The following is a 60,948-nucleotide window of genomic DNA, read 5'->3' as shown; positions in this document are numbered from 1 at the left end:
GAAATGCAAACATAGCACATACAGAAAATTTAATCAAATCTTCCTAACTGAAGAATTTTTAAATTATTTAGTCCTTTCATAATCTTTTACTTCTGCTCAAAGAGTTTTTATAGGACAAATTTAAAAATACTTGAATAAAGGAAAGGGTTGGCTAAAAGAAGAGCTTTCCAAGTGAGCTACAACTTGGTTACAGGATTTCACTTTTGCCTTTTACTATGTAAAAAGAGAGTAACAGAACAACAACTATTTTTTCCTTGCTCTTCTAAGTTGTCCCTTGTAAGAGATTAAATACTAGAATTTCCATTTCAGTAACCGAGGGATCACGGAACAGGAGTGGGAGAAGGATACTGCTCTCTATCAGGATTCCAAGCATTTCAACTCTGTGGTAAGGGGCTTGTGAGAGAAAATGGACTATTATTCCACGGGCTAAACGGGTCCCATGAGTCCTATAAAATATACAACCAAGTATTTTCCCTGCTCCATTCAAATGTACCATTTGTGTTTTTCCTACCAGAACCTACTAAATTGCTGAGTGAAAGCTGAAGAAAGTAATAAATACCAGCATTCCTGGCTGTGCAATCTATACATTTTCATTTTAAGAGTAATTCAAGCATAATCCACATTTAAAAAAATTAAAGAGAGACAGTAAAGGTTTTAAAGTTTTCTCTTTGAAAAGATGGTATCTTACAGTACATACAAAAATACTCTGAAAATACATACGACTTCATTTACAAAACACTGAATCAACATATTACAAGAAGAATTACATGGTTATGGATTTTAATAAACTGAGCATGCGTTCATGAAACTTAAAAAATATTAAGAAATGCATTGAAAAAAGCAGTGTAAAAAAAGACAACTCATATCGTTAAATAAAAATTACAAAGGTCCTGAGCCAATTAATGGTTGGTAACAATGTCGTCCAAAAAATGCCTTAGGTTTCAGTAAAATCCACTGCTTATTTCTGCATGCCTAGTCCATGAAGAAACTATTTGAAGTTGTGGGGTAAGTAATGGTCAAGAATTATCATGCCGAGTTAATTTTACACCTCAAGAATACAAGTCTGCCATATTTAAAGGTATCTCGTTGATGCTGGAATGAGTTGCTCCTTGGTAAAAAACACCAGTCAACTAACAAGAATGGCATGAGCTAGGATATGTAACAATTTCACCATTCATATACTGACTTTCAGTATCTTGGTTACATTTTGATTCTTAATAAAGATGCATTTCGAAGGCCTCCATGGGAGGCAAAATATAGAGAATTTATGGTGCCCAACTCTTATGTAATCACTGGACTAATCCTCCCTGGTAACTATGCAACATTTGGACAGAAAGGCACAAAAAAATAAAAATTTAAATATTCCATGTGCCATTCTGGAAAAAAATAATTTAAATCAACAGAATAGACAATAAGTACATCTACACAAATGAGGAAAGCAGAAAAGATACCTCACATTCACTTATCTCAGGTTTCACAAAGTGGCTTCAAGGCTAAAGTAAATGTGTTAACATTTGGAAAATTACAATTTTTTTGTTTTCAACTTTTTCAGTTCTATACAATGATTATAACATAAGACTTAAAAAAAAAAAAAAAAAAGTTCTGGCCTCGTTTTATCCATGTCCAAAGAGCCGAGAACTGGTTCCCACAACAGAGAAACAAGCATCGAAAGTTAAGGCAGTAAAACCTCCAACGCAAAGCCATAACATTGCAGATGACAATCTGATAGCAGATGATCCTCACAGAAGTGTACGTAGCAAATCAATGAGAGAATGCTACGGCATCTGCAGGTCAAAGTGTGAGAGTTCAAAACCACTTCAAGCTTGTTAGTCCGATGACTGTAACTTTCACCTTATTATATGTGTGACAGCCACTTCTATTTTAAAAAGAGTGGCTGCTCTATGCCACTAAATGATTGCATATTCACTTAAGTAAGGAGGCACTGCTTTTACCGATTAAGGGTCAGTCGAATGGAATTTTTGATGACTCGAATGTTATTTGCTGGAACCGGAGATGATGAATCCGGTAGTTCTTTACTGGGTAGTCTCTATTAGAAAGGAATAGAAATAAAGAAGGAAAAGCAAACATATATTATAAAGCCTCAACTAGTAAATCAGTCACAAAACTGAGTTTTCCTTCAAATTCCTTAAGCTCTTAAACACTCACATATGTGTTGAATACTTTCTTCCAATGTTCATAGTCATTTCCTTGGTTTGGGGACTTTTTTTATGCAGTCAGAGGTGAAAAGCAGAGGCACAGGGAAAGGGTGCAAGTGGGAGGAGTGTATGTATAGGAAAAAGGGCTTTGTTAAATCACTCGCCACTTCTGGATTGAGAAATGCACAAAGTCAGGCAATGGTAAAGAGAAGTACGAAAAGCAGGGTCACTAAGCAGGAAAGTGGTGGTGGTGGGTGAAAAAAGAGTGTGCTACAGAAGAAAACAGGATCTGTCATATATTCGTGGAGAACAACACTGTAAATCCAACTTGTGAGAGGAGTTTTCAGGAAAATGGACTTTGTAGTCAGACCAGGTAACGTTAACTTCAGTGATAGTGAAACTCAGGTACATCTATATAAAGTCTTCTGAGGATACTAAAGATGATTATATCATGAAGGTAAATCCTGAGAAATTGAGAAAGAGACCTCTTACAGATAGCTGTGTGATGGAAACAGTACGCGAGAGTTAATTCTCTCATGTCACTAACTTGGCCAAACCTACATACCCACAGCCATTCAAAAAACATGAAAAATTTCAGACATACAAAAAAAGTAGAGAATACGACAATGAAGACTTTTTAATGCCACAATTAACACTCAGACATTATTAAACATTTGCCACATTTGTTTGGTTTATATCCTTACCCTCTATACTTGAAATATTTTCAACCTAGACCCAGCCTGTCATTTCATGGTCTTGTACCTTAATAACCATACCAGATTTTTTTCTTCCATTATCACATATAATCATATACTCATATTTTTTGTAATGTACTCTTTATGTTAAAAGGAATTTGTATGAATTCTACAGCTAATATAAAGTATGATACTATTTGCTTCAAAAGCCAGTAAAGGGGTGCCTGGGTGGCTCAGTCGGTTTAGCATCTGATTCTTGACTTCGGCTCAGGTCATGATCTCACGGTTTGGAAGATGGAGCACTGCATTGGGATTCTCTCTCTCCCTCTCTCTGTCCCTCCCCCACTTGCACTCTCCCAAAATAAATAAACTTTAACAAATAAAATTAAGTGGCTATTACATTGTGAGGAGCCTGGTTGATTGTGATAAGTACTTTTCGATGGGGGTGAAAATAAGCCATTTTGTTGACTGTAAATGCTCAGAAAAGGACTTCTCTGATCTACACAAGGCTGAGTTTTCAGCACCTACTTATTAGCCTTCCATGCTTAATAATACTGTATTATTAGTTTCAATGGCGATTCTTTGAAAAATAAATTTTGAAATTAAGATTTAGGGGTTCTTTAGCTCATGTTTTAAAGGTACTATGTATTCCATTACATTAGGTTCTTCCAAAATATTAATAAGTATCAAGCCTAAGTTTTGACAGTAAGCAATGGTATACATCAAAAGATGTATCAAGCGTTGGTAAGAAATTACTGTGCTTGAAAAAAGAACAAAGGTTGAACGTAATGTGAATGAATAGCTAAGCTTAAATAACTTCCTCTTTTCCTGACTTTGGAAGTACATATATTTAAGACCAGACCTTGCTTGCGTTTCTACCCCAACTCCAAACTATACTGCTCATCTTTGAGGACAGGGACAAAATCTTATTACCCTTTTCTTTCACCCAGTGCATGGCTCTTAAGCTTTTCGTACCTGTAGATTACCTACGAGTAAGACTTTACCTTTTTGCGTGATGTATCAATAGTTGGAATAGGCATACATTCTCCTCCAATGGCATCCTAAAAATAGAATTATATACAAATGAAAACTTTCCTTCCTATGTATGCTTATGTCTACACAAAATAAAACATAACCCAAACTTCACGGACCTATCTAATATGATCCATTTTCAAATATACAGTCCTTTTCCTGATCTATGGCTCTTTGAAAGTAATATTTTGAAGCACACTGTTAACGTATTTACCATTGCTTTTCTTTTTCTGTCTTCAGGAGCACGTGATTCCTTAAATGTTGATTCAAGTCGAATAAACTGGAATATAAATACTAAGATGAATTGCTATTATCACCTACAAAACCCATACAATCTATATAAACTGAGAGGCTAATGATAAGGCTACTGTCAAAACTACTGCAACTTAAATTAGACTAAATTTAGCTGCCACCTTTAACTTCAACTTGAGTGACCTTTTCGGTTAAATCAATTCAGATGATAATAGTTTTACCACCACCTACTGGAGGCAGAAAACATCAACATTATAACACAATAAATATGACTGGTTACCAATAGTAACTTCTGTGTAAGTCAAAGAGAAACTCAGACCAATTACTCAAGTTTTCAGATCTAGTTTTAGTAATCTGAATTTAGGATAACAATCAGTATTATTCCTTTAGGGTTTGGGTAAATATTCTTTTTAAACAAATCCTAACAGAACACTAAGACAGCTATGGAGAGTTGTGAATTTCTTTAGTCTAGTTTAACTTAAAAAAAAGGACTACCACTAAGGTTGTAACTTTACCTTTTCTATTTCTTTCAACCTCTTAGAAGACCCATCTACGGATGGGGAATGGGACCTCTTATGTGCAACATTCTTAGTTATGTTTGACATTCCATTAAGATGTGGCTGTCCCTGGGCAGGGTTGTGGGGTGCTGGGATTCTAGGAATGACATTTCGTCCTACTACAGTAGGAATGGTGCACACAGCTGGGGGCGATACGGCTTTTACTGCAGAATCAACTTCTGAAAAGGAAAAAAGAAAAATTCTAGCAATTAAATATATACATAGTAGAATGGTTATTAACAGAAGTGCAGATACATACTTGCACCAATGACTGGGATAGACAGTCCTTGAGCTTGTGGCACACTCAGTGGCTTTTCCGCAATTACAGCAGCAGGCTCAGTATTATTCCTATTAAAAGTGTTGAATTATCATTAAATACTTTGTGTGACTTATTTAAAACACTCATATTCTAACATTCAGGATGACTTCTTTCAAGTACTCCTACTTTAATGTTCCATTGGAGGAAGAGAAAAGAGGAAAAAAGGCAGAGGACTGAGTGAAAAATGAGAAAAAACTGAAAAGACCTGGGCATTTCTGTGTACTTTTAAAGTCCTACATATTCATGAGCCGATACCACGTCCCACAGGATTACAACGCATTGTCAAGTATTTCTAGTCAGAAAATGACTAGTAACTGCTAAGGTATTTTAACAGTTAAGATACTTAGCTAAGGACAGAAAAGTTTACATCATCCTCAAACTGAAGAGTGAAAGGAAAATTCTGAAGTGCAGACCTTTCTGTTTCTCCTGAAGGAAGAACGTCAGGCTTGGAAGGTTTGTTTGCAGACACTGGGGAATTAAAAGGAGTTCCATTATCAGTGTCTCTGGAGCTATCCAAACAATTGCTATCCAGAGATGATCTTTTGGATTGAGGTCCACCTGAACTTCGACTGACATCAGAAAGACTTTGCTGAAAGAGGGAAAAGCAGTTAGGATTTCAAAAAGCAAATGAGAATAATTACTGGTTTCAATTCTGAAGTACATAAAATGAATCTTTTGTGATGAATGAAGGGGAGATTTTAGTTCTAGACTGAAATGTACTTTTCTTTCCTTTTTTTCTTAATAGGTTTGGGAGCTGTCAGAATGCCAATCTGATCCCAGGAACATCTGTCTGAGGGGAACCATACTGGAGAGTTAACATTACAAACTCACCTTTTTCTTCTTTTGAAGAATCTCTGCGGGAAGGTAGTGATGAAGTTGCTTTTTTTTAACATGAGTTGCTTCAATTTTCATCCCTTCCTTTAGCATGTTTATATTGTTTGCCTGTCTGTACACTGTAACAATGTTAGTATGTTAAATGGGCAACTTCTTCCTCAACCAGGAAGTCTGTTTTCTTTTCCCAAAATGCATATATTTGATATGTCCCCATAATCTCACAAACATACATACCCACTCTGCTTACAGAACAAGTATTTTTAAAACATTTTCATTTCACAATCCTATTTAAGTACCAACTAGTTTTCCCATGTCCAACTTCTAAGACTTTCCAATAATCAAATCTCATTAAAATGCATGAAAAAAGTTTTTTCCAAATCCTGTTTACTGTTATTTTCCCAAAAGACAATCTCTTCTCATAATTACTCACCCAAGTCTAAGCTAATCCTTATACTAAAGATCCAAGATGCAATACAAGTTGTCATCCACCATGATGTTTCTTTTACTACACTAATCATAGAATATTGGACTGTCAGGAACTATCCAGAAGTACATCCTTATTGTACAGGTGGGGAAATGAGGCTCAAAAGCCCTGAATACTTGCTGATGGTGGAATACACACAGCCCTAGAGTCCCTTTCTAGCACTTTTCACATCTTGTAACAAAGTCAGTTTTATTAACACGAATTATTTAATGTACGTTTAACTGTGAATACCAAATTAGATCATAAGCTTACTGAAGACACAGAGGAGAGGCTTCTTTTGCATAGTTAACTACTGTGAAATGTGGTACATTATCTCCTCGCTTGGGGTCTCAGAATCTCTATCTGGAGAAGAACATTCTATAAATCTACAACAAACAGAGCTTCCCAATCTCCTGCTTTTGGAAAAATGAGCCCAAATTAGAATGGAAAAATGTATATCCATGTTTTCATTCCAGATTGCTTATAAAAGCATCACCAGGAGTGCTTGTTCAACTTGCAGATTCTCTGGCTCCACTCCCAGAGTGTGGGATTCGGTAGTGCCGACGTGATGTACAGGAATCTGCATTTTCATGATAAATGTGAAAGCTAGTTTAGAAGAATTTAGAAAACTCAGATAAGCCAAGCCAAAAATATTAATAGTATGAATGTACACTATTCCAGATTAATACAACTCCAAATTTATAAAAGATACGTTAAGATATTCCAGAGAGCTGTTATTAGGGAGCTAGATGTAAAAGACACTCTTTCTCTGATTCTGAAACCTAATCAAGACTATCAAGTGCACATATCTGCGCACACTGAAAATAAAAATAACCTGTATAGTTTCTTTAGTCTTCTTTTTGTTCTGAAATAGATAATGCCATCACTTGGCACAAAACTCAAGCAGTTCAAAGAAGTCTCCTCACACTATCCCCTAGACACACCTGGTTCCTTGACCTAAAAAGCAACCAGTTCTACCACCTTCTTTTTTTTAAAACTATATATCCTTCCAAAGATATTCTAGGTACTTACAAGCAAATGTGTTTATTTATTTACAGAAATTGTAGCATACTATACATACTGTTTTGCAACTTTAGCCCTACTTAATGTCTTGGAAATTATTTCACTATGCCTTTTTAAAATAGGAGCATAGGTTTTCATAATATGGATGTACACATTCATTTAACCAATTAACAAATCTAGCCAGCCAGATCCATGGCAGATGATACTGTTACAACCAAACTTGAGAACCATAGCTCCATGATGACAAAGTCTTACCTGTATCAGTAAACGACTGTATATCATAGGTCAGGTCTATGTTAACACTTTCTGCATTTTCAACTCTCCGAAAAATTATTCCAAGGAACCACATTGACACGTAATTGTTGCTATAAAATAAAAAAATTTAATTTCCATTTATTTATTTATTTATTATAATTTTACAGATGTCATTTGGTAATTCAAACTCAATCTCCATGGAAACATAAATACAAATTGCAATGGTTTGGCTAAGTTCTTTTTTTTGTAAGTTTATTTATTTATTTATTGAGAGAGAGAGAAAGCATGAGCAGGAGAGGCGCAGAGAGAGAGGGAGAGAATCCCAAGCAGGCTCCGCCCAAAGGCTCAAACTCATGAACTAGGAGATCATGACCAGAGTTGAAATCAAGAGTCAGATGCTTAACTGACTGAGCCACCCAGTCTCCCTGGTTTGGCTAAATTCATTTTTTTTTTTTTAAGCTTATTTATTTATTTATTTTGAGAGAGAGAAAGTGTACATACATACAAGCAGGGGAGGGGCAGAGAGGAGAGACAGAATCCCAAGCAGGCTCTGCATCATCAGCATAGAGCCCCATGTGGGGCTCAAACTCAGGAACTGTGAGATTATGACCTGAGCCGAGATCAAGAGTTGGATGCTTGGCTGTGCCACCCAGGTGGCCCCCCACCCTGGTTTGGCTAAATTCTTAAAATTGACACCAAAAAACACTGATCAGTTACCCTGTGTTGCAATAAAGAGGATTAAATGGCTTTGAAAGTAACGCATCAAATATATTCATAAAGATGCTCCAAACTTGTGATGGGAGTTTCTGCTGGGGTCTGTGGGCTACCAACATAGCATATACTAGTTTTAATGTAGGACCACTCATGTTCAAATACATAATGTATCATCATCCCCCATCAATGTTTGTTAAATGACAATGTCACAACTGATCTTAAATCATGCCTGTTGTCAAATAACATTATTTAAGAAACACAGTATTAAAAAATATTTAACTTACTCTTTATGATGTTCCTTATTTCCTGGGAATGACTGGGGATTTACATGGGCAAGAGTAATAAATTCGTTCCGTTCCAAGTTTCCAACAAGCACACGGATTTTAGATTCTACTAATCCAACCCTGAAATAGAAGAGTGGACAAAATTTTTCCATATGAAATTTGGAAACTACACCTAAGTAACCCAAAAAGGCATATGATAGCTATGATGCTTTACATGTTCAATTGAAAAAAAAAAAAAAAAAAATTCAGTCTAATATATTAGGGACTGTTTAAAATACCATTTAAGTAAATGACAAGTTACTTTGTCAATTTGTGTCCCCCCCCCCCTTAAAAGAAATGATCTACTTAATGAATTCCTAATCTAAACTACCCTGCCTGTTTAGACCATAAAATAGTCATGATCTCAGTATGAACAAAAACTGTTGATTTTTTTCACTTTCAAATCTTGTATCTAAACCGTAAGGCTAAGATATGTTTAAATCATGTGAACAAAAAAAGCTAATAACTGGCACTAAATGAAATAAAACATGCTGATTTTCATAAAATTGGTACTAGATATTACATTTAAAAAAGAATTCAGTAAAGTCAGATCAGATACTACTAAAATATAGAAAGTTTCATCAGGTATCTGCAACTTTATTTTCTATCTCATTTAACACATGTGACTGCTGTCAGCTATGTAAATTTACAATGATTTTATTAATTAGAAAAACTACAAGAACATTTTTAATTATTCAAACACTTGAAAAAGCTTATACATTGTAATTGTGTGTGCTTCAACAGCACATTTATGAAACACTGGGTTACTACTCAGTGTTGGTCAGAGAGTAAGTATTTTGGGCTTTGTGGCTATAGAGTTTCTGTTGTAACTATTCAACCCTGCCATATAGCAGGAAAGCAGTCATACACAACATATAAATGAGTGAGTGTGGCTGTATTTCAATAAAACTATTTATAAAAACATGTGGCAGACTAGGTTTGGCCCAGATCATAGTTTCCTGATTCCCAATCTAGACAAATGAAATACGTTGTTTTAGTGAAAGGATTCTTTTCAGTGCCTCTTTAATTATCAATAAAATAAGCACTAAACTTTGGAAGCAAAAGTAAGACAGTATTGTGTTTTTCTTTCCCAGAAGTCAGACCCGAGGAAAGCACAGCCATCTCTGGTGGCCTAATAGCTTCTGCCTAATAGAGTTAGGGATGTCTACACACTGGAGGCAAAGGGCATGAACTTAGATGTACTAGAAAGAAAGCACTGCTCCTTGACCAAAAATGCCTCTCTGTTGACAGAAGCTTTCATGTCCCTAATCTCCTAAATTAAAAGAATATATAAAATATCTTTTCCTTTTAGTTTTGAAGGGGAAACATGATGGCAAGGATGGAAAACTTGAGCCTAGGTATCAGAATTGTTTGAAGTGCCTCACAATTTTGCTTAAATCTGAGAAGTGGCAAAGGCAAAGAACATACATATATCCTTATCCTGTATTACCTCTAATTCTGAAACATTCATTTGATGGCATTTCTTAAACACTGATGCTCCATGGTCATGTATAACAGTCACTAATAAGATTTAATAATTTTAGTGATAAAGTATTTTATAAACCTAAAGCGTCATATAAATGTTATCACTACAAATTTAAGTACAGAACTTGAATATCACTTACCACTCTAGATGGTTTTCTTCTGTTGATGCACTGGCAGTCAATACTATATAATGTCTGTGAAGAATTTTTAGCAACAGTCATGGAAAAAAAAAAGCCAGAAACATTGTTAGGTCTGCTTTTCCATCATTATTTTTTCTTTCTTCCTCCCAATGAACATAAGAACTAATGCAGACACATAGCTTATGAAAATTAGAACACGCTCTGATTTTCACAAAATCAATTCTAGACACTATAATCAAAAATCAATTCACTAAAAACAAAAACACCACTAATACTGGGTGAGATACTACTAGAATACACAAACTCATCATTTAGGATTTCTGCTAACCTATTCTCTACCTCACTTGAAATGTAAGGGACAACAGTCACCCATCATATATTAACTTTGTAAATTTAACATTCTTCCTTAAACACACACACACAAAATGAAAAATTTCAAATACCTATACTTTTGAAAAAAATTTGGTGGCTCAAGTAGTTTGGACCAGTCTGATTTCCCTTGAAGGATTTCATCTGTGACTGCAAGACCTAAATTAAAAACGAGACAGAGACTGATTTTGAAAACTGGCTATTTTATTATCAGTTTCTGTATCAACCTACCCCCAAAATCTCTAACCTCAACAAACTCTTGAGTAAAAAAAAAAAAAAAAAAAAAAAGAATTTCTCATAACACAAAAATCAATTTCAAACAGATTGGGCTGGTTCCATTTTGGACTTAATATTATATTTTAGAAAACTAACTACTGAAAAAATACATATTTGAAAGAATTTTTAGAAATAATAGGCATAACTGAACTTTAGAATAAAACTGTTGTAAACCAAAAACTTGTGGGAATACATAAAGGGCAAAGGGCCAACAAGTTTACCTTGTTTAAATTCTTCTACCATTACTGTTCGAGTTGAGGTGGACACATTATACGTAGAATTCTGCTGTGGGTAGGCAGGGGTGATTATGGGCATGAGATGATACCTATCTGATGGATTTACCTGTGAAATTAGAAGCAGAATAATTGATCTATTCTCCTATTTCAGTTGTCCTCACTTCATTTCCCCAAAAGTCTGAAGAATATGAAATATAAATTTAATACTACAGTTCCTCAATTCTAAGAAGTACATTTTCCCTCCCCAACTACATTTATTTCTGAAGTCAGATGTGTCTGATAGTCAAAGGAAACTCTGCAGAAGTTTATTTTTCCCCTGAAAAGCTGTTAAATGGATGGTGCATCTTATAAACGATGGTCTCTTAAAACCAAGGAAACACAGTATCAGAGCTGCAAAAAGCATTAATCCAATGGTTTCTCACTCCTCTTTCTGCACCTACTCAATGGGTAATTTCCCCTAGGTAACTCAGAGGAATGAGCACTCAATCTAAAAGCAAATTAAAATGCAAGGTGAGAGTTATGCTAGCTTAGAACCATGAGTCTGCTTTAAATTGCACTGCAAAGTAAATCTTTTATATACTTCAGCACTTTTAGTAATTAATTACTTGTAAGTTTTTAGCAACAGATTACGACATTTTGGTTGATACACTCACTCATCTAGTCTTATGTGGGTGATTTTTAATGACATAACATTTGGATCAGAATTTGGAATACACGTCATCTTCACCAAAAGACACAGCAGACAGAAGGAAAGAACTATAGCTACACAGAAGGAAGATGAGCAGAAACAAGAGAAATTATCTTTAGATTGCAGTTTAGAGAATCGTCCTTTTCCTAAAAGGTTTAATTAATTTCCATAATAAGTCACATACCCGAGGATCCCAAACAGGCAAATTCAAATTGCTTTCTTCTGGTTGCTTCAGCAGGACAGGATTTGGCCATTCCCTAACATGAATAAGGCAAATTAACTGACATAGGACCTCACTTCAGGAACCATAAAAGTCGTTAGACTCTGTTTCAACTTTCATATGGCAAACATTATGGCTGGGTATTTGGTATTAAAAAAAAAAAAAAAAAAAAGTGGGCAAGGGAAGGAAGTACACAAAGGAAAAAGCTCCTTATTTTATTTATTTTTTATTATTTTATTTTAATTTTATTTTTTTAAAAGCTGCTTATTTTAAATGTATCTTCTGAAAGGGCAAAACAAATACTGTTTTGCTCATTAAGCTGTAGCTAATTTAAATCTGAATTTTCCCCTTCCTTCTATTTGCTTTTATGGATTTAACTGATAATTTAATAGCAGTTAAGAGCCGACATTAACTGAAAATACTCCTAATAAATCCATGCAGTAGCTATGATTATCACCTCCATTTTACATAGGATATGTTAACCTCTACATAGCTAGTAGTCAGCAGAGCAAAATCTATCATGACCACTCTCAAGCTAAAAGCCTACATTTACAGAAACCCTCAATGCCAGAAGAGAGCACCATCTGGTGTCTCATCATTGTCTCAAATTTGACATTTTTAAACTTTTAACTTAAAAAGAATGTAAGACAAGAGAAAACGTCTCTGCATTACTCTTAAATTGCCAAACAAATTTACATACAGGGAGAAGTTAATAAGATAGTGAAAGTATGCCCATAAATACTTACCATTTGGAAAAAACTAAAAAGAACTTATGAACTAAAGTAGAAGCTGCTGCATTTGGATATAATTGGCAAGTTCTTGCAACCAGCATTGCCCAGGAGACACCACCAAGAAATCCCAGCATGTTGGAATAAATACCACGTCCTAGAAAATTAATGTTTTGTTAACTATTGTTAGGATCTACTATCCATGACATTCAACTCTAAGGAATAGGATAACTTAGTTCCTAAGATTGTTGCTTAGTTATTGAAATAACATTACTATCAATAAGCAGACCTTCATGCTAGGCCCACAGTTCTATTAGTAAGCCATTAACTGCATCTTATCCCCCTATTTTGCCCTCCAAAAACAGACCCCTCAGTTCTCTGCCCAAGTTCTGACTGCCCAAGCAGGCTCTACTATAAAACATTGGAATTTCCCACTTTTCAATAGCTATGGTTGAGAAAAAAATGAAAACAAAGAGGAAAGATATCTGGAGGGACTACAAGTAGGAAGAATAAACATTTCATTAGTTATATTCATGGGCATTTAAAAATCAAGTGTAAAGCTGGACTAATTTTAGTATTTTGCAGACTTTGGGTACCTCTCCATAAAGTACAATACACCATTGATAGTACTCATTTTTCTTATGATTGTTTCTTGTAGCAATCTATAAAATATTACCATATTTGATCAAAACTACTAAGTCCTCAATTACATAATAGGACATTTTTTTTTTAATGTTTTTATTTTGAGAGAGAGCATGTGCACAAGCAGGGGGCGGGCAGAGAGAGAATCCCAAGCAGGCTCTGAGCTGTCAGTGCAGAAGAGCTCGACGTGGAGCTTGATCCCATGAACTGTGAGACTGTGACCTGAGCCAAAATCAAGAGTCGGATGCTTAACCAACTGAGCCACCCAGGTACCCCAACATAGTGTTACTTTATGTCCCACTAAGCAAGCAAGAGAAAAAGATACAAAAATTTCAATTTCAGATATGTTAAATGGGTAAAATATACGTCTAAGGATTGACAAAACATGTTATGTAATTTAATTTGTAAGGAAAAAAAAATTGTGATATCCCTTTCTTGCAACTTACTTTATCCTGACTATACCAGGTAACTGAGTCCAAGGATAACTCCTACTTGCCTGAGGTCTTTTTAGATATGTACTTCCAACATGGTAGCCACAAGTCATATGTACTTTTTTTTTTTTTGTAATAGCTTTATTGAAATATCATTCACATACCATAAGATTCATCCATGTAACAGATTAAAATTAATGGCTTTTAGTATATTCACAGAGTTGTGCAATCATCACCATAATTAATTCTGGAACCCTTTCACCACCCCAAAAAGAAACCTTTAGCAGTTGCTCCCCTCCTATCTGCTCCCAGTCTTCCCAGACCTAGGCAAATACTCATCTACTTTTTATCTCTCTACATTTGCCTAATGTGAACATTTTATATAAATGGAATTTACTTCAGTCCTTTTTATTGCCAAGTAATATTCCACATTATGGCTATACCTATCACCTTTAGTTTATCCATTCATCAATTCATGAACATGAGGTTGTCTCTACTTTTTGGCTATTATGAAGAATGCTATGAACATCTGTGTACAAATTTTTACATGAATATATGCTTTCACTTCTCTTAAATTTTAATTTGATTAAAAAATTCAGTTTCTCAGTTGCACATTTCAAGTGATCAATAGCCACATGGTTACTTTTGGACAGCACAGAAAACATTTCCATCATCACAAAAAATTTTATCGGCGAGTGCATTTTTAGACTATGTAAAACGTGGTGCCAGAAGTATAGCACTACTTAAATATAATTACAAATTATGAAAAATGTGCTGTGCCAGCTTAGGTTTGGGCCTTTTATGAACAATACCCTATGTATATATATAAATTAGTTCCAGGCTTTACTAGAAAAGTGTTACAAGGCAAAAACAGAAAGAAGCTGAAACTATCACTATAGGCTCTCCACTTAATAACTTTACCGAATACCTACTATAAATTACACTCTGATGGTAATGGGGAGACAAAGATGAATAAGATGGTCCTGCCCCATCGAGAGCATGAAGAACAACGAAGGTTTCACTCCTCAAGTTCTAACTCATTCTGACTGGCTGGCTAAAACCCAAGATGGGAAGTCAGGAGTTTTTAGTTTTCAATCAAGCAAGAAGGAGGTATGGTCACATATCAGATCACCATAACCACTGTACCTGAAAAAGAAACAGATTCTCCAAAATTTACTGGACCTCAATCCCTAACAGTATCAATAGGTTCAGGAATTTTCATATGTGCTTCTATCATTAGTAACTGAAAGCGGTAATTTTACAGTGTAAACTTAAAAAGATCTGGGATACTTACGTTTTGCCCATAATTTGACTGCTCTTAGGGTGAGTCTAAAAGTTTCTTTATTTGGCACTAAATGCAAAATTTCATCAGTAACTCTACATCCTGAAAAAGATAAAGCATTCATTTTTCATTATGCAACAACATCCAGTTAATTCAGATGGCTTCTAATTTCCAGACTCTCAAAGGTTAAAAATATCAAAGATAATAAAATGCGAGGGTTTATTTTCTCTATGTATTTGAAATTTAGCACTTTTATGAGAAATCACTTTGCTTTTAAAGAATTAAAAAGCACATGGGTAACGTAATTCAACATTAAAGGAAGACATGGGTCTGAGTATCTTTAGCTTTCTTCAACATTTGACTTTACTGTTAATCAAATGTCCCCAACTTACAAAACTTTTTCCTTTAAAGTAAACCTTATTTCACAAACACTGTGATTTACTGTTGGACCCTGAAGTACAACAAAAATGCAATGATTAAATAAAAGATGCTATAAGCCAGTGGTTCTCGGAAGTGCAGTCTGTGGATCCCCGGGGAATCTGTCAGGTCAACCTACTTTTTTTCCTCCAAAGTTCGTCAAACCTGTTCTTATAATAACGATAAGGCTTTGCCTCTTTTACTGCGTTAACATTTGCACTGATGGTGCAAAAGCAGTGGTGGGTAAAACTGCTGGTACCAAAGCTGTACTAGTAAACAATGTATCTTCACCACTACACATCTGCAGTTAGAAAACAGGAAAGGAACCCTGCAGTGTCTGAAAAGTTTGAAGAAAGCTGAACAACCTGCTTTTTTCAAGGAACAGTTTCACTTAGATTCTAAAACAATGAACAAACAAAGTGAGCCCCTCACTTCAAGGAAAACAAACAACAAAACTTGCTACCAACAATAAAATTGGAGCTTTCAAGTAAAACTTAAAATTTTGGACAACCAGTATCTGCTGTGAGCCTGGCAGCTTTCCAGTATTTAAAGACTTGTCTGGTGAGATTGGTGGGGACATTAATGAATGTGGTACCTTATAAGGTACCTTTTTTGGGGTACCTTATAAGGAAATGTGTGTTAACATTTAGAAGATCCAAATAACTTTGTGAACCAGTGTTTTCCAAACGACTAAGGCATGACTGTATATAAAATCATGTATGGGTAAAAGATCCATTCAAAGAACAAAACAGACCAATAGATTTTAATATAACAGAGTATAAAAAGTTAACTGATATTCAAATTAACCTTAAAAAAAGTCTTTTACTTAGAAATAAAAGGGAACTACTGATACATGTTACAAACATGGATGAACCTCACAAACATTATGCTAAGTGAAAGAAGTCAGACACAAAAGACCACATATTGTATGATCCCATTTATATGAAATGTCCAGAAAAAGCAAATTTATAGACAGAAGGTAGATTAGTGGTTGCCTAGGACTGGGGGTTGGAAAGGAGAATGACCGTAAATGTGTAAGAGGGATCTTTTGAAGATAATGAAATGTTCTAAAATTGGACTGTGGTGGACAACTCTGTGAATATAGTAAAGACTATGGAATTGTACCCCAAAAGGGACAAATTTTATGGCATATAATTATACCTTAATAGAGCTGTTGGAGAAAAAAAAAAAAGACACTGTCACTGGTCAAGTTTTGGTGTAGCATCAAAGAATATCCATAATTTTCTGAAAAAGCTATTAAAATTCTCTTCCTTTTTCCAATATTAAATATTGGAAATATTAAAGAGATTTGCAAAAATGCAAAAAATGCCATTCTCACAGAAAAGATGCATTTATATTCACTTAGAATGGGTTTATTATTTTGAAATAAACTCATACTTTAAAATTTTCTGTTTTTACTTCTAATACAGTAAATACTGACAGATATAACCCACATAAATGGAAGATCTTTGGGGTCCTCAATAATTTTTCAAAGTGCAAAGGGGTCCTGAGACCATTAAGTTTGTGCACCATTACTACAAACAACATTTCAAATAAATGTATCTTTTAAAACGCCTAAATGTGGTCAGATGATCTATATAAAGAAAATCACATCATTTTTAACTGAGTCCAATCCCTTGAAAAGTCCATTAATAGTTCTGCAAAAAGATCTCTTTGTCTAATTGTTTTCAAGCAGGTATCTGAGATTTCTTTTTAGAAGCTTACCATTTAGGCTGCGAATACACCTTATATCAAGGCTTCTCAGTCGAGAGTCGTCTCTTAGATCTAAATTATCTGATATGGTTTGTATTGCCAGTCTTGCAAAGACTAGATCAATCTTTGGAAAGATGAAAAAAAAAAAAAAAAAAAAGAGGAAAAAAGAAAAAAAAGAGAAAAATATTACTTTTTCTCCTTCTAGTCCATTCTCCCCCCTCCCAACCTTAAAAGTATAAAGTTCTAATTATTAGTTTGGGAAGGTCTACCAAAACTTCAAAAAGCCTATCTAGGCAATCTCACATGGGAAAATCACCAAAGTTCTGTGATGGTAATTAAGTTTGCAAATTAAGAGAAAGCATTTTAATTTAGCATTTATGCTGAGCATTAAAAAGAACATCGAAATCTTATGAGTGAACTTCTAGAAAAGATGGCAGATCCAACACACATTTACATTCACTCCCTATTGAAACCCCATTAAAATACCAGCATAATTTCATTTTGTTTTTTATATTATTTTGTTTTTGAAGGCATCACCCACTAGGACAAAGGTAATAAAGAGACAACAGCAAAAACGATGAAAGCAGATGGGGATGAGTGGTAACTGACTCAGCAGATTTAAGAGATAAAAAATATTATAACCAGGAAAGGAGGAGGCTGTAAATAAACACATAAATAAATAGAAAGGAACATTTAGAAAATAAAAAAGTTATTCTTAAAAATATGACAGCAGAAAGGGAGGACAATAAGAAGTTTGGAAGATGAGAAAACCCCAAAAAGCAGAACAAAAATATAGGGATGTGGAGGTCTAATACACAGAAAAAGGAGAGAAAACAAAGGTAGGAAATCCAACAGAATTCAATACAATTTCCAAGAACAGAAGGACAGGAGTTTCCAAAGTGCTTAAGAGGACTATTAGTGCCTAGCATATTTGGTTGAAAAGATATACCAAAGTATATTATTGCCATGAATTTAACAACTATGAAGCCCAGGAAAAAAAGATCACATTAAGTGTCCAAAGAGATAAAACAGGTCACAAGCAAAGGATGTGAAATCAAAATGGCATCACACTTTTCAACAAAGCATGGAAGGTAGAAGACAATGAAGCAAGGTCTTCAAAATTCTGAGACACATTATTTCCCACCTAGAGCTCTATACTCAGCCAAACTATTATTTTGGTGTGAGAACAAAATAAAGTCACTTTTAAACCTGCAAGATCTCAAAAATATGTGCTCTTTCTCAGGAAGCTAGTGGATGAGTGCCCGTAAAATGACAGGAAGTCAAAAAAGAAGAAACCTCTAGAGAGATGTGAAAGGAAATCCCGGGATGATAGTAAAGAAAGATGCCAGGATGCTAGTTGTATATCATTCATGGAGAATTGGGTGTGGATTCGAACAGCTGAGAAGAGTCAGATATCTTTTTAAGTTGATAATGACAGAACACCTGAGAAATCTAAATCTATTTGGAGATTTAGACAGCTAGCAGAGACTGAGTTTGAAATAGTGTTATGTATAAAAACCAAGCAAACAAAATGCAAAAACAATTATTGACTCCCAAGAAACACAGTGCCACAGAGCAAAGAATGGTAATCTAGTACACATTATGCTCAGTTTTGAACATCATTTATAAGATCATTATAATGTAAATATTGAATATGTTCCAACCAAAATTATAGTAATACAATTATTTTAGATTATGGGAATGCAAAGGGTGTGTATAAAAATCATGGGAGTAGGGATGGAAGCTGGTTCATTTTCCACAGTGAGAAGTCAATAGATACAGGAGAAAGAAAGGTGAGGAACTATTTAAAGACTATTTGATTCTTTAAAATATGTGTCTATGTGAGTCTGACTTAAAAAAGAAAACAAAACTGAAAAAAACCTCATGTATTAAATAGTTCAATTACAAAGTCAGAAAAATATTAAACACTTACTTCAATTCCATCAAATTCAAACTTTATAACAGGTACAAAGGCATCTTCTACAGCCTACAAGAGGACAACGATGACAACACATAAGTAATCCCTTCAAAGGTGTAATCCTTTCTTTATCCTTCCTAAAGTGCCAATGTGAATAATTTTGCTAAAAAGCAAAAATATTCTTGGGTCTCACATTCTAGAAAAATACTTCTACTCTGTGATTGTGTTATTTAAGACACACAAAATGTCAAGACCATAGTTATCAAATTTATTATCCTCCTAAAAATCTTCATCAGAAACTAGCAGGCAGAACTGCTATCATCTGGGTACTTACTATTTGTTGAGATTAAATTGAAAACTGATTATTTACAAAGGGCACTAGTACTGGAAATAAACATGACCAGAGCTCATGATTTAATCTGTTAGAAAAATACAATCAATATAATTTGATTTAGTAGAAACCGATGTCTTTCTGAGCTTTCCTTAATTCCTCAGCCTAACAAATTCTTAACCTCCTTCTCCATTCCCAGATACCCAAATAATGCAGATCCTTTCAACTCACCTTATCCTAGCACTTCAGATAGTATTAAAGCTATCTGTTTAATTTCCCCAATCCCTCCCTCCCATAAACGGTCTTATTCACTACTGTATTTGTGGGACTAAGGACAGTATCTGACAAATCACTGGTGCTGAAATTTCATTTGCTGAATGAATGGCTACATATACACAAAGTTACTATTAATCTTATACATAATAATAGCCATCGTTTGATATGCATAAACCATTTATCAGATCTTATAGTAAATGTTTATGTCAATTATCTCACTGATCCTCAGAAAAACCTTGTAACAAGTTATCAGTACATCTCCATTTTACAGCTGAGGAAACTAGGCTCAAAGAGAATAGGTAACTTAAAATCTAAAAGTTAATATGTGGTAGATTCCAGATTCAAACCCAGGTTTGTATAACTGTAAAGCCCATGTTTTCAATCATTTGTTATTTTAATAAAATGTAGCGGCTTCCTCTTTTTTAAAATTAAAAAAAATTTTTTTAATGTTTATTTATTTGAGAGAGAGTGCGCAAGTGGCAGAGGGGCATAGAGAGAGGGAGACACAGAATCCAAAGCAGGCCCCAGGCTTTGAGATGTCAATATAGAGCCCATGGCAGGGCTTGAACTCACCAACTGCGAGACCATGACCTGGGCCAAAGTCGGATGTTTAACCGACTAAGCCACCGAGGTCCCCCAGATGTAGTGACTTCTTAAATATTTTGACAACCGTAAGCCCTAGCTTTTCTTAATAAGTTCAAAATATTAAATACTAAAGGATACTTACTCTTAAGTTTCTAATGCCATCTTGATGTTTCAATTTTTCAAAAAAAGACTGAAAAAAATCAGATCTCTCCACATGTCTTGGAGCTACACAAAGTGCATCAATATCAGCTCCTGCAAATCAAAGTTATTTCTAGTCAACAAGAGTAAAGTATGCTTTTGTTAAAGTATATACAAACATGTACAGAAGAAAATATGTAAAATGAATACAGGAAAGCATTAACGATGATTAGCTGAGTAGTGAGATAATGGGTATTTTCCTCTTCTTTACTTTCAAATTATGAATAAATAAGAGCTTGTTACTGAAAGTTCTTATCAGTAGAACAAAGAAAAGCAATTACCTTTGGTGTGTACTCCAAGCCTGTAGGAGCCAAACGTGAAAATCTTACCACCAACAGTAGCCACGACAGAAGGTGGGAGGTTCTAAAATTAAATTAAATTAAATTAAATTAAACAAATGGCATTCCATTTTTCAAATTTTTTAGCATAAAAATTGCCTAAATACTAGTGATATATACTACATTTGTCAACTTAGGTAAATTGAGATTTGTGAAAGTACTTCAGAGCTCTTTTGGGCTGTAGCTTGAAGTAATCAGAGTATTTCCTGAGGGAAGATAAAACAAATTCATGCATGCACAAATCTCTATGAAAAACATTTTTTATCACTTGACCCTACTTGTCCCCTTCCAATGGCCTGTCTTTCAATGGCTCCATCACTTAGAAGTCACCAAGGAGGTCTTAAGCACCAAACTAATGCACTTTCAGTTCTTTCCAGTACCATACACTTAACTGACTCCATTTCCCCTTTAGTTATTGCGACAAATATGCTTAATTTCTTTATTCTAGCTTTGCAACCTTTCTGTAAGAAAGTGGAGCCATTCTTGACATGATCTCCTTACGACCTAATCTAACAACTTTAATAAAATCTTTTAGACTGTACCAGAATTATAAGGCTACTTTTCACCTCTCTCTAGAGCCAATTCTAACTTCCCCTTCGGTATTTTCACTCAGACATTCTGATCCACTTCAATAGCCATGCTTGAAACAAAATATTCTTCCTATGATAAACAGGTATCCTGTCTGATTTCTCTTTCTGTTCCTCATTCTCCTTACCACCTGTTACCTATAGTCATTATTCTTCTTGGCTTACCAATTTGTAGTTTATATCCCTCACATGTCACCTCCTTTCTATTCAACTACTACCCCCTTAATTCTAGGTTCTAATTTAATCCTTAATTCTAGGATTTTAAGCTACTTTCTTGCCTTTCGTCTGTATTTTCAATTTCTTTTTGTACAAAACTCACTTGCTGATGTTCTTACTGTATATTATAACTCTTCTGCTCAAAACTTACTAATGCACTCTTCTCTGACTACTGAGGTAAGGATCCCTGGATCCTTTTAAAGCCCCAACTGCCAACATGTTACACAATCTAGTCTCCTTTCCATCGCACTTGCCCATCCTTCTCTGGGTATCTCAGTACCAACTATTTTTTCAAAGTTCATTTCAAGTTCTACCTTTTTTCATGAAGCCTTCTCTGGTGATCCCCCTCTCTTCCATAACAAGCTCTTTTCCCTCTCTGCTCCTCTATTATACATTTATTGACCTTTCTTTGCTGAATATATGTCCCATCTCTTCAACTATAAATTCCTTAAAAATGAGAATTGTCTCTACTACTTCTCTTAGTTTTTATAATGCCCAGTGCAAGTTCCAAAGAATATCCTTGATTCACTTGAATGAAATTATCTGTGTAACAAGATATGTTTGTTATTCCCTGTTTAATGGATATTAATGTTTCAAGAGTACCACATGTAATTTTAGAGCAAGAAGTCAGTAAAGATATTGATGACTAATATGAACCAAAAAGGTAGAGAAGATAGGGAACTTTTAGCTTACCTTCCTACTTTCTATTTTTTACTTTTCTACTTTGAAAAGCAAGATTCTTACAGATTTTATGAGAAAATGATACACTGAATCAGGGTAAAATATTTTCATTACAGTGCTCGCTTCAGCAACACACAAATACTAAAACTGCAATGATACAGAGATTAGCAGGGCCCCTGCGCAAGGATGACACACTGATTTGTGAAGCGTTCCACATTAGAAACAAAATTTCATCACAAACCACAGTAATTAAAATGATCTAATTTGAGTTTTAGATTGTTTACAATCTAAAAATATCCGAACTATGTGTAGAATATTTAAATGAGCTTTGATCTAACTCAAATTCTTCCAATATTTTCCAAACTAAAATATGCATAGATAAAAGGAATAGTTGATACAGAAAATGAAAAATCACTCTATCCACACAACGGAAGATGTCAAAACCAATTAAAAATTTTTTTCATAATTAGATATTTTACTTACTGTGCCTAAAAAAAGCCAAATTGTGGCAGTCTTAAATTTTTATGCCTAAAAATTAAATAGTAAACCAGTGATTGCTTTATGCAGATTAAACTACTGATGTGAGTCAACATGGGAGAAAAAGCAATTTAATAAAAAGCAAACACCTTTTGACCTAGAAACAGAATTCTACTGGATTTTTCAGTTAAGTGCAAAGAAATTGTGAAGAAAATTAGGTACATCTCTCAACAAATTATTATAGCCTCTTTTGTGGATAATACCACTTGATTTATCTTGAATGCATCATAGAATGGGGATGGAAACAAAGACCTTAGTACAACCATAATAGCTGACATAAAGACCACACACAATAAATCATAAAGCTTGTTATTATGATTTTAAAATAATTCTAGTGAGTATTTGGTTTGCACATTTGTAACAATTATAGGCTGATTAGAAAGGGACAATGGATTCCTTTAACATTTATTTAATGCCTGAGTTCTGTCTTGAAGTTAGGCAGATGACCAAGACAGGTCTTTTTTCTTAAGGAGTTGATCACCTAGTAGCAGAAAAACAAAAGTGAATTTTTTTTTTGTTACTCATGACTAGCATTTCACCTGCTCAGAATTCAACTTATCTGAAAACCTCAACTACTGATAATCCTGCTGAGAGCTCAGAAACGAGTCAGATAGCTATCTGGCAGCAAAAATAAACAACATAAAGATCATTTATTTAAACTCAATGACTGAAGACTTAGCAGAGTCCCTCATGACCTTATTCAGAGTCTAAAAGAACCAATTTTGGAAATCAAAAAATTAAAAAAAAATTTTTTTATTTATTTTTGAGAGCGCATGAGTCTAAAAGAACCAATTTTAAACATGGATCATAGGTACAGAAATAAATAAAACTTACAAAAGAAAGAATTCTGACAGGTGTTTATCTAATTTCTAAAATCAGGCAGAGTAAGGGGCAGAAAGAATTTAGAGAGACACACTGACTGCTGTGAGACATTAACTTTCAACTGATTATTGTTAAGGGAGAAATGGAAAAATTATAAAAACAAACAAAAAACTTAAAATACAACAGTCTGGACCACATAGTGAAGGGGAAAATGGTATCACCCAGTTGCACACACCCTATTTCAATTTAGTATACTCAGTAAAATAATATTCAGTGATTTTCAAATGAAAATTCAATTACATTCAAAATACTCTAAGAAAGTAAGAAAATGTAACTTATTTTAGAAGAAAAATAGTTAAGCTACCGGAAGGGAAAAAAAGTTGTATAATTACAAATTAGGATTTGCAAACTCTTATGTCTCAGGGGCCAGGCAGGTATGCAAATGGAGGGAAGTATACATAAGAAACACAAAATTGATTGATAAGTGACAAGTGCTGTGTCAGAGAGACCAGGCATTGGTGGGGGCCACGAGGCACTGGAAGGCAGGAGCCCAAATCCACTGAAGCCTCTTCCTGCTTTGCCCAAAGGCAGGTCCAATGTTGCCAGACCTGGTATTTCACAAGATGTCTGAAATCTGGCTTTTAAGCCAAAATCCCTTGATATTTACACTTTGGCCCACTATATATAATTCAAGCAAGAAATCTATGTAGATCTATAGCTAGACACTAGTGAAATTCTCACTTAGAGACTCAACTATCTAGACCAATTCATTACCAAGCAGAGCAAAAAGCCTAGTTTTAATATATTTCAGATTATTCTCAATTTCTACATCTTATTAACTAGGACTAAGGACCAGGACATAATGAACTATGAATTCAATGCAGTTTAGAGTCTTACCTTACTCTCACTGACATCAGAAATCCATTCTTTTACTAAATTGTTCAATTTACCAAGAACAACCAGCCTATAATAAAAAATAACATGCTTTAGATTAAAACTAAGAAAACCCAAAACAGTATTTAAAAAAGTAGTTAAACATATAGGCAGAACCTTTGTGTTGGTGCTAGAGTAAAAGCACATTATACATGGGCTAATGCTGTCGCATCTGTTGGTACATGGCACATCTCTTTGGCATTCTTAGGTCCCTAAGAGTTCCAAAGAAATGACAAATGTGATGACAGTATTTTGGTCTTTGAGCTATTTTCAAAATTCAAAAAGCCTAATAAAAAATCAAAATTACCTTCAATAAGTCTGCAGAGGCCAACTGAATTGTCAACTTTCTTGGCCTTACTATGGAATAAAATCAATTCAACGTGGTGATAGAGGTTAGCATTGTCTCACTGACAGTCATAGGTCTTTGGATAATTAAAATGAGTAAATTAAATACTGTCTAATTTTTATGAAATAATATTACTTAATAAAAGCAATTTGATATTAAACCAGACTTTCAACCAACAGCATATCCAAATCCACATTAAAAAAAAAAAAAAAAAAAAGAGGTTGGGGAAGAGTAGAGTTTAGGCATCTCAAAGATGACATGAAAAATGGAATTCCTGAGATGTCCAAACGTGCTTCTCCCTCAGCCTTCTCCAGGTAATGGAATTCCATCCTTTGAGGTGCTAACATCCAAACCCTTGACATCATCCTTAACCTCTCTCTCTCACACACACACTCCAGTCATTAAACAACCCTACCTTTAAAATATATCCAGAACTCTACTACTTATCACTTCCACTACCATCGCCCTAGTTCAACTCACCGTCCTTTCCTCCCTGGGTTCTTGTAATAGCCTTCTAACTCGTTTCCCCATTTCTTCCCTTCATCCCTCTTCAGGCTATTCTCAATATAGCAGCCAGACTGACTGTCTTAAGGCATGAGTAAATCATGTCCATTTTCTGCTCAAAAACATAATGGCTTCCTATTTCACTCAGAGTTAAAGCCAAAACTTTTATAATGGCTTATAAGGTCCTAAGTGACCTAGCTCTCCAAGCTCCTTCCCACCTCATATTCTTTAAGACCATATTCCCCTGTTTTGGACACTTTGGTTACCTTACTATATATTCCTTAAATATACCAGGTACACTCCCACCTGAAAACTTCTGCCTAGAATGCTCTTCCCTCAAATATCTACATAGTTCCCTCCCTCTCAAATTTTTCCTCAACTGTTAATGAGGCTTTCCTGACAACTCTACTTCCAGCTTCATTTTTCTCAGCAGCACTTCTTATGTGTAACATTGTATTTATTGTACTTATTTGGCTAATTGTCTTTTCCCCTAACCACCTAAAAACAGAAGCTCTAGGAGGGCCAAAATTTCTCTCCATTTGGTCATTTTTGTATCCCTAGGCAGGATAATGGTAAGTACCTGATATATATTTGCAGAATTAATGATTAAATATTTAATGTGCTATTAAATATTTTGCATTTTTATATCACATACCTGTGGTTCAGTTCTTCTTCATCTTCAAACACTCCAAATGGTTTCATGGCATCAATCAATTTCTGTGTGTAAATATGATCAATTTCTTTTGGACATGCCAAACTAATTGGAGAAGTGATTCCATAATGCTTTTGTTGACGCTGGCTGTCCAGCATGGTGTTTCTGTTCAAGAAAAATGAAACAGCAGAAAAAATTTAAAGTATCATATCATACTGATACATGGATCTCTCAATCCACTCATTAATTTAGCTACCTTAAAAGTTTACTTAGTACTAACAGTTGGGGCAGGCACTTTTTTTTTTTTTTTTTTTTTTTAAGGGAAAAAAGGGTATTTTGTGTTTATTTTGATGAAGGGCTATTCATACTGCCTCCAGCTTTCATGGTTAGGATGTCTTTTCAAGCCAAAAGCAGCATGTGTTGGCATCAGGACAACTGTGCCAGCACCACTTAGCTCAAAGGCAAAGAGCCTGAATGGGAGCTGGGCCAGGGCCACCTCCACTACACCCTGCGGACTTAAGTCAAGTACCATCTATATTCAATCTTTGAAGAGCAGTCAGCCACTTGAAAAGAAAGCTCTGAGTGAGAACAATGCCCCCCCCCCCCAAGAAACAAACAAAACATCACATTAGAAGGTAGGTCCTTGTGACTCGCTTTTAAAAAGAAATCACAACTAGGATTTGTCCTTGAGAAACCTACATTAACATCCTTTGCTCAAATCAGAATTTATAGTCCTAACATTGACTCTGGTTAATTGTTCTCTTTATTTAGATTAGTACCTAGTCCATTGTCACACTAAATAATTATCAAATTCTTTATACTTTTATAGATACAATATAAGCTAGCCTCCAAAAGATCCTAACAGGGAATTATAGTTTTGAATAAAGTACAGCTCAATTTCTGATTTTGTATTTACACAGGCCAATAATTTCAAAATAAATTTTGGGACCACCATGGGTTGGTATAACTTTTTATTCTGCTAAGAAAGTAAAGTAAAAATAAACATACACGATAACCAAGTAACCCTACCATCTATCTTTACCATTCAACAGTAAGGACCATCAACAACAGTTAAGAATGTAATCTCAAAATATAAAAGAACAGTCTTTTAAATAATACATCAGCCCTGTAAACAACAACACACCAAAATACAGTAGTGATTGTTTTGAATTTTAACTGGTCAAAACAGTGTCTTATTCACTAAGTTCATACAGTAAGGCATGCTCCTTGGGTAAAGATTTGATTAGGGAGGGAGGGAGAAGCAAATGAAAGATACAATAGCCTATGTATCTTCTGAAATGATTAAGAGACACAAAAGGGAAACATCAGTATTAGTGACTTTAATTTCTTTCTGGTATCAATTTTCCTGTTGAACAAACAAAATTTGTTTATAAGTGTATGGTAAATGGATGGGACAGAGTATATATGATCAATTAATCTCAACAATAACTGTAAGAGGTAGGTAGTGAATAAGTGCCATCTTACAGACAGGTACCCAAGATCCAAGGGATACGAAGAGCCAGAATCTGAACTCCAAAACCCAAGATCTTTCCACCACTCCATTCTCCCTTCAACAAGTACTTCAGTTCCGATACTATGATCCTGGGTCCCACTTTCTCATCTGTATGCTGAAAAAGTTAGCTAAGAACATGCCTACCAGCACTAAAATTCTAAATCTATGATTCTGAAACTCCCTCATCTAGAGGGGGGGAAGAAAAAGCAAGCAAAGGAATTCCACATTCCCTTCAACGCATCAATTTCACTTATAAGTAAACATTCTAGAGAAATTCTAGTACAAGTGTACAAGGAAACATGTACAAGAATGTTTACTGCCACACTGTACTATTAAGAACTTAGAAACATGGGGTGCCTGGGTGGCTCAATTGGTTGGGCATCTGACTTGGACTTTGGCTCAGGTCATGATCTCACATTTTGTGAGTTTGAGCCCCACATCAGGCTCACAATCCTCTGTCTCTCTCTCTCTGCCCCTTGTCCGCTTGCGCACTCTCTCTCTCAAAAATACATTTAAAAACATTAACAAAAAAAAAAAGATTCTCTCTCAGCCCCTCTTCCCTGCTTGTGTGAGCACTCTCTCTAAATAAAGTTAAAAAAAAACTTCAAAACAACCTGAAATAGTCAAAACAGGAAAAAAAAAAAACCAAACCCTAAACTAAGGTGTATCACTACAATGGAATACAATATAGTACTTATTATGAATTCATTAGAGTTGAAAATATTAACAGGGACAAAGTTCAAAGATACTAACTATGTTGCACTTAAAGAAGATGCAGAATGACAAGTGTGACACCAGTTATACAAAGCTTAAAAACAAGTAAAACAATGCCAGTTATTATGGACATGTACATATGTTGTAAGAGCATTTTTAAAAATGCAGCAATAAACATCAAATTCAGGACTGTGGGGTACTATGGGGAGGGAGGTGAATGGAACCAGAGGAGGTAGGAGAATCCTTCAAACACATCTGTAATAGTTGATTTCTTCTAAATAAAGGTATTTATGTACACACATACACACACTCTCCACACATACAGAATGTTATGCTTTGAGAGAGATGGATGGTGACTACACAAATGATGCTTATGTTATTCTCTGCATTTTTCTGCTTAAATTACTTCCTAATAAACCAAAATGTTAGAAGCCACAACAAAATCTTGCCAAGCACGGAAACCGTTTGTGACTTATCAAAGTGTGAGCAGGAGGTCCAGACTGGTAGATATACTATGGGTAGGTGGGGGAGGCCGGGGGAGAGCGAAAAGATCATAGTCTTTATTAAAAAGAAACCCATGGGCTAGGATAGGTCATTCACTCCTGAAGACCAGGAGACAGCCGGTCGGGAGGGAGGAGGGGGAGGTAGGGGGATGGTATTTGCGCCAATGCAGACAGGAGCAGAGACAGGCTCAGACAGCGCTGGGGGCAGGAGAGTGACCGACAATTTCTCCCCACGGACACCCGCGCCTCTCCGGCTGCTCATTTGCCTGGGGGCATCCTCGCAGGCGGGACAGGCGAGAGCAGATGGGGGCTCCAAGAGTCCCCCAGTCTGTTCAGGGGTGGCCAGGTGAGCCGCCCGGTGTAGGGGAGGTGCCCTTGCCGACCGGCCAGGAGCGGGGAAGGAGACCACTCCGGCGAGCTATGGGCAGGGTGCGAGGGGCAGGGAACGGAAACGGGGTCCCGGCCGACCACCCCAAACCACCCCTCTCCGCTTCGCCCCCAACCGCCGCCCCCCATCACTTACGCAGACATCTCTTTCATCGCTTCCTGCGTCTCCCTCACCGCCGAGTATCTTTCGCTCTGGAGTCAAGTTCTTGCTCTTTCCTTCTCCTCCTGTCCACTTTCCTCCGGTTGCTTGTAGCTCGCTTGCTCACTCACTTTCTCACTTACTACGGCCGAGGCATCCAACCGAGTAGTGAAAACACCACAAAACCGGCTCTATTTATGACAATACAGCGCGGCCGACGCCAATATGGCGCCGCTTCCCAGCCTGCCCCTCGCCCGCTGCGGCCCCGCCCCCGGAGGCCTGGACCCGCCTTCGACCCCGCCCCCTCCTCCTTTGGGTCCCCGGAGGCTCGAGTGGTCCCGCCCACAGGGGGCGCCGGCTCTGGCCTCAAATGCCGGTCGGAAGGAGTGTTTTGTCCCCTCCTTTGTCCGTGGGACTGTCAATCTAGGCAAACCGCTTGGAAGGTAATTTGGACCATATTTTCCTTGTTTCACCAATGAAAGACTATAACATATTTTTTAAAAGATCACAACCTTGCCTAGCAAATACAATTTTAACTCTTCTGTTATCCTACATCTTTAATTAGTCAGAGTTCTACGTGATCAATCCACTCGTGGAGATTTTGTCGTGAGAGGGTCACACCGAGGAACGTGTGACTTTACAATTAAACCAGTGGAAAGCAAGCTTGTAAATTGGAGGCTAACCTGTTCACTTCACCTCTACCTCCCTTGATTCATGACATTCTGTCAGTTAAGTGAGAATCGCTAGCAGTTTGCAATGGAAGGATAAATCCAAGAAATAATTTAATACACTAAACCATTACAAGGAAAAGGATGTCAGGAAGCTGCTTTTTCTCGGAATGTGACTCAGAGTCCCAGGAAATAGAGGCGATTACTTATAAAATTATCCATTCATTCTTTCAAAAATATTTACTGAAAACCAAGTGCTGTTAGGTACCAGTGGCTTAATGGTGCATAAAACCGGATGTATTCTTTAACCTTATGAAATTCAGAGTTTAGTGAGGAAACAATAAAATGTAAGTGATGTTCTTCTGTCGTAGAACTAAAGCACCTACTGTGTGTCAGGCACTAGAGATATTTAACTCCTGCCCTTCACAGTCTTGTGGAGGAGGACAAACATACACAGAGATCATGGAAATACAGATAGGGATTTAGGGAGGCCTAAGAGGCCACCTAAAGTTAGGGGAGATGTTGGAAAGTGGCTTCCTAGAAGAGAGGATGCTGCCTGAATTAGCAAGGTTTGGTAGTCGGGATTGGGTACAGGTGGTGGAGAGAAGAGGCAAAACCTATTCCATGCAGCATAGAGTAGTAGGTAGTGTGGGCTTCAGTGCAAGGGAGGCCCAAATTTGAGTTCCAGTTTTGCTACATACTCAGGAAAATTAACCTTAAAAAGCCCTGTCTTCATTTGTAAAATGAAGATAGTAAGATTGTGAGAGAATTAAATGAGTACAGTATGTGTAGCCATATGGATCTCAGTCTAAAAGTTCAGACATGCAAGAAATATCACTTTATTTTCTAAAACTGAATTTTTGACCCTGAATCCCTCATTCTTCTGAGCTGGCAGACAAAGACAATCTTGGTCACCCTAGACCTTCCCTTCCCCAATTCTTGAGATGGTGCCAATGTATTAGAGGAGGTAGGACAGATTGTGCACATCTGGTCCTCGGCGCGGGTAAGTCTACTTTCCTGGCCTCATGGCACTTGGGACTGGAGAGTCTCTGATGCCTCCAGGTCTTGTCCAGGGCTCATTGTAAGGGTCTTTTTTTTTTTTTTTTAAGCTAAAACTTTCTAATTACAAAAGTAACCTATGCTTATAAAGAAAGAGTGGAAATATGTCCTTCCCTTCCATTCCCAACTCCATTTTATTCCCCAGGGAGCCTTTGTAACAGGTGGATATCTATCCTTTCAGATAGGTATGTTTTCAATATATCCCAAGCTATGTATAAATATGTACCAGAAGTTTGCTTTTGTTATTTTTAAATTTTGAGAAAAAGGGATACTGTACATGTTGTTCTGCTTCTTAATTTTTTTTAGCCTAAAAGTCATGCACATCTTTCCATGTCAGTAAATGTTATGATGTGTGCCCCTAAAGTTTCATATGTTGGAGTCCCAACTCCCAGTACCTCAGAATGTGACTGTACCTGGAGACAGGGTCTTTACAGAGAGAATTAAATTAATTTTTTTGTTTTTATTTATTGATTTATTTTAAGAGAGAGAGAGAGAATGTGTGCACGAGCTGGGGAGGGACAGAGAGAGAGGGAGAGAGAGAGAATCCCAAGCAGGCTCTGTGCTGACAGTGTGGGTCAACATGCTGACATGGGGCTCAAATTCACAGAACCATGAGATCATGGCCTAAGCCGAAATCAAGAGTTGGACACTCAACTGACTGAGCCACCCAGGCTCCCCAAGATAATTAAGTTTAAATGAAGTTATTAGTGTGGCCTCTACTCCAAGATGACAGGTGTTCTTGTAAGAAGAGGAAATTTGGACACAGCTAGGTACACAGGGAAGGCCATATGAAGGCACTAGGAGAAGACGGCCACCTATAAGCCAAGGAGAGAGGCCTCAAAAGAAACCAGCCATGCACACACCGTGTCTCAGTCTTGTGGCCTCCAGAACTGTGACAAAATACATTTCTGTTGTTTGAGCCACCCACCCAGTCAGTGGTACTTTGTCAGGAAGCTCTAGCACACCAGAACAGTAAATGTGCACCTACTTTGTCCTTTTTAACAGTAACATGGTGTTCTTTGTCATAGATAATATATATTGTCGAAATATACTTAACCATTTCCTATTGTCTCATATTTGTTTATATTATCAATATGCTATAATAAATATCTTTATAATACATCCTCTATCCTTCTGTCACTAGTTATTGAATTGATTCTTTTTTTTAAGTTTTTAAAAAAATGCTTATTTATTTTTGAGGAGGGGGGTGGACAGAAGGTCCGAAGCAGGCTCTGTGCTGATAAGCAGAGAGCCCGATGTGGGGCTCGAACTCACCAACCGTGAGATCATGACCTGAGCCAAAGTTGGATTACTTAACTGGTTGACTGAGCCACCCACGCACCCCTGGATTATTTTTTTTGCAAGTTTATTTATTTATTTTGAGAGAGACAGAGCGAGTGGGGGTGGGGGACAGAGAGAGGGAGAGAGACAGAATCTCACAAAGGATCCTTGCTGCCAGTGCAGAGTCCGACTCGGGGCTCGAACTCACAAAACTGAGAGATCGTGACCAGAGCTGAAACGAAGAGTCAGACGCTTAACCAGCTAAGCCACCCAGGTGTCCCGTGAATGGATTCTTAGTGATGAGATTACTATGTAAAAGGGTATGTATATTTTAAAATAATATTTATTTTTTTTAAATTTATTTATTTTTGAGAGACAGAGAGAGGCAGAGCATGAGCAGGGGAAGGAGAGAGAGAGAGAGACAGACAGACAGACAGACAGAATCTGAAGCAGGCTCCACACTCTGACCTCTTTGTTAGCACAGAGCCCGACACGGGGCTCAAATTCACGAACTGCAAAACCATGACCTGAACTGAAATCGGACGCTCAACTGACTGAGCCACCCAGGCACCTCTAAAATGATATTTATATATTCCAAATTGTTCTCTAAGAAGGTTATAACAATTTAACTACTACCAACAATACGTATAGAATGGTCTGTTTCCTCGAACCCTCACAAATGCTAGATATTAAAAATACTTTTTATACTTATTGTAAATATTATAAACGTACGTAAAAGTAGAGTAGTATAATAAACACCATATGCTTATCACATTGATTAAACAATTATTTTAGTATTTTGTCATGTTTCACCTATTTTTGAAGAAATTTAAAGTAAATACAGATATCATGACATTTCATTCCTAAATTTTGATATGTATATATAAATAGGAACACTTTTCTACATAACCACAATAATACCAACACACCCAAGTTCCCCCCTCTTGTCCCCCAAATGTCTTTTGCAGCAAGTTTGTTCATATAAGGATCCAGTTAAGAGCCATGATTGTGTTTGGTTGTTGGGTCTCTGAAGTGTATTTAGATTTAGAAGAGACACACCCTTTCTTATCCCTTCTCATCTCCTCCTCACCTCCCACCCCCAGCTTTTTATTTTTCCAATGACATTGATCCAGAAAGACCAGGATAGTTGTTTTCCAGAATGTACCAATATCTGGATTTTTCTGACTGGTCCCTTGTGGTGTAATTTAACAGTAAGCCCCATATTTTCTATTATTGGAAGCTAGATCTAAAGGCTTGATTAGATTCAGGCTAAACACTGCATCACACCAGGAGTCACATTATGAAGCTCTGGTTATCCTATCATTGGTGATACCAAGATACTAAGGGTTTATGTAGTGACAGTCATCTTGGAACAAACTAGTAATCTGTGGGGTGATAACTTTGGCACTAGGTGGATATCCAGCCCTCCATCAACCATTCACCTGATGGTTTCAGCATCTGTTGATCCTCTTGGCTTAATTATTTCCTTAGGGGTTGCAAATTGTGATTTCCAATTCTGTCTACATTTATAGCTGGCATTTTTATAGAAAGAAGAGCTTTTTTTCTCATTAACTAGGGCTGATAGTTATCCTGCAATATGATTCCTACTGCAAAGAAAAAAAAATTCCTTTTCCTTCCAGAGTTAAGAACTTGGTATAATGGCCCATTCAAAGAAATTCTTATTTATTTGATTGCTTATTTTATTCCTCTTTTTTTTTTTTTAGTATCACATGGATTCATTTTTCTAATGTAGTCAGCATGTTTCAATCAATTACAGTTATGGTTCTTTTGATGCTAAAATTATCCCAGCTTTGGCCAGTGGGTTCCTCCGTCAAGCTGGTTCCTCCGTCAAGCTGGTTCCTCTGCTAGTATTAAAAAAATTTTTTTAAATCAATATGATAGGTTGGAAAGTGGTATTTTTTTTGTGGTTTTAATTTACATGTCTCTGATCAGTGGTATTTCACCAGCCATTTATATTTCCTACTCTGTGGATTCATGTTTTGTCTACTTTCCTTGTGGTATAACTGTATTTACACCAATTATCAAGACTCACCCCTACAAATGAAATGTTTTCGGTGCTTACTGCCAGTCTCTTCCAGCTACAACTTCCCTATCCTTGAGTTTTTCCTTATGATCATCTCTCGCTCTAGAAGAGTCTTGAAATAGGTTATTTAGAAGGGGGTACATTTTCCTACTTCTGGCATATTTGAAAATGCCCTTTTACTAAATCATAACATTCCCTTCAAAGCTTGGTAGATGGTGCTTTATTGTTACCTGGTGAGTCTTAAACACTTGTACAATTCTTATTTTTGAAGTTTAAAAATTCTGTCCAAATAGGCCTTTGTATGACGGTCTTTTCCCTAAAATGTGTCTAGAACATAGTAAACATTAAACATTTTTTTCCTGAGTACTTTTTAAAAGATTAGGTTAAGTCCCCCCCCCCCTTTTTTTTAACTTTGAAAATTCCTTGTGTTCCGTCAATCAGCTCTTTTTTGTTTGTTTGTTCAGGTAAACAGAAATGCAACTTGGGAGAGTTTAAAATGTTCATGCAAGTAATTCAGGGGAAAAATCTTTAAAAATTATTATTTTAGCTTTTTAAACATCTACTGGGCTGTTTACTTGTCTGTAGAACAAGTAGGGCATATCTGTCTTGCTCACCAGCTCAGTCTCAGAACTTCATAAACATAAATATTTGTTGCAGGAATTAATTTCAAATATTCTCCCTTATGTCTTTCTTCATCTCATTATCTCTCCATCTTTTTGCCCCAAGTGGTAGACAATCTCCACTTTGCCTTCAACTTAATATTCTGATGTGTCTGAATGTTATACAAGTATTCTATTGGAACCTTTTCATCTCTGAACAACCTTTACTAGCTCAAAGCATTTCCTTTATCTGGCAGATTGTTGTAGCATAGGATTGTTTATACTGGTCATTTGCAGGTTATAACTAACACTTTTTAAAGTATGAATAGGGGCGCCTAAGTGGCTCATTTGGTTACATGTCCAACTCTTGGTTTTGGCTCAGGTCATGATCTCACGGTTCATGAGTTCAAGCCCTGTGTTGGGCTCTGCACTGATAACATCAAGCCTACTTAGGATTTTCCCTCTCCCTCTCTCTGCCTTCCCCCACTTGTGCTGTCCCTGTCTCTCTCAAAATAAGTAAATACACTTTAAAAAAAAATAAATAATAAAGTATGAATACAAGAGTATGGTGCTTCAGGTAGGATCATCCAAAAATGACCTTGGAAGATGACACTGGGGTTGCCCATATAGTGTGCCAGAAGGGACTAGGGTCTCTCCTTCTACCAGCAGAAACAGCTGTGCCCACACTTAGCTTCCTGGGATGGGTTTCTACCCCTTGCATAAGGGGCTGCAACTTCTTTTTTTTTTTTTTTTTATGCTTGTTTATTTTTGAGAGGGAGAGAGAGAGAAAGAGAGAGAGAGAGAGAGTGCGCAAGGGGGAGGGCAGAGAGAAACGGAGACACAGAATCTGAAGCAGGCTCCAGGCTCTGAGGCGTCAGCATAGAGCCTGATGTGGGGCTTGAGCTCATGAACTTCGAGATCATGACCTGAAATGAAGTCGGACGCTTAATGACTAACCACATAGGTGCCCCAGGGCTGAACTTCTTAAGATCACCAAGTATTGGGCAGCTGGCACCTAACTTCAGTTACCCTGGCTCTAAATAATTTCTTTGAGAAACATTCTGATGAGGCTGCTTCCTCACAAGTTTACTCTAAGAAGATCTAATCTGGGGGGACATATTCCTCCACTGGAACACACACAGCACCCAGCCATAGCACACCTGTCTCTTGGATGTTTGGAAGATCCTAGACTATGCCGTCTTCTCTTTCTGACCCCTGGCTTGTAATTTCCCCCATTAAAGACTGTTCCTTAACTCAAGCTGAAAGACCATATGGAATTCATCCTAAACCCTGTTGTTCGATAGGTAATGACCATGCAGGGACTCCCTACCTATTTGAACAACTAAAATAAAATATGTGGTTGAATCTGCTCTCAATAGATTCAGGTTCGGTGCTGCTCAGTTGATTTTGAACAAATAGGAGTTGGATGTTGTCAGAAATTGATATGTGTCCTGTTACAGACTGCGTGTTTGATGCCACTTGCCACCCTGCCCCCAAATACATAAACTGACACTCTAATCCCCAATGTGCTGGTATCTGGAGATGGAGCCTTCAGGAGATAATAGGTCGTGAGAGTGGAGTCTTCATGATGAGATTAGTGCCCTTATAAGAAGAGACAGGAAAGTTCTTGCTTCTCTCTTTTTGGTCCCTGCCATGGGAGGATACAGTGAGAAGATAGCCACCAGGAAGATGGGCTCTTACCAGACGCCGAATCTACTGGCATTTTGATCTTGGACTTTTCAGCTTCCAGAATTGTGAGAAATAAATTTCTGTGTTTTAAGCCACCCCGTCTATGGTCTTGTTGTAGCAGGCCAAACTAAGACAGGTCCCAACCAAATTTTTAATAGTAGGATAGCAGATCCAGATAAATAAAGAGGAAAAGAAGCTGGCAGCAATGACATTTCAGAAATGTAGCAATAGTTTATCATAGAACTGTGTGGGGCGGGGAGCAGAGTGGAATGGGGGAGGTAGTTCTGGTGAAGCCACACCTCTATCATTGTGGGCAGGTTCTCTAGGAAAGGGACCTTGCTTTTTAAGGTTTTATGCTTGGATGACTAATTGGGGCCCCATTGGGGCCTCAGCGCATCACTGAGGGTGTCTCAGAAGGAGGAGCACCCAAGCATTACAGTTTCTACTGGGCGCCTCAAACAGCTTTGCTTTCAGCCTTCTGCCACAGAGTGGCCTCTACCGCTCCATGTTAGGGGTGACAGAGGGCATCTTCTAGCATCTTCTGCTTATGCCCATAATTTGTTGTCTCGTTGCAGAAGAAACATTGCTTTCTGTGGTTTGACTTTGTTACCCCATTTATTCAGCACTGAGTTTTAGTAGTTCTCAGTTTTTCTAATGTGAAATCTCTATTGCTGATGCAGATATTTTGTTTGTACAGTTTATTGCTTTTTAATGTTTATTTATTTTTGGGAGGCAGAGAGAGTGGGAGAGGGGAGGAGAGAGAGGGAGACACAGAGTCCGAAGCAGGCTCCAGGCTCCGAGCTGTCGGCACAGAGCCCGATGCGGGGCTTGAACTCATGAAATGTGGGATCATGAACGGGGCCGAAGTTGGACGTTCAACCGACTGAGCCACCCAGGAGCCCCTATTGCTGTTGTTTTTTTTAAATATGAATTTGGTGCAAAGAAGGGACAAAGCAGACGCCTATTCATTTTTCTTATCTAGAATAATATATAAAGTACTGGATATGCTTTAAGCAATTCAAGAGACCATTGGTTAGATGAATTTGTCCCCAAGATCAATTCTAATTCCAAGTATCTGGATTTTCATGGTTTATGTTTGTGGGGTGAGGCCCCCTGTGTCTCTGAGTATTTCTTGCATTAAAAAACCTGCTAGCTTCATTGGAAGAGACTTTGCTCTGTGGGCTTAGATGCATCAAACCAAGCAAGGTAGCAATCAACAGCTTTCCTGGGAGGCATCTTAACTGCCTGAAGTTAGAGACCTCAACACCCCCTCCCAACTGTTTCTTCTCTACACTTTCGGAAGGGCAGAAAAAGTCTTTACACCAATTTAAAAACTTTTTCCCAGAGCTCGGAGGATTAACATATAAACTCAGTGGACAGAGCAGGTGGGTTTCCCACTTCCCTCCAAATTGAGGGCAAGATTAATTACGGTACTCACCTGTTTCTGAACCGGGCCGGTAATGGATCCTGGCTGTGCGTTCCCCGAAGCAGCTCTTAGCCACAGTTCTCTGCGGACTCCGCGGCTTTGATCAGCCCATTCCCTCTCAGCAGGCTAACACGGTAGCCACAGGACACAAGTGCTTAGTTTACAATCATGTTAATTTTGCTTTTTGTTTGTCTTTAGCAGTTGGAGATTAATGAGTAAAAAGGGTGTTTAAATTTTCAACCAGCCTTCTTTTAATCACTTGGCCGCATTGTTGCTGGCAGTTTTATTACTTTGATTTCCTGAATCAGTCAGGTGTACAGTTTCCTTGTCCAATGATGGTTAGAGCGCAGGGAAAGACAGTACTACCAGGAAGAGCTGCTGCTGCTCTGGATTCCACAAAAGACTATTGTGAAAATTCTTTATGATCTTTGTCATGATTTGTCATAGCATTTTCAATAAATCAGGGACATTTCCAAAATATTTTACAAAGGATGTTGCTATGCTCATTTTTCAGCTACGGAATCAAATTAGTCTTTATCTATTGGGATGGTGAAAATTAATAATGAATTCAGATTTTGGAGTAAATTTTTTTTTGAGAGAAGGGGGTGGGGGGGAGAGAGAGAGAGAGAGAGAGAATATCTTTTTAAAAAAAATTTTTTTAACGTTTATTTACTTTTGAGACAGAGACAGACAGAGCATGAACGGGGGAGGGTCAGAGAGAGGGAGACACAGAATCTGAAACAGGCTCCAGGCTCTGAGCTGTCAGCACAGAGCCTGACACAGGGCTCAAACTCATGGACCGCGAGATCATGACCTGAGCCAAAGTCGGCCGCTTAACCAACTGAGCCACCCAGGCGCCCCAAAGGGAGAATATCTTAAGCAGTCTCCACGCCTGTTTCGAAGCCCCATATGGGACTCAATGCACGGCTCAATACGGGGCTCGATGCAGGGCTTGATCTCCCAACCGACAGTGAAATCATGACCAACTGTGAGATCATGACCTGAGTTGAAATCAAGAGTTGGACACTTCATCAACCGAGCCACCCAGTCTCCCCTGGAGTAAATTCTTTAGATGAGGTAGTCGCTACTCCAACTCCAAATCCTCCAGTTTTCTGAACTGAGGAAAGCAGCCTCCATTCCACTGCAGGTTTTCTTCAAAGTGTGCTTCTGGTATGTATATAAACAAGCGAGGCCTTGATGATTCTGTCTCAAAGAGGCTTCATATCAAAGAAATCCCCCTCAGGTCTAATACATTGAAATGCAGATTTGTACACACAGTGCCACTGAGTATGCATTGTTCCTGGCAGTAAGGGACAAGCTTTACTTAAACATAGTGATGACTTTTCCTGCTTGTTTGCTTGCTTGCTCTCTCTCCCTCCCTTTTTCTCTTTCTCTCTCTCTCCCTCCCTTCCTCTCTCTCTTTTCAATATATTTTATTTTTAAGTAACCTCTACACCCAAAATGGGGCTCAAACTCACAACCCTGAGATCAAGGGTCACAGGCTCCACTGACTGAGCTAGCCAGACGCCCCATAGTTATGATCTTTCCAAAGTGCAAACCTGATCGTGACACTTCTTGGCTTAGTATCTTTTAATCTTCCTTTTCCTCTGGGTCATGTGCTGACAAGTTTACAGACACATCTTTCCACTGTGAGTTCCTTCTTTTTTCATGCGACCAGCTTCTAACACAGTCCTGGTCTGGAGAAGGCCCTCACTAAGAAGGTCCTTGGAATTGAGGAAAGAATTTCATCTTGTCACATTGTCATGAAAATGCACTCAGGGGTCTGTCCAGCTGTCCCAAGTACATAATAACATTCCTTGGGACCTCTGGCTGGGGTAACATTTGATACCCATTTCTTAAGCCCACTGGGTTCCCTCCAAAACTCTAGGGAAGATATCTGAGAAATGAGTCTTAAGAGTGATCTTGTGGGACCCCAGTATGTGACTGTGCATGAAGGACAATGAAGATGGGCACCATACTACTGGGGGTAGCGGTAAGAAAGGAGGTGTGGGACCTAAAATAGACAGGCCAAAGGTGGGTGATGGTAAAGATGACTGTGTAGGTTGGCTGTGGAGATGTTGCTGTGGCAGGTTGTATCTTCTAAAGATGCCTTTGCTGACATACATCTGTTCCACATGTTCTCCTTACAGTGTGACTTAACACTCCTCCACTGGGAGATGGGCCTATGTTCCTAACCCTTGAAACTGAGCGGGCTTTTGTAACTACCTGACCAATAGTATGGTAGAATGATTCTATGTGACTTCTAAGGCTAGGTCATAATAGGCAATATAGTTTCCTTCTGCTTCTGCCTCGGGACACATGCCTCTGGAACCCTGAGCTGATACAAAAAATCCTACCACCCTGAAGCTGTCTTGCCAGAGATGACAACAGAGTCAGAGGGGGATATTTGATGAGACCCCCATGTTCCAGTAGCCAGCTGTTGGAGTCCCCCCAGCCCAGGCACTAGGGATGTGAATAAGGCCTTTGAAATAACTCCAGTCCCAACCAATCTGATTTGTAACCCATAAGAGACCTTGAGCAGAGCTGGGCCTGCTGAGCTGCTCTGGAATTCTTGACACATGGACAACATGAGAGAGAAAAATTATTATTGTTCTAAGTCATTAAGTTATGGTGATTTGTTACATAACCATAGTGTCTGGAAAAGGGAGTCTGAAACAGTTACCAAAATTAAGCATAACCTAGGCATAAATTACCCTAAGTTATACTTGAGATTTTCTTTTTAACGATTTGGGGGTAACTACAATTTAGTCCTAAAAGACAAGAACCCAGAAAAGACCATAGCCAGTGGGTATGACTATGGATGACTATGTCAGGTTTATTCCAGAAATGCAAGGTTGGTTTAACATTAAAAAGTTAATAAATGTAATTAAATATATTTACAGGATAAAGGCAGAATATTCTCAGTGTAAGAAAGAAAGAAAAGGTTTTTGGTAAAATTCTACATATATTCATTACTGAAAAAAAAAATCCTAGTGTGAATGGATAGAAAGGATCTTCTGTAATATCACAAGTGGTTCTACAAAAACTCTATAACAAATGTATTAAATAGTAGAATATCAAAACCTTTCCCCCTGCAGTTGGGAACAAGACAAGGATGTTTACTATCACTATTTCTATGTAATATTATGCTAGCCAGTACAAAAGGCAAGAAACAAAATAAAATGTATAAGGCTTAGGGCAAAAAACCCCTGTCATTATATGCAACTGACATACTTGTATATATAGAAAACTCATAAATTACTGATAAATTATTAAAATGAAAATAATTTAAACAATTTTTAAATTTTATTTTAGACAGACAGAGTGAGAATGAGAGAGAGAGAGAGAGACAGAGACAGAGAGAGAGAGAGAGAATCTTGAGCAACCTCCACCCTCAGCACAGAGCCTTATGCAAGGCTTGATCCTATGACCCTGGGATGATAGCCTGAGCCAAAATCAAGAGTTGGATGCTCAACCAACTGAGCCACCCAGCTGCTCCTGGGGACAAAAAAATGTAAACCTCATGTTCTCAGTCCCATCTCATCCCTTGTAGTAAGGAGACACCATGTGACACCGTTTTGGTCAATGAGACATATGTAGAAATCTATTTAAAAACACAAATTGCTAGATATTTTACCTCTAAATATTTCATTTAAAAATGTTTATTTTATTTTTGAGAGAGAGAGAGAGAGAACGCTAATGGGGGAGGAACAGAGAGAGGGAGACAGAGGATCAGAAGTGGGCTCTGTGCTGACAGCAGAGAGCCTGATATGGGGCTCAAACTCATGAACCATGAGACCACTACCTGAGCCTAAGTTGGATGCTTAACTACTGAGACACCCAGGCACCTCTGCCTTTAAATATTTCAATTTGTTTTTAATAAAAGCAATGGTAAAATGGCTGTAATTTATTCTCAATTGTGTAAATGGAGGAAAGTATCCTGTTCATGGACAGAATATGATTCTCCTTAAATTGTTCTAAATTTTTGTGCAGCCCCAATAAAATTCCTAGCAAGCTTTCTGTTTGTTTGTTTTGGTGGGTTTTGAAAAGCTGATTTAAAAATTTATGTGAAAATTCAAAGAGGCAAAAATAGTTAAGACAATTTTTAAAAAGAAGAAGGTAGAAAGGTTTGCCATTGAGTATCAAAACTTACTGTAAATAACTGTATATACTGTAAAAAATAACTAAATAACTTACAGTTATTAAGACAGCATAATATGGTGCAAGGAAGATAAATTAGATCAACTAGACAGAATAGAGTGACTGGCAGTAGATACATACACATGGACATTTGATTTATGACAAAGATGACACTTCAGAGCAGTGGGAAAAGCCGAACTTTTCAATAACTAGTGTGAGTGCAATTGGATATCCATGCGGAAAAAATGAAACCTGACCTTTACATCATATCATATAGAATATTAAATACTACGAAATTACAGATCTAAAAATAAACTTACAAAACTAATATAGAACACAATCTTTATGATCCTTCTAAAAGTAACATAGGAAACAATTTTTATGACCACGATGAAAAATATTTCTTAAGTAGGACACAAAGAGTGTACTAGCCATGAAGAAAAAGATCGATAAGTTGGACCAAACTAATATTAATAACATCTGTTCACCAAAGATACCATTACAAAGGTGAAAAGGAAAGCCATAGGATTTATATACAAAATATATAAAGAACTCTTTCAGGGGCACCTGGCTAGCTCAGTCAGTAGAGCATGCAACTCTTGATCTCAGGGTCATGAGTTTGAGCCCCAAGTTGGGGGGGTAGAATTTATTTAAAAAATTTTAAAAAGAGAGAACTCTTTTAGATCAGTAAGGCAAATACAGACAGGCTATTTTAAAAAGGGGGTAAAGATTTGAGCAAATTTCACAAAATGACTACTCATACATGAAAAACTATTCAAACTCACTAGCAATTAATGAAATTAAAATGAAAACAATAAAATGCACTGTATGCTTTAACCAGAATAACTAAGATTACAAAAACTGACAGCATCAACTACTGGCAAGGATATGGGGCTGGTGGGAACTCTCATACATTGATGGTGGGGATGTAAATCGGTGAGCATGTTGGAAGACTCTTTGTCAGTATATCTGTTGCATACACACACACCCTAAGATCCAGCAATGTTACTCCTAAACATATACCCTGCAAGAATGTGTACACAAACATACCAAAAGACATGTACATAAATAGTATTCATATCAGCCCCAAACTGGATATAACCCAGAAGTAGAATGGATAAATAAGTTGTGGTATATTCATATGATTGAACACTATTGAAAAAAATGAATGAATCGCAACTATATTGAACCACATGGATGAATTTCCCAAATATGATGTTGGGCAAGGTATAAAAGAACACATGTGGTATGATTTTATTTTCATCCAGTTCAAAAACAGGCAAAACTAATCCTTTAACATTTTTTACTTTTTATTGAACTATAACTTAAGTAGAGAAAATGCATGAATCTTAAATGTACAGGATAATTGTTACATAAGTAAACACTTGTGATAACCATCGCCCAGATCAAGATATAGAACATTTTCAATACCGCCCTGAGCATATCCTTCACCCACATGACAGCTCCCAACGTTAATTTTTTTAATATTTATTTATTTTTGAAAGAGAGAGACAGAGAGAGAGAGAGACAGAACACAAGTAGGGGACGGGTAGAGAGAGAGGGAGACACAGAGTCCGAATCAGGCTCCAGGCTCTGAGCTGTTAGCACAGAGCCTGATATGGGGTTCGAACCCACAAACCGTGGGATCATGACCTGAGTTGAAATGAGACGCTTAACTGACTGAGCCACCCAGGCACCCTGACAACTCCCAACATTAACCACTATTCTGACCAATTTGTATCAGGAATTAGTTTTTCATGTATTACTATTTCGTGGCCTGATTGTTGGTTACATAGATGTGGTCACTTTTTATTATTTATCAATTTGTACACTTAGGATTTATGCACTTTCTGTATGTATGCTATACTTAAATAAGAATTACTAAAATTTTTTTCCCTTTTTAAAAAAATAAACGTTCATTCATTTTTGAGAAAGAGAGTGTGAGTGGGTGAGGGGCAGGGACAGAGAAGGGGTCAGAGTATCCAAAGCAGGCTCTGAGCAGCAGCAAGCCCCATGCGGGGCTCAAACTCATGAACTATGAGATCATGACCTGAGCTGAAGTCAGACTCTCAATTGACTGAGCTATCAAGGCACCTCTCCTTTTTTCTATTTTAGAGAGAAAGAGAGAGACCATGCAAGTGGGGAAGAGGGGCAAAGGGAGAGAGACAGAGAATCCCAAACAGGCTCCACACTCATTGTGGATCCCAACACAGGGCTTGATCCCACAACCTGGGGATCAGGACCTGAGCTGAAATCAAGATTCAGATGCTCAGCTGACTTAGCCACCCAGGCACCCCTCAAATATAAATTCTTAAAAATTTAACGATACTATGACCTATGGCGCCTCAAACCCTGCAGAGTGACTAGAATTTTATTCATACATGTTCTAAGCATTAGTTTCTTTTATTTCTGCTACTATAGGCATATTTCATAATTTTATGACTTATCATTTTATGAATCTATTTAAACTAAGGACTCACATTAAAATAGGAAAGGGAACCACTTAAAAATTATTGTACAGTACTATAAAAATCATTGTTTCTCTGTGAGGAGAGATGATGAATGCATGAACTGTTTTTTCTCTCCGAGTCTTCCTGGTCTTTTCTTCTAAAGAACAACCTAAAAGCACTCTGAAGAGGTTGGGGAAGGGGCTTAACAATGGGCAACCAGAAGCATCTTGTTTGGACCCAGTCCCTTTAGATTAAGGTATGGCCCCAGTTTGGTCTTCAGTATTCAAGTCTGACACTAATACTCCAAGGCAGCATCTCTTATCATGTCTAGTGGTATGGTTTGTATTGAGTTCATTAGTTTCTCATGGGGTCAACATATAATTCTGTCTGGTGCTTTCTGACAAAACTTATAGAAGGGGTGGATACCACTGCTTAAAATTGGAGTTTTAAGTAGGAATAGACTTTTCATTGTTTTTATCTCTTCCCCTTTCTCCTCATGTTACACAACTTCCCTATTAAGATATCAAGCTGTCATTACAGCTAATATTAAAAGATATTATTTTCATATGAGTTAGTTCCAATTTAGTCACCATTTCATAAAATTATCACAAAATGAATTGATGGCTTCCAAAAAATGATCACTTGTAGAAACAATTAGTTTGGGACATTGTGTCTCCGCTATTAGGCAGAATTTTATTTTTTGAAAAATTAGAAGCCGTTAACTACACTCAAATTATGACTCTCTCCTGAGGAAAGCATTTTGCAGACTAGAATTACTGGTCCCACTTCGTAGATGAGAAAGCAAGCATTGAAGAAATTTAGTGCTCTGTGTAAAATTAGAGCCAGGAATAAGGCTTAGGATTTCTGATTCTTGTTCTTGCGCCAAACCATTTGACCACAGGCAACTCTTAGAAGTTAGCTGAGAGGGAGGTAAACCATAAGAGACTCTCAAATACAGAGAACAGACTGGGGGTTGCTAGAGGGGAGGTGGGGGGGGGGATGGGCCAAATGAGTGATGGGTATTGAGGAGGGCACTTGATGGGATGAGCGCTGGGTGTTATATGTAAGTGATGAATCACTGGGTTCTACTTTTGAAATCAATACTACACTGTATGTTAACTAACTTGAATCTAAGAAAATAAATTAAAAAAAAGAAAAAGAAAGAAGTTAGCTGAGGATACGGAAATTTGTCAAGATCACCTTAATAAATGAATATGCGATAGTAAAAGAGACTCTCTAATCTATGCAATCCTTTTATATTAAATTTATGAAATAATATTTAATATACATCGTAATTAAGATGGGAAGCCTTGCATTTCAGCCTCAGCTGGTAACCCCCGTAACCTAAATTAGGAACCTGGGAGTCTTTCTTGACTCCTGCCTTTCTCATGTCCAATTAAACTTTAATTCTGTCAGTTACGTGGTTTTCCTTTTGAAATAATTTCAGGCTTGCAAGAATAGGGCAAAGAGTAGTTTTTCCTTGAACCATTGGAGCATGAATTGCTGACATGGTGGTCTAACACCTCATAACACCCCTGGAGACTCATTCAAGTTGTGTGGTGTATCCATAGTTCATTCCTTCTTATTCCCAGCTAGAATTCCATGGTACCATAGTTTACTTGTTGAAAGACATCTGGGTTGTTTCTAGATTTTGGCTATTATAAATAAAGCTGCTATAGGGGTGCCTGCGTGGTCAGTCAGTTAAGCATCCGACTTTGGCTCAGGTCATGACCTCACTGTCTGGGAGTTCGAGCCGCGCATCAGGCTCTGTGCTGACAGCTCAGAGCCTGGAACCTGCTTCGGATTCTATGTCTCCCTCTCTCTCTGCCCCTCCCTTGTTGGCACTCTGTCTCCATCTCAAAAATAAATAAACATTAAGAAATTTAAAAAATAAAGCTGCTATAACGTTTCTGTACAGGTTTTTGTGTGAACATTAGTTTTCATTTCTCTGGGATAAAAGTTCAGGGGGACAGTTGCTGAGTTGAATGGTGGTTGCATATTTAATTTTATAGGAAACTGCCAAACTATTTTCCAGAGTAGATGTATCATTTTACATCCCCACCAGCAACGTGTGAGTGGTCCAGTTTCTCCACATACTCGCCAGCATTTGGAGCTGTCACTACACTTTATTTTGGTTATTCTGATAGGTGTGTAGTGACATCTCATTGTGATTTCAGTTTGCATTTATTTAATGGCCAACGATGTTGAACATCCATTTATGCACTTATTTGCCTTCTGAATATTTTCTTTGATGAAATATCTGTTCATGTCTTGTGCTCATGTTCTGATCTATGCAATCATCTTTCATGTTAAATTTATGAAATCACATTTAATGTGTACTTTATTTTTTCAAGTTTTTAAATTTATTTGTTTTGAGAGAGAGTAGGGGAGAGGCAGAGGGAGGGAGAGAGAGAGAATCCCAAGCAGACTCCTCGCTGTCAGTGTGGAGCCCAATGGAAGACTCGATCTCATGAACCATAAAATAACGGCCTGAACCAAGTCAGACGCTTAACTGACTGAACCACCCAGGTGCCCCTGGATTGTTTACATTTTTACTGTTGAGACTTGAGTATCCTTTATATATTCCAGGTAATCATACTTTGCCAGATTAAAGGTTTGGAAACATTTTCCTCTAGTCTGTAGCTTGTTTTTTTACCCTCTTAACAGACTCTTCTATCGAGCAAACTTTTTTGTTGTGATGAGGTCCAATGTATCAATTTTTTCTTTTATTGATCATACTTTTGGTGCCAAGTCTATGAACTCTTTCCCTAGCTTGATAGCCCCGAAGCCTTCTCTCATTTTTTTCTAAAAGTTTTATAGTTTATTTATTTAAAAAAATTTTTTTTAACGTTTATTTATTTTTGAGACAGAGAGAGACAGAGCATGAACGGGGGAGGGTCAGAGAGAGGGAGACACAGAATCTGAAACAGGCTCCAGGCTCTGAGCTGTCAGCACAGAGCCCAGCGCGGGGCTCGAACTCACGGACTGCAAGATCATGACCTGAGCCGAAGTCGGCCGCTTAACCGACTGAGCCACCCAGGCGCCCCTAAAAGTTTTATAGTTTTATATTTTACATTTAAGTCTAGGGTCCATTTTCTGCTAAATTTTATAGAAGGTGTGAGGTTTAGGCAGGTTAAATTTTTTTGGGTAAGGATGTTCAATTGCTCTAGCATTATTTGTTGAAAAGGCTCTCCCTCCTCTATTGAAATGCTTTTTACAGTTTCATCAAAAATCAGTTGGTCATACGTGTGTGGATCTATTTTTGGGTTTTCTGTTCTGTTCCATTGATCTATGTGACTATCCCTCCAACAGTACCTCACTCTGTAGATCACCAGCTACATAGTAAATGGTAATATTGGATAGAGTGATTCTTCTCAGTTGATTCTTATTTTTCAAGATTGTTTGAATTGTTCTAGGGCCTGTGCCTTTCCATATACATTTTAGAATAAGTTTGTCTATGTCCATGATTTCTTATAGAAATTGAATGGATAAGTTTGGGGAGTGCTCACACTCTTGCTAGGTTGTTTCCAATGCATGAGCATGGTATGTCTCTCCATTTATTTAGGTATTTTTTCTTTCATTAGCATTTTTTAATTTTCAGCATACAGATCCTGTACACGTTTTGTAAATTTATACCTTAGTATTTCATTTTGTTTGGGGTGGTTATAAATAGCTTATGGCCTCTTTTTACATTTATTTATTTTTGAGAAACAGAGTGAGACAAAACATGAGTAGGGGAGGGGCAGAGAGAGAGGGAGACACAGAATCTGAAGCAGGCTCCAGGCTCTGAGCTGTCAGCACAGAGCCTGATGCAGGGCTCGAACCCACGAACTGTGAGATCATGACCTGAGCCGAAGTCAGATGCCCAACCGACTGAGCCACCCAGGCGCCCCAATAGTATTGTGTTTTAAGTTTCAATTTCCACATGTTCATTATTAGCATATAGGAATGCAAACAAACTTTATGTGTTGATCTTGTATCCTGTTTTATGTGTGGATGTTTTTGTTTTGTTTTGTATATTTTTTGGGATTTTCCACTTAGACAATCATGTCATCTGCAGATTGGGATTTTATTTTTTACTTTCCAGACTGCCTTTTTTGCCTTTCTTTCCTTCTTCCTTCCTTCTTTCTTTCCTTTCATCTTTATATCTCCCTTCCTTCCTCTCCTTCTCTCCCTCTCTTCCTTCCTTCCTTTGTCCCCTCCCTTCCTCCTTTCCTCCCTTTCTTCCATCCCTTTCTTTCTCTCTTTCTTTCCCTCTTTTTTCTTGCCTCCCTCTCTTCTTCCCTCCTTCCTTCCTCCCTCTTCCTTCCTTCTTTTCTTTCTTTCTTTCTTTCTTTCTTTCTTTCTTTCTTTCTTTCTTTCTTCTTCCAACTCGTTGCACTGGCTAGGACTTTTAGTATATGTTGAATGACAATAATGAGAGAACCTCCTGTTTTAGAGGGAAAGCATTCAGTATTTTACCATTAAGTATGATCTTAACTGTAGGATTTTTAGTAAATGCTCTTTTCCAGTTTGGGGAACTTCATTCTATTTCTAGTTTACTGAGAGTTTTTTTTTAAATGAGTGTTGCATTGTGTTAAATGCTTTGCTCTATCAATGGATATGATCATATGACTTTTCTTTAGTTTGTGGATATGGTGGATTGCACTGATTATTTTTAAGCATGTGGACCAGTCTTCCATACTTGGAGTAAATCCCACTTGGCTATGGTGTACAATTTTTTAATATGCTGCTAGATTAGGTTTGTTAATATTTTGTTGGGGATTTTTGTATCTAAATGAGATATTGTGGGATATTGGTTTGCAGTTTTCTATTTTTGTACTGTCTTTGGTGTTAGCCTCATAAAATAAGTTGGGATATGTTCCCTCCTCTTCTATTTTCTGGAAGAGATTATGTCCAATTAATGTTAATTCTTTAAATGTTTTATTTAATTCTCTAGTGGGACCATCTGGAATTGAAGATTTGTGTGTGGGGGGGGGAGATTTTAAATTACAAATAGAATTTTTGTAATGGCTACAGGACTACTTAAGTTGCCTATTTTTTTCTTGGTTGAGTTTTAGCAGTTTGTAGTGTTTAAGCAATTTATCCCCTTTTTTTCTGAGTTGTCAATTTTATAAATGTAAAATTGTAGTATTTCTTTGTCATCCTTTTAGTAGCTGCAGAATCTGTAGCGATATTCCCTGTTTCATTTCTAATATTGGTAATTCATTTTTTCTTCCTTTTTTTGGTCATTCTTGCCAAAAATTGATCAACTTTATTGATTTTTTTCAAAGTTCCAAAAAGTTCCAGCTTTTTGTTTCATTAATTTTCTCCATTCTTTTTCTGTTCAAATTTGTTGATGTATACTCTTATCTTTATTACTTTCTTCTGTGTGCTTTGGGTATTTTTGTTCTTATCTTCTAGTTTCTCAATTTAGGAACTTATATTATTGATTTGATTTGAAGCCTTTTCTTTTCTTTTTTTTTTTTCATGTTTCTTTATTTTTGAGAGGGGGAAGGGGCATAGAGAGAGGGGGACAGAGGATCTGAAGCAGGCTCCATACTGATAGCAGAGAACCTGATGTGGGACTCCAACTCACGAACTGTGAGATCGTGACCTGAGCTAAAGTCAGGCGCTTAACCATCTGAGCCAATCAGGTGCCCCATTATTGATTTGGTTTGAAGCCTGTTCTTTTTTCCAATACAGCTTTTAGTGTTACAATTTGTTTTCCTGATTTCAGCATTGCTTTAGCTAAATTCCACAAATTTTGATATGCTATATTTTCATTTTCATTCAATTATGTATTTTTGACTTGAGACTTCCTATTTTACCAATGCATTATTTAGAAGTGTGTTATTTAATTTCTAAATGTTTGGATGTTTTCTTGGTATTGATTTCTAGTTTTATGTCATGTGGTCAGAGAACATGCTCTCTATGACTTTAACTCTTTTAGGTTAAAGAGTGTTCTGTGGATATATGACAAAAATGTATATTCCACTGCTGTTGGGTATTGGATATTAGATTCTGTTGGTCGACTGTCTCGTTCAGTTCTTAGATATCCTTGCTGATTTCCTGCTTAAGAAGTTCTATCAATCATTGTGAATGGAGTGTTGAATTCCCCAACTATAATTGTGTGTTTGTCTATTTCTCCTTTCAGCTCTATCAGTGTCTGCTTCATGTGATTTGTGGCTCATGTATGAGCTTCATTTACTTGGTGGATTCACATTTAAGATTGCAATGTCTTCCTGGTGGATGAACACTTATCATTTACCTTTTATCATTACATAACGTCCCTTTTTGTCTCTAGTAACTTTCTTTGCTCTGATGTGTACTTATCTGGTATTAATAGAGGTACTCAGGGGTGCCTGGGTGGATCAGTTGGTTAAGTGTCTGACTTTGGCTCAGGTCATGATCTTGCTGTTCATGGGTTTGAGCTCCGTGTCAGGCTCTGTGCTGACAGCTCAGAGTCTGGATCCTGCTTCGGATTCTGTGTCTCCTTTCTTTGCTCCTCCCCGACTCGTGCTCTGTCTCTCTCTCTCTCAAAAATAAACATTAAAAATTAAAAAAAAAATAGAGCCTCAGATGTTTTTGATTAATGTTTGCATAACTTTTTTTCATCCTTTTACTTCAACTTAACTATGTCATTGTATTTTTTATAAGTTTTTAACTTATTTTGAGAGAGATAGCAGGAGCAGGGGAGGGTCAAGGAGGGAGAGAGAGAATCCCAAGCAGGCTCACTGCGGAGCCCGAAGCAGGGCTCGATCTCATGAACCATGAGATTATGACCTGAGCTGAAACCAAGAGTCGGGTGCTCAACCAACTGAGCCACCCAGGAGCCCCAGAAGCAGTTTTTCTGTAAGCAACTATCAACCTGCTGCTAAGCCTGCTTCATTGCTATTGTTTTCTGTGGAGTACATTAAGCCTTTCTTCTGTTCAAATGCTTTAAAAACATGTAGCAGCTACTGTTGCATCTTATTTCAGCATCTTTCATAATAAGTAAAAGAGCTTCTAAACCTCTTCTATGTTCATTAGCTTGCTTTTAGCTGAAAATGATGAGAGGGCCCACCATTGGATAATCCTTGGCTAGTAACCCTGTTATATTATGCTTTACTGTAATTACCTTATTGAATATAGCTAACGGATTTGACTAAAATACTGAATGTTTGTGACTCCTTAATCATTCTTTACCTTGTTTGTTTACCTAAATGCTTTTCCATTCTGTTACTGTTTCATCAGTCAGATTTACCATGCTATTAGCTTTAGGGAGATCCTAAGTTATCTCAGCCACCAAGGAAAATAGGAGAGTTGACTTAGTCATTATTCCACAGAGCCGTTAAACTTAAAAATGCCATATTTTCTCCACATGCCCAAATGTCTACACAAACACCACCAAAGGAACACATTCAATAAAAGCACTATCCTTTTTGTGCTCAGAAAATTAGATTCTGGAAAAGATTTTCCAGTACCTTGAGTTCTTGGAGAAACTTTGTACCTCGGATTTATAACTTGGGAAATCTCAAAAGATTTTTTTACTTCACCTAGGGAAAATGATAGAAGTTTGGTGAAATTGCAATATGTTTTGAGAACTTCATTTTTCTCTAAAAGTTTCCTTTTTAAAAAATGTGCTATTTATATTCCTTATTATATCTCAATTAAAGATAAGGTATCAAGGATGCTGTGGTGCTTGATATAGGAGTACAATTCTGAAGTGTCAGAGTTGACACCATGCTTTCACAGGATTAAAGAACACCCAAATAAGTGTTCTTGAAAAATATTTTTTTAGTACAGCTCACACACAATGTTACATTAGTTCCAAGTGTACACCATCATGATCCAAATTCTCTATATGTTATGCTATGCTCACCAGAAGTGTAGCTGTATGTGTCACAACACTATGATAATACCATTGACTACATTCCCTATGTTGTACCTTTTACTCCCACAACTTATTCCTTCCATAACCAAAAGTCCAAAATTTCCCACTCCCCTTCACCCATTTTGCCCATCCTCCCATCCTCTTCCCCCTCCCCTGACTAATAACCATTAGTTGTTCTCTGTATTTACAGATATGATTCCACTTTTTGTTTGTTCATTCGTTTGTTTTGTTTTTAAAATTCCACATATGAGTGAAATCATATGGTTTTTGTCTTTCTCAGTCTGACTTATTTCACTTCGCCTAATACTCTCTAGGTCCATCCATGTTATTGCAATGGCACAGTCTCATCCTTGTTTATAGCTGCATAATAATCCATTGTATGTGTATACACATCTTCCTTATCCATTCATCTATCAGTGGACGTTTAGGTTGCTTCCATATTTTGGCTATTGTAAATAATGCTGCAATAAACATAGGGATACACATATCTTTTTAAATTAGTATTTTCGTTTTCTTTGGGTAAATGCCCAGGTGTGGGATTATTGGATCATATTTGATTTATATTTTGAATTTTTTGAGGAACCTCCATTCTGCTTTATGCAGTGGCTGCACCAATTTACATTCCCACTAATAGTGCAGGAGGGTTCCTTTTTCTCCACATTCTTGCTCACACTTGTTATTTCTTGACATTTTGATTATAGCCAATTTGACAGGTGTAAGTTTTTTTTTGAAAGACTCATGGCCAAAATGGAATTAAGTAATGAAAACTTTAATACAGTTCTTACAGGTTATTTTGTATTATAAATGCAGGCTAGTAACACCAAGTGCTTCCATAAGTTATAATAGAATCTGTTTTACTCTACATTTTATTATTTTTAAAAATGTTTATTTATTTTTGAGAGAGAAAAAGAGAGAGGGAGAGAGAGAGAATGAGTGTAGGAGGGGTAGAGAGAGAGGGGGGGATAGAGAATCCTAAGCGGGCTCCATGCCATCAGTGCAGAGCCCACCATGGGGTTTGAACCCATGAACTGCTAGATCTGACCTGAGCTGAAATCAAGAGTCAAACGCTTAACCAACTGAGCCACCCAGGTGCCCTGCTATGTTATATTATTCTTAAAAATTTTATAAGCATGTTGACTCAAAAATATGTTTCATAAAGTTATTCAGCTACTTCACTCTTTCTAAATCTTCATATTAAGTGCAATCTATTTCCCTATTTAATAATTTGAAAGTTTCAAATTGACTTTGTATGCAAAATCATTAGCTTCACAGTCATCATTGATTACTGTAGTATTTTACTCTTGCAATAATAAATATGTATCTATATATGTATTTCATCTACCACATAGAATTTCCACTTACAAAACACATAAGGAAAATGTATTCAAAATTACATCTAGAAAACTCACTCATTTTGGAAAACAAACATTTTAATACTAACAGTGAAACCAAGTCACATACCTTGTTTATATAATTGTTGCTGATACACTGATTAGATAGGATGGTGATGTCTGCTTTCACAGAATCACTGATTACACATAGTTTCAGTGATGTTAGATATGATATTCAAGTGGGCACTTGGTCAGAGCCAAAGTCAATTGTCAGATTATGGGTGAATTCTGAGGTTGAACCCAAACTTCAGAGTGTACCTAATATTTATTTGTTTATTATATAATTTGTCCTATGGCACTAATATACTATGTACATTATACAACACACACATACACACACACACACACACACACACACACACACACACAATTTAAGCAGAAGATAGAATTTCTAACATTTTCTTCCTGGTGTCCAGTGAACGTTCTTGTGTACACCCTGGGATGTGTGCACCTCACTTTGGGGGACCACTGACCTATAATAAAGTTCAAGCTCCTTAACCTGGTGTAATAGATCCCTCAAGATCTGGTCACTGTTTTATCTGTCACCTTTCCATGCCTTGACCTTATCCTCTAACGACACTGAATTACTTGTAGTTCCCTGCCTCTGTGTCTTTGCCCTGTGCCTAGCATGCCGTTTTCTTTCTTTGCTTGGTTAACCCCATTCATCCTTTTGTCTCAATGCAGACATCACACTGTCCAGGAAGTTCCCTGGCACTCCGTTCTTCCTTTGAGGCTGTGTTAGGTGTTGCTCCTCTTGGCTCCCAAATTCATAGTGTGTAGTTCTATTCTTACACTTATTAATTGTGTTTTTTATTGTCAGGAGGGACCATGAACTGATTTCACTTATGTTTTTGCAATCATGGAGGATTGTGGTTGAAATAGAAATTAAGCCGAGTTGTAGATAAATAGAAAATGTTGTGTTTTCTATACACTTGAGAGGTTTTCAGGCTGAGGTTTGAAACTGCCTTCTTTACTGACCCTGGCCCTTGGCACAAGGAATCATACTTTACCCAGGGGTTAGGTTCAAAGATGAATGTGAAGCTTTATATACATATATCATTAGTTATAGTGCTAAGAAGTAGATGCACTGCTGAAAGAAGGTATTTGAGGAGAATTTAAAAAGGGAATGTTTTCATTCATTGTATTTTCTTTACTCTCACATACATTTCTGACACCAAGTATGTGGATTTTCCCCACACTGACCAATTCTCTGACACTAGCTAGGTATCCTCAATTCAATTCAATTCTAACACTAACCAGAATTAGCACAGACACCACAGTTTAAGGGATTGGTCCTACAAGAGTGCCCCCACTTCAGACGCCATTCACAGGTAATAGGTCCCCAAGTTACCCACAACTTCTGTTGGACGTGGCTACAGATTGGGAGTTCCCACAACCCCCTCCTTGGGTTTAATAAATTGTTAGAGCAGCTCACAGAATTCAGGAAAGATAGTTTACTTACTATTGCTAATTAATTAAAAATAATATTTTAAAGGATACAAAGGAACAGACAGATGAAGAAATACACAATATAGGAGCTTCAGTTCCCATGGAGTTGTCCTGTGCCACCCTCTTGGACCATGGAAGGGTTCACCAACCCAGAAGCTCTCTGAATCCCATACTTTGGGGATGTTTATGGAGGGCTTCATCAACTAGCCGTGATTTGATTATCAACTCCACATCCAGCTTCTCTCCCCTCTCCTGAGAACTGGGGGAGAGAAGGGCTGAAAGTTCCAAGCTTCTAATCATGGTCTTTCTGGTAGTCAGCCCCATCCAGAAGCCCACCAAAATTTGCCTTATTAGAACAAAAGACATTCCTATCACCCAGGGGATTCCAAGAGATTTAGGAGTTTTGTGTTAGATGCTCCTATCCCTCAGGAAATTACAAAGGTCTTAGGAGCTCTGGGACAGGAACAGCTGTCAAAAACTAATATTAGAATCAAAGATTTTCCTAGCACTCCTATTTACAAGGGTTTTAGGAGTCCTGTTCAGGCAGGAGCAAGGGGCAGAGACCAGTATATACATTTCTTACTATTTCACAGGGACTACTTACCAGGGTGTAGGTAAGCCCTGAGGGACTTTGCTGTACTTGGGACTTCACTTGCAGGTTCTGTTTCAACTGCCAGACCACAGGAGGGAGTAGTTACAGCACCCAGAGATAGAGAAAACTGTATGGACAAGGTTACCTATCAGGAGCAGAGATCTCTAAAGTGACCCTACTGGGAAATAAATACTCTGACTTTGTTCTCTTGCTCTTCCGTCTTCTGCCAGGGCCCCCTACCTTTAGCTGAACCCGACTGGAAGACAGAAGGCAAAACAGCCTGTTGATGCAGTCCTGGGCACAGAGCATGGGAGGAGGGTGATGAGAGGCCCAGGAGGGTCCCAGTTTCAAAGCACCCTTGAAAATCCCTCAAAGCACCCCCAGCCCCTCCTCCACTTAGTCTTGATGTTTCACATATGAAACCTTTATTTATTTATTTATTTATTTATTTATTTATTTATTTATTTATTTATTTAAAATCTTTAAATAAGTGACTTGGCATAAAGTGATGGTAAATGCAAAAATCTTTCCTTTATTCCCTTTCCTCTGAGAAGACTGCTCTCTCTCAGCCATTCAACCACGGCTCTTTGGGTGAAGTGGTGGGAAATTCTATAATGTAGAAAATTAGCAAAATATCAGACATCACAAATTCAAATGCTTCAGGGGGCCAGACAGGTGATGAGAATCAGATCAAATAAAACATGGATGCAGGCAGATGCAGGCAGGCAGCGGGTGATCTCTGGTTCACTCTCCTAATGATCTCTTCTTTTATCAGCCTTTAGTTACTAGTGACGAGCAAGCAGTGTTGGCTAATCATTTCTGGATGCAGAATGGGATTGATATAAAGCAGTCTCTCCTAAACCCTTCTGAAAGACCAGTCCCCTTAATAAGTGTGGGCAGAGACTGGAAGCACTTCTGGGGGCCTACTGTGTGCAAGCACTGTTCTAAGTGCATCCCCTGAATTAACTCCTTTAATCCCTTCCAGGTCCCTACAAGATAGGAGTTATGATGATCACTCCTTTACAGGTGAGGAAGCTGAGGCACAAAGATGTTAAGGAGGGACCAGGTGATCTGCTACATCTCTTCAGCAGTACCTTCTGGGTGGAACTATCTAGCTTGCAAGAGCCAAGGGGATTAATTATTAATTTCTGAATCTGATTTGAATTTAACTTGGCTTAAAAAATGACTTGAGGTATGTAGAATAGTTCACCTTTGAAATATATTACAAATTATATCATTAAGAAAAGGGTAAATCTGGAAAGTAATAGTACCTGCATATTTGGCCACAATCATGGCTGCATTGACCTCCTGGGGCAGGAAGTCATAGCAGCCCTCTCTTAACTTGTTTGGATACCTTCTTGGGGCTCTTGTACTTCAGGTGCTCCATGGGTACCCTGCACTTGAGGCACATTCCCTTGGAAGAGCTAAACAGTGGGAGAAATAGGCTTCGTGGGAGGTTCTTCATTCTTGACTACCTTAACCTGCCACCTGCAGCTCCTCTGTCTTAGATAACCTATGAATATTTGACATCAACAATGAGTATTTAATCACTTCCAAGAAGTATCAACATAAGACAAACAATTATTTGCAAACTTCTAGCACTATGCCAAATAAAAGTGTTCAGAAAGGACATCTTGCCTTGTTCCTGATCTTAGGGGGCAAACATTCATTCTTTTATCATTAAGAATAATGTTACCTATACGTTTTTTATAGATGCTCATTATAAAGTTAGGAAAATTTCCCTCTATTCTTATTTTTATCATAAATGGATATCATGAATCCAATAAGGTCACAGGATATAAAATCAACGTGCAGAAATCTGTTGCAGTACTATAAACCAATAATGAGGCAGTCGACAAAGAAGTCAAGGAATTCATCCCATTTGAAATTGCATCAAAACCCCTAAGATAACTAGGAATAAACCTAAGTAAAGAGGGAATAGTTCTGTATACTAAAAACTATAGAACATTTATTAACGAATTTGAAGAGGATGCAAAGAAATGGAAATGGAAAAAGGGAAAAGTGGAGGGTGGCATGCAGAAGAGTGAAACTGGACCACTGTCTTACACCATACACAAAAATAAATTCAAAATTGATGAAAGGCATAAATGTGAGACAGGAAACCATCAAAATCCTATAGGAGAACACAGGCAGCAACCTCTTTGACATCGGTAAACAGCTTCTTACTAGACATGTCACTGAAGGCAAGGGGAACAAAAGCAAAAATGAACTGTTGGGACACATTTCCAAAGAAGACATCCAGATGGCTAAAAGACACATGAAAAGATCTCAACATCATTCATCACCAGGGAAATACAAATTAAAACCACTATGAGATACCACCTCACATCTGTCAGAATGGCTAAAATTAACAACACAAAAAACAACAACAGGTGTTGGTGAGGATGTGGAGAAAGGGGAACCCTCTTGCACTGTTGGTGGGAATGCAAACCGGTGCAGCCACTCTGGAGAACAGTATGGAGGTTCCTCAAGAAACTGAAAATAGAATTACCCTATGAACCAGTGATTGCACTATTAGGTATTCATCCAAAGGATACAATAATACAGATTTGAAAAATACAGCACTCCATTTATAGCAGCATTATCAACAATAGCCAAACTATGGAGAGAGCCCCAATGTCCATCAACTGATGAATGGATAAAGAAAAGAAAATGTGGTGTATTTATATTATGGAATATTACTCAGCCATCAAAAAGAGTGAAATCTTGCCATTTGCAATAATGTAGATGGAGCTAGAACATGTTATGCTAAGTGAAATAACTCAGTCAGAGAAAGACAAATATATTATTTCACTCACATGTGGAATTTAGGGAACAAAACAGATGAACATACGGGAAGGAGAGAGGAAAAGAGAGAAGGAAACAAACCACTAGAGAGTCTTAATAATAGTGAACAAACTGAGGGTTGATGGAGGGAGGCGGGTGGGAGATGAGCTAGATGGGTGATGGGTATTAAGGAGGGCATTTGTGATGAGCACTGGGTGTTATATTTAAGTGATGAATCACTGAATTCTACTCCTGAAGCCAATAGTGCACTGTGTATTAACTAATTAAGATACAAAAATTATGTATACTAAAAAAATAAATGGATATTCAGTTTTGTCAAATGAAGTTTTCTACATCAATCAATCTGATCATGTAATTTTTATTGTTTAGCTTGTGGATATGGTGGATTACATTGATTGTTTAAAAAATGTTGACCCAGCTTTGCATCCTTCTAATAAGTCCCACTATGGTTATAGTATATTTTCTTACACATTCCTGGGTTGGATTTGTTAATATTTGTTAAGAATTTTTGCATGTAAGTTCATGAGAGATATTGGTCTGTAGTTTTCTTTTTTGCACTCTTTCTGTCTGGTTTTGGTTCCAGAGTAACACTAACTCCATAAAAGGAATTAGGAAATGTTCTCTTCTATTTTTTGGAAGAGATTGTGTAGAGTTGATATTAACTCTTTAATTGTTTGGTAGAATTTTCCAGTGAAACCATCTGGGCCTAGAGATTTCTTTTTTAGGAGTTTTAAAATTATGAATTCAATGCCCTTAATAGTTATAGGGCTATTCAAACAGTTTATTTCATAGACTGTTTGATAATTTGTGTTTTCCAAGGAATTTGTTCATTTCATGTAAGTTGTCACATTCAGGTGTGTAGAGGGTTTTTTTTGTTCGTTTTGTTTTTTGTTTTTTTGTTTTTGCTTTTTTTAGTGTTTCCTTATCCTTTTGATGTCTGCAGGGTCTAAGGTGATATCTCAATTCATTCTTTTCCTTTTTTTAATCAACAGCTTTACTGATGTATAATTGATATAATACAAACAAACCCTGCACGAATTTAATGTATGCATTTTGGTGAGTTTGGACATAGGCATACAATCATGAAACCGTCATCACAATCAAGGTAATAAACATATCCATCACCTCCAAAAGTTTCCTTGTGCTCTGCCTCTTTTGTTGTGGTAAGAACACTTAATATGAGATCTACCCATTTCACAATTTTTAAAGTACACAAGACAGTATTTTTAAGTGTAGGCTCTATATTATATAGCAGGTTTATAGAACTTACTCATTCCCAGCCTCTGGAAACTACCATTTGACTATCTGCTTCTGTAAGTTGACCACTTCAGAGAGCTCATATAAGTGGAATAGTACAGAATCAGCTGTCCTGTGACTGGCTGATTTCCCTGAGCATAATATCCTGTAGGTTCATCCATGTTGTTCCATATGGCAAGATTTCCTTTCCTTTTTAAAGGCTGAATTATATTTCATTGTATGTATATACCACATTTTCTTTATCCATTCATCTGTCAATGGACATATGGGTTATTTCTATATCTTGGCTATTGTGAATAGTGCTTCAGTGAACATGGGAGTGGAGAGAGGTCTTTAAGAACCTGATATCCAGAAATATATTTGTCCAAAAGAATTGAAATTAGGAAAATTGAAATACTTTGTCAGTTTACAAATTCTTTGCTCTATCCCTCCATTCTGCTGTTTAGTGTGGCGCAAGTTTGTATCTTTCCAAAGAATCAACTTTTGGGTTTTTTTCACCCTTCCTATCATTTCTTTAATTTCTTCTCTTATTCTTATGATCATCTATGTTTTTGAACCCATTCTACTCTTTTTTTTAAAAATTTTTTTAAATGTGTATTTTTGAGAGAGAGAGTGAGACAGAGTGTGAGTGGGGGAGGGCCAGAGAGAGGGAGACACAGAATCTGAAGCAGGCTCCAGGCTCTGAGCTGTCAGCACAGAGCCCGACGTGGGGCTCGAACTCATGGACAGTGAGATCATGACCTGAGCTGAAGTCGGACGCCCAACCGACTGAGCCACCCAGGCGCCCCCAGTCTACTCTTTTTTTAGAAA

At 37.3% G+C, this 60,948-nt stretch overlaps 1 protein-coding gene and 1 non-coding gene across 4 annotated transcripts; one reads left to right on the top strand and one right to left on the bottom strand.

The window, feature by feature from the left end:
• Window positions 1-648: 648 nt before the first annotated feature.
• Window positions 649-29,666, bottom strand: PAPOLG (poly(A) polymerase gamma). Of its 3 annotated transcripts, XM_042932348.1 has the most exons (22): window positions 29,428-29,666; window positions 26,178-26,339; window positions 24,637-24,703; window positions 20,840-20,921; window positions 20,503-20,612; window positions 19,184-19,237; window positions 17,263-17,374; window positions 15,133-15,222; window positions 12,784-12,922; window positions 12,002-12,074; window positions 11,115-11,235; window positions 10,692-10,776; window positions 10,249-10,302; window positions 8,585-8,704; window positions 7,587-7,696; window positions 5,843-5,964; window positions 5,425-5,600; window positions 4,952-5,040; window positions 4,651-4,871; window positions 4,098-4,163; window positions 3,856-3,912; window positions 649-2,047 (listed from the first exon to the last, which is right to left on the bottom strand). In XM_042932348.1, the coding sequence occupies exons 1-22, from the start codon at window positions 29,442-29,444 to the stop codon at window positions 1,949-1,951; spliced, it is 2,226 nt and encodes a 741-aa protein (XP_042788282.1). In that variant the 5' UTR covers window positions 29,445-29,666; the 3' UTR covers window positions 649-1,948. The 3 variants fall into 3 exon arrangements, with proteins under 3 accessions (XP_042788282.1, XP_042788284.1, XP_042788283.1); XM_042932350.1 differs by lacking the exons at window positions 649-2,047; window positions 3,856-3,912; window positions 4,098-4,163; ... (1 more) ...; window positions 4,952-5,040; window positions 5,425-5,600 and adding an exon at window positions 6,805-6,888 and having other exon boundaries at window positions 5,922-5,964; XM_042932349.1 differs by lacking the exons at window positions 649-2,047; window positions 3,856-3,912; window positions 4,098-4,163; ... (1 more) ...; window positions 4,952-5,040; window positions 5,425-5,600 and having other exon boundaries at window positions 5,922-6,888.
• LOC122216704 lies at window positions 22,496-22,601 on the top strand. Its single transcript, XR_006201059.1, has one exon. It is a non-coding gene; the product is annotated as a U6 spliceosomal RNA (small nuclear RNA).
• Window positions 29,667-60,948: the final 31,282 nt, after the last annotated feature.

This window comes from Panthera leo, chromosome A3, assembly GCF_018350215.1.
Source record: "Panthera leo isolate Ple1 chromosome A3, P.leo_Ple1_pat1.1, whole genome shotgun sequence".
In the NCBI taxonomy this organism is placed as follows: domain Eukaryota; kingdom Metazoa; phylum Chordata; class Mammalia; order Carnivora; family Felidae; genus Panthera; species Panthera leo.
Note: the sequence above shows the minus strand (reverse complement) of the source record. Positions and strands in the feature narration are given on the sequence as shown.

Excerpts from the sequence above, each read along its gene's own strand:
- PAPOLG (XM_042932348.1), bottom strand. Across the intron at positions 17,375-19,183 it reads TTGAATTTGATGGAATTGAA|ATTGATCTAGTCTTTGCAAG; the intron begins GTAAGTGTTTAA and ends ATCTTTCCAAAG. Across the intron at positions 4,872-4,951 it reads TATCCCAGTCATTGGTGCAA|AAGTTGATTCTGCAGTAAAA; the intron begins GTATGTATCTGC and ends TTTCCTTTTCAG.